Genomic DNA, 70,599 nt, shown 5'->3' on the forward strand with positions numbered 1-70,599 from the left:
TGACTGCATTAATGCAGCCTGTCGTGGATCAAAGCCCAGTGGACACTTCAACACAGATATGGACACGGCCCCTCTCCCCCGAAGACCTCCTAACACAGATGCAGCTGCTCCGCCAAGAGGTTGTGGAGCTTAGTGCTTCTATCAGCCAAGTTCTGGATGAACCCGAGATAAGCTATTTGGACGCACCGACACCACCTCTCCCTAAAGCCGCCTGGGCCTCCAAGGGTGAGCCTCAGAGGGCCCTGAGCCGGTCCTCCATCTCTAAGAGTGTGGGCATGTCATGGCCGTACTCCATCTACCCTCACTGTGACCTCATCGGCCAACCAGTTCCTGAGGAGAAGCCTGTGGTAATGGTTGACAAGGCTTCCTCAACGCCCAAGAAGATGTCTTTCTGGAGGAGGCTGGTATGTTGTTTTGGGAAGAGGAACAAGACTAGATCCACTAAGAACAACAAGGTCAAGAAGAAGACCAAGGCAAAGGGGGAGAAGACCAAGGTCCAGGAGAAGACCAAGGCCAAGAAGATGTCTTTCTGGAGGATGCTGGCATGTTGTTTTGGGAAGAGGAACAAGACTGGATCCACTAAGAACAACAAGGTCAAGAAGAAGACCAAGGCAAAGGGGGAGAAGACCAAGGTCCAGGAGAAGACCAAGGTGGAGAAGGTGAGATGACCACTGGCTCATCAGTCATAAATAAGTATTGTTATTATGTGCCAGTGTACCATGACCTCTCCTCTAAAGTCTTGTTTCTGTTCTATGCTTATAGGACACTGCCATGACCAGGGGATGTTTCTCCACGTATTTCAACCTCATAAAACTGCTCACAAAGTAATACGACAAACGGGTGAAGAAGTGAACCAGGACTTTTGTCGAATTGTTTTTCCTATAGAGTCAGCGGGAAAAACCTGGTTGCCTGATCCAAAGACAAACACATCCTATCCATCAGGATATCCCGAATGGGAGCGATCATAACATACTTATCAAGGCTGGGGTGGTTAATGTTGTTAATCATGTTTTCAATAAAGTTTTCTAAATGATCTACAGATTCTACGTGACTTTCATATTATGATAACTTTACGGTTCTGACATGAGAAAAAAGACTCAACATCAAACCCAATGTGGTGATCTGATAATAAAAATTGTGGGTTACAAATCTGGAGAAGTTAAAGCTCCTTTTAAAACACTATCATTCAGCACCCTATGTTGATATGGGTTGCTAAGTCTTATCAATCAAAGAGAAGGTTGTTGATAAAATAAGACTGCCCACCACCAGACTAATTTAAAAGCAGTTTAAATAAAACAATGGTAAAAGAGTACAAATGTAGGGTCAAGTTACAGTAAGTATATTCAGGCAAATGATCTTGGTGTACTCACCAAGAGCAGACCAAAGACCATTTACGTGAATGCAGTTACGTCCACACTGACATTTGCAGTGGGCAGCAGCCTTGAGTCATTGCCTTGTGCAGCAATATCTAACAAGTGAACTAACAATTCCACAACAACTACCTGATACACGCAAACCTTTACTTAGATTTGTGTTTATTAGGTAGTTGTTGTGGAATAGTTTTTATATATATAAAAAATTGTATTGAATATTTAAAACGTACAATATACTTGCTGTGAAGCTGCTCAATAACTTCATCACATTAGTCATCTAACAGACTCCCATCCAGAGCAACACACAGAGGCAACCAACATCATGCTCAAGGGCACGTCGACAGATCTCCCACAAGGTCAAAAACGGGGACCCGAACCAGCGATCCATCAGCCACCGGCCCAAGCTCCCAACCGCCAGGCCACCAGCCCTCCAAGATCCACCCCCACAGTTCCCAAAAAGAGCTGCCCCTGAACCATCCGAGACCCCCACAGTCCTCCAGGTTAGTCAGCTAACCTGCAGTTCAATCAATGAGACGAGATTGGAGATGTTGGTTAGAACTGCCTTGCCCTATAAAAAAACACTAAAGATTTGAGTTTGCTATTCACAAGAAGCATTGCCTGATGTGAACCATGCCTCAAACAAAAGAGATCTCAGAAGACCTAAGATTAAGAATAGTTGACTTGCATAAAGCTGGAAAGGGTTACAAAAGTATCTCTAAAAGCCTTGATGTTCATCAGTCCACGTTAAGACAAATTGTCTATAAATGGAGAAAGTTCAGCACTGTTGCTACTTTCCCTAGGAGGGCCCGTCCTGCAAAGATGACTGCGACAGCTCAGAGCAGAATGCTCAATGAGGTTAAGAAGAATCGTAGAGTGTCAGCTAAAGACTTACAGAACTCTCTGGAACATGCTAACATCTCTGTTGACGAGTCTACGATATGTAAAACACTAAACAAGAATGGTGTTCATGGGAGGACACCACGGAAGAAGCTACTCCGTCAAAAAAAAACATTGCGGCATGTCTGAAGTTTGCAAAAGTGCAACTGGATGTTTTACAGCGCTACTGGCAAAATGTTTTGTAGGTAGACGAAACTCCAGTTGAGTTGTTTGGAAGAACACTGTGTGGAGAAAAAAAGGCACAGCACACCAGCATCAAAACCTCATCCCAACTGTAAAGTATGGTGGAGGGAGCATCATGATTTGGGTCTGCTTTGCTGCTTCAGGGCCTGGACAGCTTGCTATCATCAATGGAAAAAATGAATTCAAGTTTATCAAGACATTTTGCAGGAGAATGTAAGGCTATCTGTCCGCCAATTGAAGCGCAACAGAAGTTGGGCGATGCAAAAGGACAATGACCCAAAACACAGAAGTAAATCAACAACAGAATGGCTTCAACAGAAGAAAATACACCTTCTGGAGGGGCCCAGTCAGTCCTGACCTCAACCCGATTGAGATGCTGTGGCATGACCTCAAGAGAGCAGTTCACACCAGATATCCCAAGAATATTGCTGAACTGAAACAGTTTTGTAAAGAGGAATGGTTCAAATTTCCTCCTGACCGTTGTGCAGGTCTGATCCACAACTACAGAAAACGTTTGGTTGAGGTAATTGCTGCCAAAGGAGGGTCAACCAGTTATTAAATCTAAGGTTTCACATACTTTTTCCACCCTGCACTGTGAATGTTTACACTAGAGGTCGACCAATTAATCGGAATGGCCGATTTAATTAGGGCCGATTTCAAGTTTTCATAACAATCGGTAATCGGCATTTTTGGACACGATCATGGCCGATTACATTGCACTCCACGAGGAGACTGCGTGGCAGGCTGGCTACCTGTTATGCGAGTGCAGCAAGGAGCCAAGGTAAGGTGCTAGCTAGCATTAAACGTATCTTATAAAAAAACAATCAATCTTAACATAATCACTAGTTAACTACACATGGTTGATGATATTACTAGTTTATCTAGCTTGTCCTGCGTTGCATATAATCGATGCCTGTCAATTTATCATTGAATCATAGCCTACTACGCCAAACGGGTGATTTAACAAGCGCATTCGCGAAAAAAGCACTGTGTGTACACCAATGTGTACCTGACCTCAACGCCTTTCTTAAAATCAATTCACAAGTATGTATATATTTTTAAACCTGCATATTTAGTTAATATTGCCTGCTAACATTAATTTATTTTAACTAGGGAAATTGTGTCACTTCTCTTGCGTTCTGTGCAACAGCAGGGTATACGCAGCAGTTTGGGCAGCCTGGCTCGTTGCGAACTGTGTGAAGACCATTTCTTCCTAACAAAGACAGCCAACTTCGCCGAACGGGGGATGATTTAACAAATGCGCATTTGCGAGCAAAGCACAATCGTCGCACGAATGTACCTAACCATAAACATCAATACCTTTCTTAAAATCAATACACAGAAGTATTTAATTTTTTTAACCTGTATATTTAGTTAAAAGAAATTAATGTTAGCAGGCAATATTAAACTAGGGAAATTGTGTCACTTCTCTTGAGTTCATTGCACGCAGAGTCAGGGTATATGCAACAGTTTGGGCCACCTGGCTCGTTGCGAACTAATTTGCCAGATTTTTACGTAATTATGACATAACATTGAAGGTTGTGCAATGTAACAGCAATATTTAGACTTAGGAATGCCACCCGTTAGATAAATTACGGAACGGTTCCATATTTCACTGAAAGAATAAACGTTTTGTTTTCGAAATTATAGTTTCCGGATTTGACCATATTAATGACCTAAGGCTTGTATTTCTGTGTGTTATTATATTACAATTAAGTCTATGATTTGATAGAGCAGTCTGACTGAGCGGTGGTAGGCAGCAGCAGGCTCGTAAGCATTCATTCAAACAGCACTTTCCTGCGTTTGCCAGCAGCTCTTTGCAATGCTTCAAGCATTGTGCTGTTTATGACTTCAAGCCTATCATCTCCTGAGATTAGGCTGGCAATACTAAAGTACCTATTAGAACATCCAATAGTCAAAGGTATATGAAATACAAATGGTATAGAGAGAAATAGTCCTGTAATAACTACAATCTAAAACTTCTTACCTGGGAATATTGAAGACTCGTGTTAAAAGGAACCACCAGCTTTCATATGTTCTCATGTTCTGAGCAAGGAACTTAAACGTTAGCTTTTTTACATGGCACATATTGCACTTTTACTTTCTTCTCCAACACTTTGTTTTTGCATTATTTAAACCAAATTGAACATGTTTCATTATTTATTTGAGATTAAATTGATTTTATTGATGTATTATATTAAGTTAAAATAAAAGTGTTCATTGTTCATTCAGTATTGTTGTAATTGTCAATTGACCTCTAGTTTACACGGTGTGTTCAATAAAGACATGAAAACGTATTGTTTGTGTTCTTAGTTTAAGCAGACTGCGTTTGTCTATTGTTGTGACCTAGATGAAGATCAGATCAAATTTTATGAGGGTTCACATGCCTTTTCTTGCCACTGTGTATTACCAGTCAAAGGTTTGGACACACATACTCATTGCAGGGTTTTTCTTTATTTTTTACCATTTTCTACATTGTGGAATAATAGTGAAGACATCAAAACTATGAAATACCACATGTAGTAACCAAAAAAGTGTTAAACAAATCAAAATATATTTGAGATTCTACAAAGTAGCCACCCTTTGCCTTGATGACAGCTTTGCACACTCTTGACATTCTCTCAACCAGCTTCACCTGGAATGCTTTTCCAAAAGTCTTGAAGGAGTTCCCATATATGCTGAGCACTTGTTGGCTGATTTTCCTTCACTCTGCGGTCCAACTCATCCCAAACCATCTCAATTGGGTTGAGCTCGGGTGTTGTGGAGGCCAGGTGATCTGATGCAGCACTCCACCACTCTCCTTCTTGGTCAAATAGCCCTTACACAGCCTGGAGGTGTGTTGGGTCATTGTCCAGTTGAAAAACAAATGATAGTCCCACTAAGCGCAAACCAGATGGGATGGCGTATCGCTGCAGAATGCTGTGGTAGCCATGCTGGGTTAAGTGTGCCTTGAATTCAAAATAAATTACAGACAGTGTCACTAGCAAAGCACCCCCACAGCATCACACCTCTTCCATGCTTCACTGTGGTAACCACACATGCGGAGATCATCCGTTCGCCTGCTTTGCGTCTCACAAAGACACAGCGGTTGTGTCAAAAATCTCAAATTTGGACTCATCAGACCAAAGGACAGATTTCAAGCAAGCAAGTCTCTTTTTCTTATTGGTGTCCTTTAGTAGTGGTTTCTCTGCAGTAATTTGACCATGAAGGCCTGATTCACACAGTCTCCTCTGAACAGTTGATGTTGAGATGTGTCTGTTACTTTTATTTGGGCTGCAACTTCTGTTAACTCTAATGAACCTTTGCGTCAGAGGTAACTCTGGGTCGTCCTTTCCTGTGGCGGTGCTCATGAGAGCCAATTTTATCATAGAGCTTGATGGTTTTTGTGACTGCATTTGAAGAAACGTTCAAACTTCTTACATTTTTGTATTGACTGACCTTCATGTCTTAAAGTAATAATGGACTATCGGTTCTTTTTGCTTATTTGAGCTGTTCTTGCCATAATATGGACTTGGTCTTTTACCAAATAGGGCTATCTTCTGTATACCAACCCTACCTTGTCACAACACAACTGATTGGCTCAAATGCATTAAGAAGGAAAGAAATTCCACCAATTAACTTTTAACACCTGTTAATTGAAATGCATTCCACATGACTACCTCATGAAGCTGGTGTACAAAGCTGTCATCAAGGCAAAGGGTGGCTACTTTGAAGAATCTCAAAAAATATATATTTTGATTCGTTTAACACTTTTTTGGTTACTACATGATTCCATATGTGTTATTTAATCGTTTTGATGTCTTCACTATTATTCTACAATGTAGAAAATAATAAAAATAAAGAAAAACCCTGCAATGAGTATGTGTGTCCAAACTTTTGACTGGTACTGTATGTGTAAAATATTTGATACCCATTCACACCTCAAACCAGAGAGAAAGCATGTGGTCAGTCAGGGGCTGTGGTTCCAAAAGGCACACGCTTCTCACAAACACACAGAGCATTCACAACCTGCACTGCTTTTCTTGAACAAGGGTGATGGAATGTAGCCTCTGTAAATATCAGTGGGAACCTGCTTTAGATTCCCATAGCTAGTCTTCCTGGATAAGAGCTAGGTGTGCATGTTATTCCTGGGAGGCACAGTAGCAGCACCTCCTTTTCCCTGTGAAAGAACAATGGAAAAATCTAAACAATTCGATCCAAGTCATTTATTGGTTTTATGTCATCAAAACCAAGTACAAACTATGGTTTAAAACACATACAGTGAGCTCCAAAAGTGTTGGGACACATTTGTTGTTTCGGCTCTGTACTCCAGTACCAGGATTTAAAATTATACTATGACGTTAAAGGGTAGACTGTTAGCTTTAATTTGAGGGTATTTTCATCCATATCGGGCAAACCGTTCAGATATTACAGAACTTTTTGTACATAGTCCAATTTAGGAGATCGAAAGTATTGGAACAAATTCACTTGTGTGTATCAAAGTAGTAAAAAGTAAAGTATTTGGTCCCATATTCTTAGCACGCAATGACTACATCAAGCTTGTGACTCTACAAATGTGTTGGATGCATTTGCTGTTTGTTTTGGCTGTGTATCAAATTATTTTGTGCCCAATAGAAATAATGTAGTGTCATTTTGGAGTGACTTTTCTTGTAAATAAGAATAATGTTTCTAAACACTTATACATTCATGTGGATGCTACCACAATTACAGGTAATCCTGAAAGAACTGAATAATGAATGAGAAAGTTAGATACACAAATATCATACCCCCCCCAAAAAATGCTAACCTCCCCTGTTATTGTAAGAGAGGTTATTAAGAGATGTCTTGGGGTATGATATTTGTGCGTCTAACTTTTTCACGAATCATTATTCACGACTCATTCAGGATTATCTGTAATCATGGTAGCATCCACATTAATTTAGATGTGCTCATTACATTATATAAAAAGGGAAAAGTTGAAACATCAGTGACGTGTTCATGAGGGCACATTCAAATGATTTGAAACGGATTTGGTGCCCAATGAACCTGACCCTGGGCTTCCCTGAGGGACACCTGACGCCTGTTGTAGTCGTAACTTTCACGTGTTTCGCTTAATAACACTCCTACTTGTCTCCTGCTTTTCTGAGACGGTGATGACAAAGACAGTGGCTCAGGTCTCAAAACAACAGAGATGTGTTATTTACCCAGCTAGCGAACAGAGAACAGGCCTCATCAGGTACTGACTTGGAAGTGGGAGAGACCGTCCGACGCCATTACATTCCCAGAGTATTAGCCAATCCCCTCAGTGACAGGGAGGAATGCCGAATGTTCAAAGTTCAGGCTAGGGGAAGGAACACGAGAGGGATGGTTGTCGCCTCCTCACGGTCACTAACACCAGGCTGTTAAAGTTACTGTAGAGAGAGACCAGATACTGTCTAACAAACAGTAGACACAAGCAGAGGATCTGTGCAGGGTCAAAATATCTCAAGAGGCCAAGTATAAGAGTCAACCGCTACATGAATTGGGAGTTGCACTGGTGTTGGTGTCAAATTGTAGTATGATTTGAACTATCAATCATACCTTCCTAGGAGGGAAAAAAAAGGAGACCTTACTGCATTGACTGAAACATTACCCTTATGCATAACCAAAATCCAGAATATATATGTTCTAATCCAGTAGGGTATGTATGGTACAATGAATATGCAGTGAATATGCTAATAAGACCCCTGCAGCAGAGGGCTTGTTCTGGCCGACACGTGGGACATCAGACGCTCTTCTATGTCTTAATTACAGCCCTCGGTGTTATTAGTCATGGGCTTTATGACGGGAGACCCACCCAGACCAGTGTGCACGCTTTTTGAGCTCTGGAGCCACCACAGCATCAAAACAAAATATAATTTTATGTCACCAAATACAGCAGGTGTAGACTTCACCGTGAAATGCTTACTTACTCTGCATTGTTGGGAAAGGGATTGTAAGAACATTTGCAAATAAAAATAGAAAATAGTAACACAAATAACAATAACGAGTGCTCAGTCCCCTCCTGTACTCCCTGTTTACCCACGACTGCATGGCCAGGCACGACTCCAACACCATCATGATGTTTGCAGACGAAAACAACAGTGGTAGGCCTGATCACCGACAATGACGAGACAGCCTATAGGGAGGAGGTCAGAGACCTGGCCGGGTGGTGCCAGAATAACAACCTATCCCTCAACGTACCCAAGACTAAGGAGATGATTGTGGACTACAGGAAAAGGAGGACCGAGCACGCCCCCATTCTCATCGACGGGGCTGTAGTGGAGCAGGTTGAGAGCTTCAAGTTCCTTGGTGTCCACATCAACAACAAACTAGAATGGTCCAAACACACCAAGAGAGTCGTGAAGAGGGCACGACAAAGCCTATTCCCTCTCAGGAAACTAAAAAGATTTGGCATGGGTCCTGAGATCCTCAAAAGGTTCTACAGCTGCAACATCGAGAGCATCCTGACTGGTTGCATCACTGCCTGGTACGGCAATTGCTCGGCCTCTGACCGCAAGGCACTACAGAGGGGAGTGCGTACGGCCCAGTACATCACTGGGGCTAAGCTGCCTGCCATCCAGGACCTCTACACCAGGCGGTGTCACAGGAAGGCCCTAAGAATTGTCAAAGACCCCAGCCACCCCAGTCATAGACTGTTCTCTCTACTACCTCATGGCAAGCGGTACCGGAGTGCCAAGTCTAGGACAAAAAGGCTTCTCAACAGTTTTTACCCCCAAGCCATAAGACTCCTGAACAGGTAATCAAATGGCTACCCGGAGTATTTGCATTGTGCCCCCCCCCAACCCCTATTTTTACGCTGCTGCTACTCTCTGTTTTACATATATGCATAGTCACTATAACTATACACTCATGTACATACTACCTCAATTGGGCCGACCGACCAGTTCTCCCGCACATTGGCTAACCGGGCTATCGGCATTGTGTCCCACCCACCACCCGCCAACCCCTCTTTTAAACTACTGCTACTCTCTGTTCATCATATATGCATAGTCACTTTAACCATATCTACATGTACATACTACCTCAACTAGCCTGACTAACCGTGTCTATATGTAGCCTCGCTACTTTTATAGCCTCGCTACTGTATATAGCCTGTCTTTTTACTGTTGTTTTATTTCTTTACTTACCCATTGTTCACCTAATACCTTTTTTGCACTATTGGTTAGAGCCTGTAAGTAAGCATTTCACTGTAAGGTCTACACCTGTTGTATTCGGCGTACGTGACAAATAAACTTTGATTATATACAAGGAGTACCGGTACCGAGCAGGTGTACGAGGTAGTTGAGGTAATATGTACATGTAGTTAGGGGTAAAAGTGGCTAGGCAATCAGGATAGATAAAATGAGTACCAGCGCAGCATGTGCTCAGAGTGTGTGTGTGGCGTCAATATGCATGTGTGTGTGTTTTGTGTGTGTTGGAGAGTCCAGAGAGTGTGCATAGTCACTGCAAATCAATGCTGTTAGCTGACTAACCTGGAGGACTGTGGGGGGTCTCGGATGGTTGAGGGGCAGCTCTTTTTGGGAACTGTGGGGGGGGGGGGGATCTTGGAGGGCTGGTGGCCTGGCGGTTGGGAGCTTGGGCCGGTGGCTGATGGATCGCTGGTTCGGGTCCCCGTTTTTGACCTTGTGGGAGATCTGTCGACGTGAGCATGATGTTGGTTGCCTCTGTGTGTTGCTCTGGATGGGAGTGTGTTAGATGACTAATGTGATGAAGTTATTGAGCAGCTTCACAGCAAGTATATTGTACGTTTTAAATATTCAATACATTTTTTTTTTATATATATAAACTATTCCACAACAACTACCTAATAAACACAAATCTAAGTAAAGGTTTGCGTGTATCAGGTAGTTGTTGTGGAATTGTTAGTTCACTTGTTAGATATTGCTGCACAAGGCAATGACTCAAGGCTGCTGCCCACTGCAAATGTCAGTGTGGACGTAACTGCATTCACGTAAATGGTCTTTGGTCTGCTCTTGGTGAGTCCACCAAGATCATTTGCCTGAATATACTTACTGTAACTTGACCCTACATTTGTACTCTTTTACCATTGTTTTATTTAAACTGCTTTTAAATTAGTCTGGTGGTGGGCAGTCTTATTTTATCAACAACCTTCTCTTTGATTGATAAGACTTAGCAACCCATATCAACATAGGGTGCTGAATGATAGTGTTTTAAAAGGAGCTTTAACTTCTCCAGATTTGTAACCCACAATTTTTATTATCAGATCACCACATTGGGTTTGATGTTGAGTCTTTTTTCTCATGTCAGAACCCTAAAGTTATCATAATATGAAAGTCACGTAGAATCTGTAGATCATTTAGAAAACTTTATTGAAAACATGATTAACAACATTAACCACCCCAGCCTTGATAAGTATGTTATGATCGCTCCCATTCGGGATATCCTGATGGATAGGATGTGTTTGTCTTTGGATCAGGCAACCAGGTTTTTCCCGCTGACTCTATAGGAAAAACAATTCGACAAAAGTCCTGGTTCACTTCTTCACCCGTTTGTCGTATTACTTTGTGAGCAGTTTTATGAGGTTGAAATACGTGGAGAAACATCCCCTGGTCATGGCAGTGTCCTATAAGCATAGAACAGAAACAAGACTTTAGAGGAGAGGTCATGGTACACTGGCACATAATAACAATACTTATTTATGACTGATGAGCCAGTGGTCATCTCACCTTCTCCACCTTGGTCTTCTCCTGGACCTTGGTCTTCTCCCCCTTTGCCTTGGTCTTCTTCTTGACCTTGTTGTTCTTAGTGGATCCAGTCTTGTTCCTCTTCCCAAAACAACATGCCAGCATCCTCCAGAAAGACATCTTCTTGGCCTTGGTCTTCTCCTGGACCTTGGTCTTCTCCCCCTTTGCCTTGGTCTTCTTCTTGACCTTGTTGTTCTTAGTGGATCTAGTCTTGTTCCTCTTCCCAAAACAACATACCAGCCTCCTCCAGAAAGACATCTTCTTGGGCGTTGAGGAAGCCTTGTCAACCATTACCACAGGCTTCTCCTCAGGAACTGGTTGGCCGATGAGGTCACAGTGAGGGTAGATGGAGTACGGCCATGACATGCCCACACTCTTAGAGATGGAGGACCGGCTCAGGGCCCTCTGAGGCTCACCCTTGGAGGCCCAGGCGGCTTTAGGGAGAGGTGGTGTCGGTGCGTCCAAATAGCTTATCTCGGGTTCATCCAGAACTTGGCTGATAGAAGCACTAAGCTCCACAACCTCTTGGCGGAGCAGCTGCATCTGTGTTAGGAGGTCTTCGGGGGAGAGGGGCCGTGTCCATATCTGTGTTGAAGTGTCCACTGGGCTTTGATCCACGACAGGCTGCACCTTCACCAGGAGGGCCTCAGGAGGGGAGGGGGGCTGTGGTGAACTATCGCCTGCACATGGCCATCCACAACTTGAGCTTCCATCCATGACAAGCTGAATTTATGGATGCAGATCTTTGATCACCCAATAAAAGAAAGACACTTGTTCAATAATAATTGCTTGAAAATAAACAAGTAGACTAGCTAATGACTTTTCAATATCACGAGAAGACACGGATAAGGAAACAATTAAGTAAAATACACTGGTAAGACGCAGGTAATGCTCGAAGTTGACAGCAACTGACGAAATGAATCCCTCCCGATTCTTCAACGATTTGTGACAGCTACGTCATAATGACTAGGAATCCACAATAGTCCTAGAATATGTTGCGTAATATTCGGATTCGTACTAACCCAAGGAACAAAACCACATACTTGAATTACCTCTCATTATATTCTGGCTGTCACGAATGTGGTTCCTCTTTATGTAATTTAGCTCAGGTCAGTGTGTTATAATTGCTTGCTGACCGTAAAACCATGATCGCGTATTTCAAGGATACAGATTTAAAGAATACGCCTGCTAGATCGCGCTCTTGAAAACAATTACAAATTCACCAGTCTTAGTTGTTAATTCAACTTAATTTCCAGATTACCAACAAATCTGTGTCCATGATCGAGATGGCTCAAGTGTGCACTGCATTCACTACAGCTCTGGCGAGACCTCCCAATCACATCTCTGTGGCTGATCTTTGACAGGCCCAATCCCAACTGACACTCCTTTTGGCTCTGGTCAATAGTAGCCTTGTAAACGCCTGATCTCTCGAGTTTACACGAATGTTCGCTACACGGATATCTTCAGTGTTTCCCCTACCAGAGATATGAGGAGGAGGGGGGCTTTTGCCTTGTTCTTATGCTATCTGAGTGACTCAAACATTTTAACAAAATCAATTTGGTCCTGTCATGCCAAATATTATCGTCAGTTGCTTTATCAACGCTGTGATGATCATTAAGGCCTAAATGACATTGTCATCGTCGCTATGCCAACAAGGCTGATTTCCGCGACAATTTCGCTGTTTTAACAAGCTTTAAGCTAATAAAATGAAAGCATTAATTCGAGCTACTTTTGGGTACCTTGTTAACATTCGATTTCATGTTCGGTCTTAAACATTGCTACGTTTCGGAAAAGAACGTGTAATCTGCTTGACAACAGTTATTTACTTTACAGATCACGAAATCAGCTAATTTCCACTCCATTTATGTGCCAAATCGTTTGATAGCTTGTCTGGCTATCATGTTTTTATTTTAACCTACCCTTCCCTTATCTACACTGAAATAATATAATTTCAGTAGTCCCCCAATTATTATTTTTCTATCTCGCATAGCTCATTAGTACACCATTGTGTACTATGCAACATCTATTGTAGGTCCTAGAATACAAGAATAACGTGGAGCAAATATCTACGATCAAAGGATAATTTACAACTAATAATATTACCTTGTGAAACAGCTGTGAAAACCAACCTGGCAATATTAAGATTTTAATACATAAACTTTGATCGCTTTAGGTACAATTGTGTGATTCATTTATTTTCTAAGATTTTTTGACCACTCACATGGCAATCATAGACTAAAAAACTGCATTCTGGTGTTTGGAAAATAGAGGTGGTTGCGAGGTTCTGCCTGTCACTTGTTCTCAACAGACAGCCAGTCTCAGAAGGGGGGCTTGGAGAGGGAGACTGCAAAGTCCAGGCACTGCTGCTCTCTTTGTTCAAATCAAATTTTATTGGTCACATACACATGGTTAGCAGATGTTAATGTGAGTGTAGCAAAATTCTTGCGCTTCTAGTTCCAACAGTGCAGTAATATCTAACAAGTAATTGAACAATTCCACAACTACCTAATACACACATCTAAAGGGATGGAATAAGAAAATGTACATATAAATACAGTTGAAGTCAGAAGTTTACATACACTTAGGTTGGAGTCATTAAAACTCGTTTTTCAACCACTCCACAAATGTCTTGTAAACAAACTATAGTTTTGGCAAGTCAGTTAGGACATCTACTTTGTGCATGACACAAGTAATTTTTCCAACAATTGTTTACATACAGATTATTTCACACTGTATCACAATTCCAGTGGGTCAGATGTTTACATACACTAAGTTGACTGCACCTTTACACAGCTTGGAAAATTCCAGAAAATTATGTAATGGCTTTAGAAGCTTCTGATAGGCTAATTGACATAATTTTAGTCAATTGGAGGTGTACCTGTGGATGTATTTCAAGGCCTACCTTCAAACTCAGTGCCTCTTTGCTTGACATCATGGGAAAATCAAAAGAAATCAGCCAAGATCTCAGAAAATAAATTGTAGACCTCCACAAGTCTGGTTCATCCTTGGGAGCAATTTCCAAATGCCTGAAGGTACCACGTTCATCTGTACAAACAATAGTACGCAAGTATAAACACCATGGGACCACGCAGCCGTCCTACCGCTCAGGAAGGAGACGTTTTTTGTCTCCTCGAGATGAACGTACTTTGGTGAGAAAAGTGCAAATCAATCCCAGAACAACAGCAAAGGACCTTGTGAAGATGCTGGAGGAAACGGGTACAAAAGTATCTATAGCCACAGTAAAGCGAGTCCTATATCGACATAAGCTGAAAGGCCGCTCAGCAAGGAAGAAGCCACTGCTCCAAAACCACCATAAAAAAGCAAGACTACGGTTTGCAACTGCACATGGGGACAAAGATCGTACTTTTTGGAGAAATGTCTTCTGGTCTGATGAAACAAAAATAGAACTGTTTGGCCATAATGACCATCTTTATGTTTGGAGGAAACAGGGGGAGGCTTGTTAGCCGAGGAACATTGAAGCATATATTGAAACATCTCAAGACATCAGTCAGGAAGTTGAAGGTTGGTCGCAAATGGGTCATCCAAATGGACAATGACCCCAAGCATACTTCCAAAGTTGTGGCAAAATGGCTTAAGGACAACAAAGTCAGGGTATTGGAGTGGCCATCACAAAGCCCTGACATCAATCCTATACAAAATTTGTTGGCAGAACTGAAAAAGCGTGTGCAAGCAAGGAGGCCTACAAACCTGACTCAGTTACACCAGCTCTGTCAGGAGGAATGGGCCAAAATTCACCCAACTTATTGTGGGAAGCTTGTGGAAGGCTACCCAAAACGTTTAACCCAACAATTTAAAGGCAATGCTACCAAATACTAATTGAGTGTATGTTAACTTCTGACCCACTGTCAATGTGATGAAAAAAATCAAAACTGAAATAAATCATTCTCTCTACTATTATTCTGACATTTCACATTCTTAAAATAAAGTGGTGATCCTAACTGACCTAAGACAGGGAATTTTTTACTAGGATTAAATGTCAGGAATTGTGAAAAACTGAGTTTAAATGTATTTGGCTAAGGTGTATGTAAACTTCATTGACTACAGCTCAGCGTTCAACACCATAGTGCCCTCCAAGCTCATCACTTTTATTTTGCCTTTATTTAACCAGGTAGGCTAGTTGAGAACAAGTTCAGGGAGCATTGATCGAGCGGCATAGGCAAGATGCAACAGATGGCATAAAATACAGTATATACACATACAGTGGGGAGAACAAGTATTTGATACACTGCCGAGTTTGCAGGTTTTCCTACTTACAAAGCATGTAGAGGTCTGTAATTTTTATCATAGGTACACTTCAACTGTGAGAGACGGAATCTAAAACAAAAATCCAGAAAATCAAATTGTATGATTTTTAAGTCATTCATTTGCATTTTATTGCATGACATAAGTATTTGATCACCTACCAACCAGTAAGAATTCCGGCTCTCACAGACCTGTTAGTTTTTCTTTAAGAAGCCCTCCTGTTCTCCACTCATTACCTGTATAAAAGACACCTGTCCACACACTCAATCAAACAGACTCCAACCTCTCCACAATGGCCAAGACCAGAGAGCTGTGTAAGGACATCAGGGATAAAATTGTAGACCTGCACAAAGTGACGACTGATTAATTTATTAAAGTGGTCTGTGTTAGTGATGGCTGTTTAACAGTCTGATGGCCTTGCGATAGAAGCTGTTTTTCAGTCTCTCGGTCCCAGCTTTGATGCACCTGTACTGACCTCGCTTTCTGGATGGTTGCGGAGTGAACAGGCAGTGGCTCGGGTGGTTGTTGTCCTTGATGATCTTTTTGACCTTCCTGTGACATCGGGTAGTGTAGGTGTCCTGGAGGGCAGATGGTTTGCCACCGGTGATGCGTTTTGCAGACCGCACCACCCTCTGGAGAGCCTTGCGGTTGTGCGCGGTGCAGTTGCCTTACCAGGCGGTGATACAGCCCGACAGGATGCTCTCAATTGTGTATCTGTAAAAGTTTGTGAGGGTTTTAGGTGACAGAAGCCAAATTTCTTACAGCCTCCTGAGGTTGAAGAGGAGCTGTTGTGCCTTCTTCACCACACCGTCTGTGTGGGTGGACCATTTCAGTTTGTCCGTGATGTGTACGCCAAGGAACTTAAAAACTTTCCACCTTCTCCACTGCTGTCCCGTCAATGTGGATAGGGGGGTGCTCCCTCTGATGTTTCCTGAAGTCCACGATCATTTCCTTTGTTTTGTTGACACACTCCGAGTGCCCTCACCTCCTCCCTGTAGGATGTCTTGTCGTTGTTGGTAATCAAGCCCACTACTGTTGTGTCGTCTGCAAACTTGATGATTGAGATGGAGGCGTGCATGGCCACACAGTCATGGGTGAACAGGGAGTACAGGAGGGGGCTGAGCACACACCCTTGTGGGGCCCCGGTGTTGAGGATCAGCGAAGTGGAGATGTTGTTTCCTACCTTCACCACCTGGGGGCGACCCATCAGAAAGTCCAGGACCCAATTGCACAGGGTGGGGTTGAGACCGAGGGCCTCAAGCTTAATGATGAGCTTGGAGGGAACTATGATGTTGAATAATGAGCTGTAGTCAATGAACAGCATTCTTACATTCTGTACATCCTCTTGTACAGATGGGATAGGGCAGTGTGCAGTGTGATTGCATTGTCTTTGGACCTATTGAGGCGGTATGCAAATTGAAGTGGGTCTAGAGTGGCAGGTAAGGTGGAGGTGATATGATCCTTGACTAATCTCTCAAAGCACTTCATGATGACAGAAGTGAGTGCTACGGGATAGTAGTCATTTAGTTCAGTTATCTTTGCCTTCTTGGGTACAGGAACAATGGTGGCCATCTTGAAGCATGTGGGGACAGCAGACTGGAATAGGGAGAGATTGAATATGCCCGTAAACACATTTAAATGTCTTACTCACGTCGGCCACAAAGAAGGGGGTGGGGGGCCACACAGTCCTTGGTAGCGGGCGGCGTCGGTGGCACTGTATTATCCTCAAAGCGGGCAAAGAAGGTGTTCTGAGTGTTTGCAGGGCTCTTGTTAAGTTAATCTGTGTATCTCACATTATGTGCCCGGTATGATCGAGAAATAAAACTTTCTTAGCAGATAATGACAACATAACAACAGTAGCTGTAGATTATGTAATGAAAAGTTGGAGGGTGGTTGGTAATGGAGGACAGGAGCAGAGTTAAAGGGAACAGGGTAGGAGACAGATGTAAACAAGCACATACACAGGTTACACCTTACTGTGAGAAAATTTGATGGATTAGTGCAGTGTTATAAATGGGAGATAGTGGCAAGAAAAAGTAAGTGAACCCTTTCGAATAACTGGATTTCTGCATAAATTGGTCATCAAATTTGATCTGATCTTCATCTAGGTCACAAAAAAAGACAAACATAGTGTGCTTAAACTAATAACACACAAATTATTGCATTTTTCTTCTCTACATTGAATACATAATTGAAACATTCAGTGTAGGTTGGAAAAAGTATGTGAACCTCTAGGTTAATGACTAACCTGGAGTCCAATCAATGAGACAAGATTGGAGATGTTGGTTAAAGCTGCCTTGCCCTATAAAAACACTCAAAATTTGAGTTTGCTATTCACAAGAAGCATTGCCTGATGTGAACCATGCCTCGAACAAAGACCTCAGAAGACCTAAGATTAAGAATTGTTGACTTGCATAAAGCTGGAAAGGGCTAAAGTATGCAGATTTTCATATTTGTTAGGATACTGACACACACACTATAATAATATAGCCCGGACTATTTGCATTGTGTGCCCCCAACCCCTCTTTTACTTTTAAGCTGCTGCTACTCTCTGTTTATCATATATGCATAGTCACTTTAACTATATATTCATGTACATACTACCTCAATTAGCCCGACTAACCAGTGCCTGTATATAGACTCGCTACTGTGTATAGCCTCGCTACTGTTATTTTTCACTGTTGTTTTTATTTCTTTACTTACCTAATGCCTTTTTTATTTTAAATTGCACTATTGGTTAGAGCCTGTAAGTAAGCATTTCACTGTAAGGTCTACTTCACCTGTTGTTTTCAGCGCACGTGACGAATAAACTTTGATTTGACTGAACTCTGCAAAATTTGAATTGGGACACTTACCGATCATGTGCCATGGTGAAACTACTTTGATGGGGCTTCAACTCCGGCGCCACAGTCTTTGCCCTCTCAAACTTCTGTCAGGCTAGACAGGGTACCGACCTTTTTTAAGCTAAAAGTAACACATTTAAACATTGTGTTCTCTCTGATATGACGTTCATTGAAATCATAATAACTTCAGATATAATAGAACGTGATTGATAAACAAAAGGTTATTTCACTTGCCCAGCTGTCCACCTCCTTGACAATTCCACGTCAGAAGAAGCGTAGGTTGATTTTGGCAATCATGCGCTTCACTCCGAAATGGCCAACATGCATCTCGGTCAGCACGGCCTCCTTTTCCTCCTTTAGTAAAAATCACCCTCCTGTGTGGCTGGCCATCCTTCCCCGTAGGCAAATATGCAAAAATATTAAACTGGATTAAATTGACAGATTTTGATGGGGACTTTTTTATTATGTTACTTATGTTACCAGTTGGTCAATAGACTTAAGGACATTACAATATATGTGATTTTACAGAAGAAATACCAACACTGTCATATCAGCAAACATTTCTAAAAAACAGTTTTCGCTTTGTCATTATGGGGTATTGTGTGTAGCTTGATGAGGGAAAAAATTTATTTAATCAATTTTAGAATAAGGCTGTAATGTAACAACATGTGTTAAAAGTCAAAGGGTCTGAATACTTTCCAAATGCACTGTATGTATTGAATAATGGCACAAATATTTGGGCTTCGGCTAATAAAATGTATTTAATGTATGGCTCATCAGGCTCAGGTAGCATCAGGCTTGAATTTTAGATCAAAGCTCTAATCAAATCCAGACATAGGCCTAATTATATGCTTTTGAATGACACCAGGTTCCCTGGGAGAAAAATGATTTATTCTCGGGATGGAACATTTGTAAAATACCGGGATAAATAATCAACCCTACTCTGCATGCATAGCCTACAGTACATGCTTTTATGTAGAACAAATGGAGTAGCTGTTTGCACCGGAGGTTTTCACTCCCTCCTGGCATGTGTAAGATAGGTTTCCACAGGTTGATGTTGCTGTTGTATGATAAGTCCCATCCATCCTGCTGCAGGCATTTATGCAGGAATGTCTCTGTGGCTATGATACAGTCCTACCTGGATCCAACAAAATGTGGTCTGGTTGGCATGCTAATTCTAGATGCCTTTTTCTGTTTGATATCTGGAGGAGAATCAACCCCACCCCCCTGGAAACTATTGTATTTTCTTATTCCTTTTTCTCCCCAATCTGGGACAAGAACATCCCTGCCCCATGTGTCTCCCGGTCGTGGCCGGCTGCGACTGAGCCTGGACTCGAACCAGGATCTCTAGTGGCACAGCTAGCACTGTGATCAGTGGAGGCTGGTGACTTCAAAAACTGAGGAGGCCCACGGTATAGACACACGGAGACGTCAAAGCGTGTTTCAAACATCGTCAGAGTAATTGTTTTAACCTAAAGCATTTAATAAAGATTTATAGTACAATATTATGGGGAATGAGAAAGAGAGGGCTACATACACCGTTTTGGGAAGGGATCACAGCAGTGATTGAATGAGGGTATGAGGCATGAATTGAGGTCTTCAGTGGCTTGACTTCAGTGCAGGACAGGAGTTGACTGGGAAGACAAAAAACAATAACACAACACACTACACAGTTAGACAAAAAGCTAAGAATGAGTTAGTCCAAGCAAGGAGTAAAATCATTGATGTGTAATGTGATTGACAATACATACAGTAATGAGAGAAAATTGATAGGGGTACTCACAGTGCTTGGAGAGGAAACATTAAATGTAACAGTGGATGAGCGGGAACATGAGACGTGGCTTCAGTTCATGTCAGGAGAGAGTTGACAATCATAGTGGAGTGGTCACTTCTTAAATCAGGGAACAGGAGGGGACTTAGATGGAATGTATCTGCTATTTGTATTTCCATTACAGCTGCGCCATTGTAGGTTTGAACAACAAGTTTGTCCATGAAGTTAAACAAAGACTGCGCATCTCGCCCAGAACTTTGGACCTTAAGGTCCCTAATCAGGTCACATGAGGGGGGGGGGGGGCGAGCAACCTTATACTTGTTCATATGAATTATATTTAGAGGAGAGTAGGTGGGGGATTTCCTCTACCCAGAGACAACAATTGATAGACAATAGAACTCAAAGGGCTGAGCTTGCATCATGCAGGCCTATGCAACTGCAGGCCTTATAAAAATTTACTTACATCTGTCATCACTATTATGATGATTCATTCCAGTTAATAATTTGATTGAAAACGTATAGGCAGCCTAGCCAGCCCAATTTTGAATATAAACCACATTTGATCACATTCACATTTTCTCCTGACACACAAATGGACTGTAAATACATAACGCTACCAATTAATTACCCTGGCCAAATGGACAGCGCACATAGTAGGCTGTATGCATCTGCTCTTATTAGTAGCCTACAGTTGATCAGACTGAAAAATGGTCTCGTTTTCATCCCATACAGCAAGTCAAATCTCGAATGTTTAGGTGTGGCCTAGGCTGCTGCAACATTTATTTAATACGTTTTTGCTTGTGTCTGTCAGGAGTGATGTTTTATCATCTTTGCTAAATAAATACCGGAGGAAAGTGGAAAGCCTACTTGAGTGCGCTGCGTCAACCTCTCTTTAATCTAACTTTTAATGGGATGATGCGATGGAAGCTATCAAACCATTCTGAATGATCCTAGAAAAGACTGAAAGTTCCATATGTTCAGCAAGTAAAGCATCGAAACGTGCAATTACTGCTACAAGCTCCTTGTGGTTGCACTTGTTAGTTAGCGGAACATTCTCTCTCGTTGTGCCCTCTAATTTTTGCATGCTCAAAAACGCAGTGGTGTTGATAAACCAATTGAGAATATCCCTGTTTCTTCTTACTTTCTCGTTGTGTTACGCATTTTGAATACGCAGACCTTCGTCATGATCGATGCGGCTTTTTCCCAGAAGCTTGAATCTTATAACATTACGCTCCCTGTTTTTGTTTTGCCGTTTAGCTGAATGATTAATGTTCTTTAGGGCACTTGTTCTTCAGGGCACTGTACCCCGCTATCGCCCAAGGCTCAAAATTTCCAAAAATGCATTGGGCTGACTGGGACACGGCGATTCAGACAGTTAGCAGGCCGATGCTAACAGTTAGTAGGCCGGGGCTAAACAAGCTAGCAGTTAGCATACCGGGGCTGCCAAGCTAGCAGTTAGCAGACCGGGTTAGCAAGCAAGCAGTTAGCAGGGGTTAGCAGACCAGGGCAGGCAAGCTAGCAGTTAGCAGACCGGGGCAGGAAAGCTAGCAGTTAGCAGACCGGGGCTAGCAAGTTAGCCTTTGGGGGACGTCGCGATGGGGGTATGTCTGTTTTTGCCTCTTCGTGCGGTGACATCGATAGACCAGTCGTGGAATTAGTAGGGTTCCGGGTAGCTCTAGATAGCTAGCAGGCCTAGCAGGTTAGCAGAATGGGCCTTCAGCGGGCATCGCGCTTGAGGGGCCTGTTGGAGTCCTCGGGCAGATTATGTCGGTATTCCAGTCGTAGAGGATCGGCGAGGGTTCCGTGCCCCGTACCGGCAGTAGAAGGGGTCCGGATATTGTAGCCCAGGAGTTGGCTTCGGTGGTAGCACAGGAGCCCTGACCGGGCTAGCTTCAGGCTAATTGGTGCTTGCTCCGGGATGGAAACGCTAGCCAGGAGTGGTCACCCGGGATTGCGGTTAGCTAGTTGCGAAGGTCCAGATGAAAATGTTCAGAGTTTGTGGTAGGAATCCGGGGATATGGAGAGAAATAGGTCCGTTATGCTCTGGTTTGAGTCACGTTGTTAGAACTGGCGAGAGCTTTCCGAGCTAAAGGTTAGCTGATGACCGCTAGCAATGGTTTGCTAACTGATAGCTGGTAGGTAGTTAACTGGCTAGCTTCAGTTGAGGGATTCCAGATCTGAAGTAAATAGAAATACTTTAGAAAAAAGCAGATCCACGCCACATGAAAGCTGGTGGTTCCTTTTAACATGAGTCTTCAATATTCCCAGGTAAGAAGTTTTAGGTTGAGGTTATTATAGGACTATTTCACTCTTTACCATTTGTATTTCATATACCTTTGACTATTGGATGTTCTTATAGGCACATTAGTATTACCAGTGTAACAGTATAGCTTCCTCCCTCTCCTTGCCCCTTCCTGGGCTCGAACCAGGAACACATCGACAACAGCCACCCTCGAAGCATCGTTACCCATCGCTCCACAAAAGCCGCGGCCCTTCCAAAGCAAGGGGAACAACTACTCCAAGTCTCAGAGCAAGTGACGTTTGAAACGCTATTAGCGCGCACCCCGCTAACTAGCTAGCCATTTCACATCGGTTACACCAGCCTAATCTCGGGAGTTGATAGGCTTGAAGTCATAAACAGTACTGCTGGCAAACTCACGAAAGTGCTGTTTGAATAGCCTGCTGCTGCCTACCACCGCTCAGTCAGACTGCTCTATCAAATATCAAATCATAGACTTAATTATAACATAATAACACACAGAAATACATTAATATGGTCAAATCCGGAAACTATCATTTTGAAAATAAAACTTTTATTCTTTCATTGAAATACGGAACCGTTCCGTATTTTATCTAACGGGTGGCATCCATAAGTCTAAATATTGCTGTTACATTGCACAACCTTCAATGTTATGTCATAATTACGTAAAATTCGGGCAAATTAGTTCGCAACAAGCCAGGCGGCTCAAACTGTTGCATATACCCTGACTCTGCATGCAATGAACGCAAGAGAAGTGACACAATTTCCCTAGTTTAATATTGCCTGCTAACATGAATTTCTTTTAACTAAATATGCAGGTTTAAAAATATATACTTCTGTGTATTGATTTTTTAGAAAGGCATTGATGTTTATGGTTAGGTACACATTTGTGCAACGATTATGCTTTTTTTGCACATGCGCTTTTGTTAAATCATCCCCCGTTTGGCGAAGTTGGCTTTCTTTGTTAGGAAGAAATATTCTTCACAGTTCGCAACGAGCCAGGCGGCCCAAACTGCTGCATATACCCTGACTCTGTTGCACAGAACGTGACACAATTTCCCTGGTTAAAAAAATGTCATGTTAGCAGGCAATATTAACTAAATATGCAGGTTTAAAAATATATACTTGTGTGTTGATTTTAAGAAAGGCGTTGATGTTTATGGTTGGGTACACATTGGTGCAACGACAGTGATTTTTCGCGAATGCGCTTGTTAAATCACCAGTTTGGCGAAGTAGGCTATGATTCATGGATAAATTAACAGGCACCGCATCGGTTATATGCAACGCAGGACAAGCTAGATAAACTAGTAATATCATCAACCATGTGTAGTTAACTAGTGATTATGTTAAGATTGATTGTTTTTTATAAGATAAGGTTAATGCTAGCTAGCACCTTACCTTGGCTACTTGCTGCACTCGCATAACAGGTAGTCAGCCTGCCACGCAATCTCCTCGTGGAGTGCAATGTAATCGGCCATGATCGGTGTACAATAATGCCGATTATGAAAACTTAAATCGGCCTTAATTAATCGGCCATTCCGATTAGTCAATCAATGATACGAGATTGGAGAAGTTCAGCACTGTTGCTACTCTCACTAGAAGTGGCCGTCCTGGAAAGAATGCTCAATGAGGTTAAGAAGAATCCTACAGTGTCAGCTAAAGACTTACAGAAATCTCTGGAACATGCTAACTGTTGACGAGTCTACGATATGTAAAACACTAAACAAGAATGGTGTTCATGGGAGGACACCACAGAAGAAGCCACTGCTATCAAAAAAAAACATTGCTGCATGTCGGAAGTTCGCAAAAGAGCACCTGGATGTTCCACAGCGCTTCTGGAAAAATATTCTGTGGACAGATGAAACTACAGTTGATGTTTGGAAGGAACACACAACTGTTTGGAGAAAAAAAGATACAGCACGCCAACATCAAAACCTCATCCCAACTGTAAAGTATGGTGGAGGGAGCATCATGGTTTGGGACTGCTTTTCTGCCTCAGGGCCTGGACAGCTTGCTATCATCGACGGGAAAAATGAATTCCCAAGTTTTATCAAGACATTTTGCAGGAGAATGTAAGGCTATCTGTCTGCCAATTGAAGCTCAGCATTAAGTTGGGTGATGCAACAGGACAGCAAACCAAAACACAGAAGTAAATCAACAACAGAATGGCTTCAACAGAAGAAAATACGCCTTCTGGAGTGGCCCAGTCAGTCCTGACCTCAACTCGATTTGAGATGCTGTGGCATGACCTCGAGCAGTTCACACCAGACATCCCAAGAATATTGCTGAACTGAAACAGTTTTGTAAAGAGGAATGGTCCAAGATTCCTCCTGACTGTTGTGCAGGTCTGATCTGCAACTACAGAAAACATTTGGTTGAGTTTATTGCTTCCAAAGGATGGTCAACCAGTTATTAAATCCAAGGGTCCAGCACCAGAGCTCCATCAGCAGCAGATTTGAATTTAGAAAAGAAAATACAAATGTTTATGCAACAAATGTTAGCGCATCTATTCGCATCAAGCAGAATCTCATAGATTCGTTCCTCTAATCAAACAGAGCACCACATCGTTTCAAATTAAACTATCTGAGCCCATGTATCTAAATGGAAAGATGCACGCCCCTAATAGGTTATGGACGAATTATCTTAATGCAGAAGACTAGATGCACTTTTCCCATGAAGAAAAATAGTGACTTGCTTCAGCTCTTCAACATAATTATTTGGGCAGTGGATAGGATAGCCTGAACATGTGAAAGATGGTTTGGTGTCTCTAGCTTGAACTAGGTTTAGGCAATATACCCGGGTATTTTGAAATGCTGACTGACCAGGTAAAAGCTTTGATCACTTATCCCTCACTTGTTAAATCCAATTCAATCAGTGTTGATGACGGGGGGGACTGGTTAAATAAAGATTTAAGCCATGAGACATGGATTATTTGTGCCATTCAAGGGTGATTGGTTAAGACAAAATATTTAAGTGCCTTTGAAAAGGGTATGGTAGTAGGTGCCGGGCGCACCAGCTGGTGCTCAAGTTTCCCGTGTATCAAGAATGGTCCACCACCCAAAGGATATCCAGCCATCTTGACATAGCTGTTGGAGTCAACAAGGGCCAGCATCCCTGTGGAACGCTTTTGCCACCTTGTAGAGTCCATGCCCTGACTGGGGGGGGGTGCGCACAACTCAATATTAGGAATGTGTTCTTAATGTTTGATATACTCAGTCTATATCTGTATGTATGTATGTATGCATGTAAACTCATTAAAAAAAAAATTCAAAGATGATTCGTAAAAATCCAAATAACTTCACAGATCTTCACTATAAAGGGTTTAATCACGGTTTCCCATTTTTGTTCAATGAACCATAAACAATTAATGAACATGCACCTGTGGAACGGTCGTTAAGACACTAACAGCTTACAGACGGTAGGCAATTAAGGTCACAGTTATTAAAACTTAGGACACTAAAGATGCCTTTCCACTGACTCTGAAAAACACCAAAAGAAAGATGCCCACGGCCCCTGCTCATCTGCGTGAACGTGCCTTAGGCATGCTGCAAGGAGGCATGAGGACTGCAGATGTGGCCAGGGCAATAAATTGCAGTGTCCGTACTGTGAGACGCCTAAGACGGCGCTACAGGGAGACAGAACGGACAACTGATCGTCCTCGCAGTGGCAGGTCACGGTGTAACAGTACCTGCTCAGGATCGGTATATGCAAACATCACACCTGCGGGACGGGTACAGGGTGGCAACAACAACTGCCCGAGCGAGTTACACCAGGAATGCACAATCCCTCCATCAGTGCTCAGACTGTCCGCAATAGGCTGAGAGAGGCTGGACTGAGGGCTTGTAGGCCTGTTGTAAGGCAAGTCCTCACCAGACATCACCGGCAACAACGTCGCCTATGGTCACAAACCCACCGTCGCTGGACCAGGCAGGACTGGTCCACTGACGAGTTGCGGTTTTGTCTCACCAGGGGTGATGGTCGGATTCGCGTTTATCGTTGAAGAAATTAGCGTTACACCGAGGCCTGTAGTCTGGAGCAGGATCGATTTGGAGGGAGGGTCCGTCATGGTCTGGGGCGGTGTGTCACAGCATCATCGGACTGAGCTTGTTGTCATTGCAGGCAATCTAAACACTGTGTGTTACAGGGAAGACATCCTCCTCCCTCGTGGTACACTTCCTGCAAGCTCATCCTGACATGACCCTCCAGCATGACAATGCCACCAGCCATACTGCTCGTTCTGTGTGTGATTTCCTGCAAGACAGGAATGTCAGTGTTCTGCCATGGCCAGCGAAGAGCCCGGATCTCAATCCCACTGAACACGTCTGGGACCGGTTGGATCGGAGGGTGAGGGCTAGGGCCATTCCCCCCAGAAATGTCCAGGAACTTGCAGTTGCCTTGGTAGAAGACTGGGGTAACATCTCACAGCAAGAATTGGCAAATCTGGTGCAGTCCATGAGGAGGAGATGCACTGCAGTACTTAAATGCAGCTGGTGGCCACACCAGATACTGACTGTTACTTTTGATTTTGACCCCCCCTTTGTTTGTTCAGGGACACATTATTCCATTTCTGTTAGTGACATGTCTGTGGAACCTGTTCAGTTTGTTTCAGTTGTTGAATCTTATGTTTATACAAATATTTACACATGTACAGTTTGATGAAAATAAATGCAGTTTACAGTGAGAGGACGTTTCTTTTTTTGCTGAGTTTATAATAAGAAATATGTTGAAGATTGAAAGTGGGGACTCTTGCTTCGCAAGCCCAAATAATAACTAGAAGTCAGCTTTTGCAAGCCACAATTACTTGTTTCTGTGAAATTACTCCTAAAGAAAGATTTTTGTCCATCTTAATTGACTTTGATGGGACTTTTTTCAGCATTCACTGTAAATGCAATAATGCAACTTGGCACAAATCAGCTACTTTCACAAAATCTTCCTCTACTGCTCTCCTATTCAAATTGAAACAAGAAAGTATACCGATCAAACAATACAGCTATTTTACTAACCACATCAACATTTCCTCAAACATTTTTTATAAACTGAAATGGACCACTTTCCCAAAAAGTTACAGTGTATAAAGTTTACCTTCATTTACCTCGCTGCTATTCAAATCCCAACAAAAATATCTGCTACCAAAACAGTTTTAGTAACCGCGTTACATTTGAAATTGACAACTGTCGCATGACTTTAGACTTAAACTTAGAGGGTATGATCTATTGGTCAACTTTTCTACTATTCAAATCAATAATCAGAATAGAATGATCTACTACCAATCAAGTTACCGCTGTTAGCTGGTATTGAGTGACAAAAAGCAGCTAGCTAACATCAGCGAACAGCTCTCATGTCTCGTCATTGAGCAGGCCAAACCGAGCCGTTGCCATAGATACTTATAGGCAGAGGAGCGCATGGGGTAGCACAGGAAAAATGACGAGGGTGATTGAATTTAGAAGAGAGTAATGAGCAAGGGGCTGGAACCCTATTATAATTATTATTTTTTATCTTTGGAGACCTACAGATTTCAAACTTGGCAGGATGGTGTAAAATGATGCACAAATACATTTGGTTGCCCTATAAGCCACCTTGGACTTCAAAAGGTTAGCCCCGCCTCATCGTTCAACCTAGTCTTGGAATTTGGCACATGGGTTCCTCTACTCGAAGAACAAATTTGCCGCCTGGACCAATGTCACCGTGATGGATCATCCACCAAACAGTGTTGTACGATGAAGATCTGTGTAGTTATTTAGATTTTTATGAATTATCTTTGAAAGACAGGGTACTGAAAAATTGACATTTCTTTTTTGCTGAGTTTAGTTAGTCTTTAGCACGCTAATCTTCTTACACTGTTTAAGCTACAAACGCTGTTCAAACTTTAAAACGTGTAGACAGGTCAGGATTGAGTTGCTTGTATACAACTTTGATATCTTATTTACTTTTTAAACAATTAACTGATGTTTTTGGAACCCCTTTGTTGAAGCTAGGCCTTCAGAGGTACTTTGTCCCTTGCAGTTAGTTAAGTGGTGTTTGTCGCTCTCTAGGTTTTGGCGGCCGTGGTCGTGGGTTTGAAGGAGGAGGAGGTGGTGGACCCAACTTACTGGCTGTCTGTTGAGAACAAGTGACAGGCAGAACCTCGCAACCACCTCTATATACCAAACACCTGAATGCAGTTTTTTAGTCTATGATTGCCATGTGAGTGGTCAAAAAATTCTTGAAAATAAATGAATCACACAATTATACTAAAAACCTACAATAGATGCAACCACAAGGGTGTACTAATGAGCGATGCGAGATAGAAAAATAATAATTGGGGGACTACTGAAATTATATTATTTCAGTGTAGATAAGGGAAGGGTAGGTTAAAATAAAAACATGATAGCCAGACAAGCTATCAAACGATTTGGCACATAAATGGAGTGGAAATTAGCTGACTTCGTGATCTGTAAGGTAAATAACTGTTGTCAAACAGATTACACGTTCTTTGCCTTTTCTGAAACGTAGCAATGTTTAAGACAGACCATGAAATCTAATGTTAACAAGGTACCCAAAAGTAGCTTGAATTAATGTTTTCATTGTATTAGCTTAAAGCTTGTTAAAACAGCGAAATTGTCGCGGAAATCAGCCTTGTTGGCATAGCGACGATGACAATGTCATTTAGGCCTTAATGATCATCACAGCATTGATAAAGCAACTGACGATAATATTTGGCATGACAGGCCTCCATTGATTTTGAGTCACTCAAGGCAAAAGCCCCCCTCCTCCTCATACCTCTGGTAGGGGAAACACTGAAGATATCCGTGTAGCGAACATTCGTGTTAACTCGAGAGATCAGGCGTTTACAAGGCTACTATTGACCAGAGCCAAAAGGAGTGTCAGTTGGGATTGGGCCTGTCAAAGAGCAGCCACAGAGATGTGATTGGGAGGTCTCGCCAGAGCTGTAGTGAATGCAGTGCACACTTGAGCAATCTCGATCATGAACACAGATTTCTTGGTAATCTGGAAATTAAGATGAATTAAAAACTAAGACTGGTGAATTTGTAATTGTTTTCAAGAGTGCGATCTAGCAGGCATATTCTTTAAATCTGTATCCTTGAAATACGCGATCATGGTTTTACGCTCAGCAAGCAATTATAACACACTGACCTGAGCTAAATTACATAAAGAGGAACCACATTCGTGGCAGCCAGAATATAATGAGAGGTAATTCAAGTATGTGGTTTTGTTCCTTGGGTTAGTACGAATCCGAATATTACGCAACATATTCTAGGACTATTGTGGATTCCTAGTCATTATGACGCAGCTGTCACAAATCGTTGAAGAATCGGGAGGGATTCATTTCGTCAGTTGCTGTCAACTTCGAGCATTACCTGCGTCTTACCAGTGTATTTTACTTAATTGTTTCCTTATCCGTGTCTTCTCGTGATATTGAAAAGTCATTAGCTAGTCTACTTGTTTCTTTTCAAGCAATTGTTATTGAACAAGTGTCTTTCTTTTATTGGGTGATCAAAGATCTGCATCCATAAATTCAGCTTGTCATGGATGGAAGCTCAAGTTGTGGATGTCCATGTGCAGGCGATAGTTCACTACAGCCCCCCTCCCCTCCTGAGGCCCTCCTGGTGAAGGTGCAGCCTGTCGTGGACCAAAGCAGCAACGATATGGAGGCTTCACCACAGCGCCCCCCCCACACCTGGATCTTTCCTGCGCCAACAAGGGGTTGCCGACCTGATTGCATTAACTGAACCTGTCCTGCTGGATCAAAGCCCAGTGGACACTTCAACACAGATATGGACACGGCCCCTCTCCCCCGAAGCCCTCCTAACACAGATGCAGCTGCTCCGCCAAGAGCTTGGCGAGTTGACTGCATTAATGCAGCCTGTCGTGGACCAAAGCAGCAACGCTATGGAGGCTTCACCACAGCGCCCCCCCACACCTGGATCTTTCCTGCGCCAACAAGGGGTTGCCGACCTGATTGCATTAACTGAACCTGTCCTGCTGGATCAAAGCCCAGTGGACACTTAACACAGATATGGACACGGCCCCTCTCCCCCGAAGACCTCCTAACACAGATGCAGCTGCTCCGCCAAGAGGTTGTGGAGCTTAGTGCTTCTATCAGCCAAGTTCTGGATGAACCCGAGACAAGCTATTTGGACGCACCGACACCACCTCTCCCTAAAGCCGCCTGGGCCTCCAAGGGTGAGCCTCAGAGGGCCCTGAGCCGGTCCTCCATCTCTAAGAGTGTGGGCATGTCATGGCCGTACTCCATCTACCCTCACTGTGACCTCATCGGCCAACCAGTTCCTGAGGAGAAGCCTGTGGTAATGGTTGACAAGGCTTCCTCAACGCCCAAGAAGATGTCTTTCTGGAGGAGGCTGGTATGTTGTTTTGGGAAGAGGAACAAGACTGGATCCACTAAGAACAACAAGGTCAAGAAGAAGACCAAGGCAAAGGTGGAGAAGACCAAGGTCCAGGAGAAGACCAAGGTGGAGAAGGTGAGATGACCACTGGCTCATCAGTCATAAATAAGTATTGTTATTATGTGCCAGTGTACCATGACCTCTCCTCTAAAGTCTTGTTTCTGTTCTCTGCTTATAGGACACTGCCATGACCAGGGGATATTTCTCCACGTATTTCAACCTCATAAAACTGCTCACAAAGTAATACAACAAACGGGTGAAGAAGTGAACTAGGATTTTTATCGAATTGTTTTTCCTATAGAGTCAGCGGGAAAAACCTGGTTGCCTGATCCAAAGACAAACACATCCTATCCATCAGGATATCCCGAATGGGAGCGATCATAACATACTTATCAAGGCTGGGGTGGTTAATGTTGTTAATCATGTTTTCAATAAAGTTTTATAAATGATCTACAGATTCTACGTGACTTTCATATTATGATAACTTTACGGTTCTGACATGAGAAAAAAGACTCAACATCAAACCCAATGTGGTGATCTGATAATAAAAATTGTGGGTTACAAATCTGGAGAAGTTAAAGCTCCTTTTAAAACACTATCATTCAGCACCCTATGTTGATATGGGTTGCTAAGTCTTATCAATCAAAGAGAAGGTTGTTGATAAAATAAGACTGCCCACCACCAGACTAATTTAAAAGCAGTTTAAATAAAACAATGGTAAAACAGTACAAATGTAGGGTTAAGTTACAGTAAGCATATTCAGGCAAATGATCTTGGTGGACTCACCAAGAGCAGACCAAAGACCATTTACATGAATGCAGTTACGTCCACACTGACATTTGCAGTGGGCAGCAGCCTTGAGTCATTGCCTTGTGTAGCAATATCTAACAAGTGAACTAACAATTCCACAACAACTACCTGATACACGCAAACCTTTACTTAGATTTGTGTTTATTAGGTAGTTGTTGTGGAATAGTTTTTATATATATATAAAAAAAAAAAAAAATGGTATTGAATATTTAAAACGTACAATATACTTGCTGTGAAGCCGCTCAATAACTTCATCACATTAGTCATCTAACACACTCCCATCCAGAGCAACACACAGAGGCAACCAACATCATGCTCACGTCGACAGATCTCCCACAAGGTCAAAAACGGGGACCCGAACCAGCGATCCATCAGCCACCGGCCCAAGCTCCTAACCGCCAGGCCACCAGCCCTCCAAGTTCCACCCCCACAGTTCCCAAAAAGAGCTGCCCCTCAACCATCCGAGACCCCCCACAGTCCTCCAGGTTAGTCAGCTAACCTGGAGTCCAATCAATGAGACGAGATTAGAGATGTTGGTTAGAACTGCCTTGCCCTATAAAAAAAAAAACACTAAAAATCCGAGTTTGCTATTCACAAAAAGCATTGCCTGATGTGAACCATGCCTCAAACAAAAGAGATCTCAGAAGACCTAAGATTAAGAATAGTTGACTTGCATAAAGCTGGAAAGGGTTACAAAAGTATCTCTAAAAGCCTTGATGTTCATCAGTCCACGTTAAGACAAATTGTCTATAAATGGAGAAAGTTCAGCACTGTTGCTACTTTCCCTAGGAGTGGCCGTCCTGCAAGGATGACTGCAAGAGCACAGCGCAGAATGCTCAATGAGGTTAAGAAGAATCTTAGCGTGTCAGCTAAAGACTTACAGAACTCTCTGGAACATGCTAACATCTCTGTTGACGAGTCTACGATATGTAAAACACTAAACAAGAATGGTGTTCATGGGAGAACACCACGGAAGAAGCTACTCCGTCCAAAAAAAACATTGCGGCATGTCTGAAGTTTGCAAAAGTGCAACTGGATGTTTTACAGCGCTACTGGCAAAATGTTCTGTAGGTAGACGAAACTCAAGTTGAGTTGTTTGGAAGAACACTGTGTGGAGAAAAAAAGGCACAGAACACCAGCATCAAAACCTCATCCCAACTGTAAAGTATGGTGGAGGGAGCATCATGGTTTGGGTCTGCTTTGCTTTCTCAGGGCCTGGACAGCTTGCTATCATCAATGGAAAAAATGAATTCAAGTTTATCAAGACATTTTGCAGGAGAATGTAAGGCTATCTGTCCGCCAATTGAAGCGCAACAGAAGTTGGGCGATGCAAAAGGACAATGACCCAAAACACAGAAGTAAATCAACAACAGAATGGCTTCAACAGAAGAAAATACACCTTCTGGAGTGGCCCAGTCAGTCCTGACCTCAACCCGATTGAGATGCTGTGGCATGACCTCAAGAGAGCAGTTCACACCAGACATCCCAAGAATATTGCTGAACTGAAACAGTTTTGTAAAGAAGAATGGTTCAAATTTCCTCCTGACCGTTGTGCAGGTCTGATCCACAACTACAGAAAACGTTTGGTTGAGGTTATTGCTGCCAAAGGAGGGTCAACCAGTTATTAAATCTAAGGTTTCACATACTTTTTCCACCCTGCACTGTGAATGTTTACACTAGAGGTCGACCAATTAATCGGAATGGCCGATTTAATTAGGGCCGATTTCAAGTTTTCATAACAATCTGTAATCGGCATTTTTGGACACGATCATGGACGATTACATTGCACTCCACGAGGAGACTGCGTGGCAGGCTGGCTACCTGTTATGCGAGTGCAGCAAGGAGCCAAGGTAAGGTGCTAGCTAGCATTAAACGTATCTTATAAAAAAACAATCAATCTAAACATAATCACTAGTTAACTACAAATGGTTGATGATATTACTAGTTTATCTAGCTTGTCCTGCGTTGCATATAATCGATGCCTGTCAATTTATCATTGAATCACAGCCTACTACGCCAAACGGGTGATTTAACAAGCGCATTCGCGAAAAAAGCACTTTCGTTGCACCAATGTGTACCTGACCTCAACGCCTTTCTTAAAATCAATTCAGAAGTATATATTTTTAAACCTGCATATTTAGTTAATATTGCCTGCTAACATTAATTTATTTTAACTAGGGAAATTGTCTCACTTCTCTTGCGTTCTGTGCAACAGTCAGGGTATACGCAGCAGTTTGGGCAGCCTGGCTCGTTGCGAACTGTGTGAAGACCATTTCTTCCTAACAAAGACAGCCAACTTCGCCGAACGGGGGATGATTTAACAAATGCGCATTTGCGGGAAAAAAAGCACAATCATTGCATGAATGTACCTAGCAATAAACATCAATGCCTTTCTTAAAATCAATACACAGAAGTATTAAAAAAAAAAAATTAAACCTGTATATTTAGTTAAAAGAAATTAATGTTAGCAGGCAATATTAAACTAGGGAAATTCTCCTGGGAATAATCCTATTCCTGTAAAACCATCAGCAAACTCCTCCAGTACATTGTCTGTCTCTACTGGTGCTGTCACTGATAAAACTAGCTTGATGAGGTCCATAGCTAAACATGCTTTAAGACCTAGCACTACAGGTGCTCTAGTGTCAACAACATAAAAGTCCAACATCATGTCACTTTCCTTGTATTTGCATTTGAAAGTGCATGTGCCTTTTACTGGGAGCTGTTCACCACCATAACCAGTCAGTCTGCGCGTGGTGGGCTGTAGCTCGCACTCAGATGTCAAGCTGCGGTACTTATTCAGAGGAATAATGTTTACTTGTGCACCAGTGTCTAGTTTGAACTTTAGCTTCGTGCCTTGTGTTCCTATCTCAATGTCAGCAAAGGCTTGCTCTGTCTCTGATATTTGACTTTTCTGTGTCACTGAATCAATAAACAGTTCATCTGCGTTTGACTCTTTGATTGACATTTCATCTTCACTCGCTGTGTGTACTGTTTTTCCACGGTAAGCTCTGCACACTTTTGCAAAGTGATTCCATTTTCCACATTTAGTACACTGTTTGCCTTTAGCTGGGCAATTTCCTTGTTCGCCATGCACTTTGTATCCACAATATCCACATGTTTTGAGTCTGTGTCGCTCTGTTTTGGAGTTATGTCTCTCTCCGTTCTAAAACGCGCTCTCTGTGCACCGGAGGTGTGCTTTGATGTCTGCCTGACTGCGTGCACTGCTTGTTCACGTGATGCGCTCGTGCTACCGCGCGAAATGGTTTTCATCTGAGCCTGTGCTAGCTCGTGAGATCTGGCTATGACGATGGCTTTGTCCAGCGTTACCTCAGACCCAACATTCAAAAGTTTCTCTCTCACTCGCGGTGAGTGTATTCCAAATATACAATACGGTCCCTGACCATCTCATCCTTGTTTGCATAATCACCGTCTTTCACAAGCAGACGCAGCTCTGTCACAAACTGTTCAAAAGACTCGCGAGCTCCCTGTACTTTCTCATGGAATTTGTACCTAGCGAATATCGTATTGGTCTTCGGCACAACATATGCTTCAAAACGATCGTAGTATGTTTTCAGTACCTTTGATTCAGCCTCGGTAAGTGTCCATGTGTTGTAAATATCTCTCCCTTTTTCACCGATCCAGAGGAGCAAGTAGCTGCATTTTCCCTCTTCTCCTCTGTCCTTCAGAGGACCCGTGAACATTAACTCCACATGCTGTTTGAATTTACGCCATGCATCGGGTAAATTTGTAGACTCCCAAGTCCATTCGAGGTGAAGGAACTCCAGAAAAATCCATCTTGTAAGACCTTTTACTCTGACACCATGTCTTGTTTTGTACACTTTGTACAAAATAATAAAATGCAGTACTACAGGATATTTCTTGACATAGCTCTTTATTAGCTAGCTATAACTGGCATGTTCACATATCGCCAACCAGGATCAAACTGACCATGGCCTAACCATTTGGGTGGTCTTAACCAATCATAGCACAGTATGATATGGCGGTAAAATGCATCCAATTATAATTCAGTATGTTTACACATATGAATATTACACCTTCTACTGCCTGTACGGGGCACGGAACCCTCGCCGATCCTCTACGACTGGAATACCGACATAATCTGACCGAGGACTCCAACAGGCCCCTCAAGCGCGACGCCCGCTGAAGGCCCATTCTGCTAACCTGCTAGCTACCTAGAGCTACCCGGAACCCTATTAATTCCACGACTGGTCTATCGATGTCACAGCACGGAGGCAAAAACAGACGTACCCCCATCGCGACGTCCCCCAAAGGCTAACTTGCTAGCCCCGGTCTGCTAACTGCTAACCCCTGGTAACTGCTTGCTTGCTAACCCGGTCTGCTAACTGCTAGTTTGGCATCCCCGGTATGCTAACTGCTAAGCTTGATTAGCCCCGGCCTACTAACTGTTAGCATCGGCCTGCTAACTGTCTGAATCGCCGTGTCCCATGACGAAGGTCTGCGTATTCAAAATGCGTAACACAACGAGATAGTAAGAAGAAACAGGGATATTCTCAATTGGTTTATCAACACCACTGCGTTTTTGGGCATGCAAAAATTAGAGGGCACAACGAGAGAGAATGTTCCGCTAACTAACAAGTGCAACCACAAGGAGCTTGTAGCAGTAATTGCACGTTTCGATGCTTTACTTGCTGAACATATGGAACTTTCAGTCTTTTCTGGGATCATTCAGAATGGTTTGATAGCTTCCATCGCATCATCCCCATTAAAAGTTAGATTAAAGAGAGGTTGACGCAGCGCGCTCAAGTAGGCTTTCCACTTTCCTCCGGTATTTATTTAGCAAAGATGATAAAACATCACTCCGGACAGACAGACACAAGCAAAAACGTATTAAATAAATGTTGCAGCAGCCTAGGCCACACCTAAACATTCGAGATTTGACTTGCTGTATGGGATGAAAACGAGACCATTTTTCAGTCTGATCAACTGTAGGCTACTAATAAGAGCAGATGCATACAGCCTACTATGTGCGCTGTCCATTTGGCCAGGGTAATTAATTGGTAGCGTTATGTATTTACAGTCCATTTGTGTGTCAGGAGAAAATGTGAATGTGATCAAATTTGGTTTATATTCAAAATTGGGCTGGCTAGGCTGCCTATACGTTTTCAATCCAAAATTATTAACTGGAATGAATTATCATAATAGTGATGACAGATGTAAGTAAATTTGTATAAGGCCTGCAGTTGCATAGGCCTGCATGATGCAAACATGCATAAAGCAAGCTCAGCCCTTTGAGTTCTATTGTCTATCAATTGTTGTCTCTGGGTAGAGGAAATCCCCTACCTACTCTCCTCTAAATATAATTCATATGAGACCTGATTAGGGACCTTAAGGTCCAGAGTTCTCCTGGATAGGTTAACAGATAAGGAAAAACTCCAGGCCCCAGTGGGTAAAAAATTGCCCCCCAACCCTGGTTGCCACCAGTCTGCTTGCTGTTGTTGGTTATCGTCAGGTATGTGGATGATCAGGGCTTTATTCAGGAACGTTTCTTGGGCTACTTTGATGTGTCAAGTGGGCGAGATGCGCAGTCTTTGTTTAACTTCATGGACAAACTTGTTGTTCAAACCTACAATGGCGCAGCTGTAATGGAAATACAAATAGCAGATACATTCCATCTAAGTCCCCTCCTGTTCCCTGATTTAAGAAGTGACCACTCCACTATGATTGTCAACTCTCTCCTGACATGAACTGAAGCCACGTCTCATGTTCCCGCTCATCCACTGTTACATTTAATGTTTCCTCTCCAAGCACTGTGAGTACCCCTATCAATTTTCTCTCATTACTGTATGTATAGTCAATCACATTACACATCAATGATTTTACTCCTTGCTTGGACTAACTCATTCTTAGCTCTTTTGTCTAACAGTGTAGTGTGTTGTGTTATTGTTTTTTGTCTTCCCAGTCATCTCCTGTCCTGCACTGAAGTCAAGCCACTGAAGACCTCAATTCATGCCTCATACCCTCATTCAATCACTGCTGTGATCCCTTCCCAAAACGGTGTATGTAGCCCTCTCTTTCTCATTCCCCATAATATTGTACTAGAAATCTTTATTAAATGCTTTAGGTTAAAACAATTACTCTGACGATGTTTGAAACACGCTTTGACGTCTCCGTATGTCTATACCGTGGGCCTTCTCAGTTTTTCAAGTCACCAGCCTCCACTGATCACAGTGCTAGCTGTGCCACTAGAGATCCTGGTTCGAGTCCAGGCTCAGTCGCAGCCGGCCACGACCGGGAGACACATGGGGCGGTGCATATTTGGCCCAGCGTTGTCCGGGTTAGGGGAGGGTTTGGCCGGCAGGGATGTTCTTGTCCCAAATTGGGGAGAAAAAGGAATATGAAAATACAATAGTTTCCAGGGGGGTGGGTTGATTCTCCTCCAGATATCAAACAGAAAAAGGCATCTAGAATTAGCATGCCAACAAGACTACATTTTGTTGGATCCAGGTAGGACTGTATCATAGCCACAGAGACATTCCTGCATAAATGCCTGCAGGAGGATGGATGGGACTTATCATACAACAGCAACATCAACCTGTGGAAACCTATCTTACACATGCCAGGAGGGAGTGAAAACCTCCAGTGCAAACAGCTACTCCATTTGCTCTACATAAAAGCATGTACTGTAGGCTATGCATGCAGAGTAGGGTTGATTATTTTTCCCGGTATTTTACAAATGTTCCATCCCGAGAATAAATCACTTTTCTCCCAGGGAACCTGGTGTCATTCAAAAGCATATAATTAGGCCTATGTCTGGATTTGATTAGAGCTTTGATCTAAAATTCAAGCCTGATGCTACCTGAGCCTGATGAGCCCTACATTAAAGACATTTAATGAGCCCAAGCCCAAAGAAGCCCAAATTATTGTGCCATTATTCAATACATACAGTGCATTCGGGAAGTATTCAGACCTTTTGACTTTTAACACATTTTGTTACGTTACAGCCTTATTCTAAAATTGATTAAATAAATGTTTTCCCTTCATCAAGCTACACACAATACCCCATAATGACAAAGCAAAAACTGTTTTTTAGAAATGTTTGCTGATATGACAGTGTTGGTATTTCTGCTGTAAAATCACATATATTGTAATGTCCTTAAGTCTATTGACCAACTGGTCAATCTAAGTATTTCGGAGTGAAGCGCATGATTGCCAAAATCAACCTACGCTTCTTCTGACGTGGAATTGTCAAGGAGGTGGACAGCTGGGCAAGTGAAATAACCTTTTGTTTATCAATCACATTCTATTATATCTGAAGTTATTATGTTTTCAATGAACGTCATATCAGAGAGCACACAATGTTTAAATGTGTTACTTTTAGCTTAAAAAAGGTCGGTACCCTGTCTAGCCTGACAGAAGTTTGAGAGGGCAAAGACTGTGGCGCCGGAGTTGAAGCCCCATCAAAGTAGTTTCACCATGGCACATGATCGGTAAGTGTCCCAATTCAAATTTTGCAGAGTTCAGTCAAATCAAAGTTTATTTGTCACGTGCGCCGAAAACAACAGGTGAAGTAGACCTTACAGTGAAATGCTTACTTACAGGCTCTAACCAATAGTGCAATAAAAAAAGAAAATAAAAAAAGTTATTAGGTAAGTAAAGAAATAAAAATAACAGTAGCGAGGCTATACACAGTAGCGAGGCTATATACAGGCACTGGTTAGTTGGGCTAATTGAGGTAGTATGTACATGTAGATATGGTTAAAGTGACTAGCAGTAGTGTAAAAGAGGGGGTGGAGGGTGGCGGGACACAATGCAGATAGCCCGGTTAGCCAATGTGCGGGGGCACTGGTTAGTCGGGCTAATTGAGGTAGTATATACATGAATATATAGTTAAAGTGACTATGCATATATGATAAACAGAGAGTAGCAGCAGCTTAAAAGTAAAAGAGGGGTTGGGGGGCACACAATGCAAATAGTCCGGGCTATATTATTATAGTGTGTGTGTCAGTATCCTAACAAATATGAAAATCTGCATACTTTTAGCCCTTTCCAGCTTTATGCAAGTCAACAATTCTTAATCTTAGGTCTTCTGAGGTCTTTGTTCGAGGCATGGTTCACATCAGGCAATGCTTCTTGTGAATAGCAAACTGAAATTATGAGTGTTTTTTTTATAGGGCAAGGCAGCTCTAACCAACATCTCCAATCTTGTCATTGATTGGACTCCAGGTTAGTCATTAACCTAGAGGTTCACATACTTTTTCCAACCTACACTGAATGTTTTTCAATTCTGTATTCAATGTAGAGTAGAAAAATGCAATAATTTGTGTGTTATTAGTTTAAGCACACTATGTTTGTCTATTTTTGTGACCTAGATGAAGATCAGATCAAATTTGATGACCAATTTATGCAGAAATCCGGGTAATTCCAAAGGCACTTACTTAATCTTGCCACTATCTCCCATTTATAACACTGCACTAATCCACCAAATGTTCTCACAGTAAAGTGTAACCTGTGTATGTGCTTGTTTACATCTGTCTCCTACCCTCTTCCCTTTAACTCTGCTCCTGTCCTCCATTACCAACCACCCTCCAACTTTTCATGACATCATCTACAGCTACTGTTGTTGTTATGCGGCCCGCTACCAAGGACTGTGTGCCCCCCCCTTCTCTGTGGCCGACGTGAGTAAGACATTTAAATGTGTTTACGGGCATATTCAATCTCTCCATATTCCAGTCTGCTGTCCCCACATGCTTCAAGATGGCCACCATTGTTCCTGTACCCAAGAAGGCAAAGATAACTGAACTAAATGACTACCGTCCCGTAGCACTCACTTCAGTCATCATGAAGTGCTCTGAGAGACTAGTCAAGGATCATATCACCTCCACCTTACCTGCCACCCTAGACCCACTTCAATTTGCATACCGCCTCAATAGTTCCAAAGACGATGCAATCACACTGCACACTGCCCTATCCCATCTGTACAAGAGGATGTACAGAATGTAAGAATGCTGTTCATTGACTACAGCTCATTATTCAACATCATAGTTCCCTCCAAGCTCATCATTAAGCTTGAGGCCCTGGGTCTCAACCCCGCCCTGTGTAATTGGGTCCTGGACTTTCTGATGGGTCGCCCCCAGGTGGTGAAGGTAGGAAACAACATCTCCACTTCGCTGATCCTCAACACCGGGGCCCCACAAGGGTGTGTGCTCAGCCCCCTCCTGTACTCCCTGTTCACCCATGACTGCGTGGCCATGCACGCCTCCATCTCAATCATCAAGTTTGCAGACGACACAACAGTAGTGGGCTTGATTACCAACAACGACAAGACATCCTACAGGGAGGAGGTGAGAGCACTCTGAGTGTGGTGTCAGGAAAAAAAACTCTCACTAAACGTCAGCAAAACAAAGGAAATGATCGTGGACTTCAGGAAACATCAGAGGGAGCACCCCCCTATCCACATTGACGGGACAGCGGTGGAGAAGGTGGAAAGTTTTTAAGTTCCTTGGCGTACACATCACAGACAAACTGAAATGGTCCACCCACACAGACGGTGTGGTGAAGGCACAACAGCTCCTCTTCAACCTCAGGAGGCTGTAAGAAATTTGGCTTCTGTCACCTAAAACCCTCACAAACTTTTACAGATGCACAATTGAGAGCATCCTGTCGGGCTGTATCACCGCCTGGTAAGGCAACTGCACCGCGCACAACCGCAAGGCTCTCCAGAGGGTGGTGCGGTCTGCACAACGCATCACTGGGGGCAAACCATCTGCCCTCTAGGACACCTACAGCACCCGATGTCACAGGAAGGCCAAAAAGATCATCAAGGACAACAACCACCGGAGCCACTGCATGTTCACTCCGCAACCATCCAGAAAGCGAGGTCAGTACAGGTGCATCAAAGCTGGGACCGAGAGACTGAAAAACAGCTTCTATCGCAAGGCCATCAGACTGTTAAACAGCCATCACTAACACAGACTCGAAATCATTGGCCACTTTCATAAATTAATCAGTCGTCACTTTAATAGTGCCACTTTAATAATGTTTACATATCTGACATTACTCATCTCATATTTGTATATACTGTATTTTATGCCATCTGTTGCATCTTGCCTATGCCGCTCGATCAATGCTCATCCATATACAGTTGAAGTTGGAAGTTTACATACTCCTTAGCCAAATACATTTAAACTCAGTTTTTCACAATTCCTGACATTTAATCCTAGTAAAAAATTCCCTGTCTTAGGTCAGTTAGGATCACCACTTTATTTTAGGAATGTGAAATGTCAGAATAATAGTAGAGAGAATGATTTATTTCAGTTTTTATATTTTTCATCACATTCACTGTGGGTCAGAAGATAACATACACTCAATTAGTATTTGGTAGCATTGCCTTTAAATTGTTGGGTTAAACGTTTTGGGTAGCCTTCCACAAGCTTCCCACAATAAGTTGGGTGAATTCTGGCCCATTCCTCCTGACAGAGCTGGTGTAACTGAGTCAGGTTTGTAGGCCTCCTTGCTCGCACACGCTTTTTCAGTTCTGACCACAAATTTTGTATAGGATTGAGGTCAGGGCTTTGTGATGGCCACTCCAATACCTTGACTTTGCTGACCTTAAGCCATTTTGCCACAACTTTGGAAGTATGCTTGGGGTCATTGTCCATTTGGATGAACCATTTGTGACCAACCTTCAACTTCCTGACTGATGTCTTGAGATGTTTCAATATATGCTTCAATGTTCCTCGGCTAGCAAGCCTCCCCCTGTTTCCTCCAAACATAACGATGGGCATTATGGCCAAACAGTTCTATTTTTGTTTCATCAGATCAGAAGACATTTCTCCAAAAAGTACGATCTTTGTCCCCATGTGCAGTTGCAAACCGTAGTGTTGCTTTTTTATGGTGGTTTTGGAGCAGTGGCTTCTTCCTTGCTGAGCGGCCTTTCAGCTTATGTCGATATAGGACTCGCTTTACTGTGGCTATAGATACTTTTGTACCTGTTTCCTCCAGCATCTTCACAAGGTCCTTTGCTGTTGTTCTGGGATTGATTTGCACTTTTCTCACCAAAGTACGTTCATCTCGAGGAGACAGAAAACGTCTCCTTCCTGAGCGGTAGGATGGCTGCGTTGTCCCATGGTGTTTATACTTGCGTACTATTGTTTGTACAGATGAACGTGGTACCTTCAGGCATTTGGAAATTGCTCCCAAGGATGAACCAGACTTGTGGGGGTCTACAATTTATTTTCTGAGATCTTGGCTGACTTCTTTTGATTTTCCCATGATGTCAAGCAAAGAGGCACTGAGTTTGAAGGTAGGCCTTGAAATACAGGTACACCTCCAATTGACTAAAATTGTCAATTAGCCTATCAGAAGCTTCTAAAGCCATTACATAATTTTCTGGAATTTTCCAAGCTGTTTAAAGGTGCAGTCAACTTAGTGTATGTAAACTTCTGACCCACTGGAATTGTGATACAGTGTGAAATAATCTGTATGTAAAAAATTGTTGGAAAAATTACTTGTGTCATGCACAAAGTAGATGTCCTAACTGACTTGCCAAAACTATAGTTTGTTAACAAGACATTTGTGGAGTGGTTGAAAAATGAGTTTTAATGACTCCAACCTAAGTGTATGTAAACTTCTGACTTCAACTGTATTTATATGTACATTTTCTTATTCCATCCCTTTAGATGTGTGTATTAGGTAGTTGTGGAATTGTTCAATTACTTGTTAGATATTACTGCACTGTTGGAACTAGAAGCGCAAGAATTTTGCTACACTCACATTAACATCTGCTAACCATGTGTATGTGACAAATAAAATTTGATTTGAACAAAGAGAGCAGCAGTGCCTGGACTTTGCAGTCTCCCTCTCCAAGCCCCCCTTCTGAGACTGGCTGTCTGTTGAGAACAAGTGACAGACAGAACCTCCAACCACCTCTATATTCCAAACACCAGAATGCAGTTTTTTAGTCTATGATTGCCATGTGAGTGGTCAAAAAATCTTAGAAAATAAATGAATCACACAATTGGACCAAAAACGATCAAAGTTTATGTATTACAATCTTAATATTGCCAGGTTGGTTTTCACAGCTGTTTCACAAGGTAATGTTATTAGTTGTAAATTATCCTTCGATCGTAGATATTTGCTCCACGTTATTGTTGTATTCTAGGACCTACAATAGATGTTGCATAGTACACAATGGTGTACTAATGAGCGATGCGAGATAGAAAAATAATAATTGGGGGACTACTGAAATTATATTATTTCAGTGTAGATAAGGGAAGGGTAGGTTAAAATAAAAACATGATAGCCAGACAAGCTATCAAACGATTTGGCACATAAATGGAGTGGAAATTAGCTGACTTCGTGATCTGTAAAGTAAATAACTGTTGTCAAGCAGATTACACGTTCTTTTCCGAAACGTAGCAATGTTTAAGACCGAACATGAAATCGAATGTTAACAAGGTACCCAAAAGTAGCTCGAATTAATGCTTTCATTTTATTAGCTTAAAGCTTGTTAAAACAGCGAAATTGTCGCGGAAATCAGCCTTGTTGGCATAGCGACGATGACAATGTCATTTAGGCCTTAATGATCATCACAGCGTTGATAAAGCAACTGACGATAATATTTGGCATGACAGGACCAAATAGATTTTGTTAAAATGTTTGAGTCACTCAGATAGCATAAGAACAAGGCAAAAGCCCCCCTCCTCATATCTCTGGTAGGGGAAACACTGAAGATATCCGTGTAGCGAACATTCGTGTAAACTCGAGAGATCAGGCGTTTACAAGGCTACTATTGACCAGAGCCAAAAGGAGTGTCAGTTGGGATTGGGCCTGTCAAAGATCAGCCACAGAGATGTGATTGGGAGGTCTCGCCAGAGCTGTAGTGAATGCAGTGCACACTTGAGCCATCTCGATCATGGACACAGATTCGTTGGTAATCTGGAAATTAAGATGAATTAAAAACTAAGACTGGTGAATTTGTAATTGTTTTCAAGAGCGCGATCTAGCAGGCGTATTCTTTAAATCTGTATCCTTGAAATACGCGAGCATGGTTTTACGGTCAGCAAGCAATTATAACACACTGACCTGAGCTAAATTACATAAAGAGGAACCACATTCGTGACAGCCAGAATATAATGAGAGGTAATTCAAGTATGTGGTTTTGTTCCTTGGGTTAGTACGAATCCGAATATTACGCAACATATTCTAGGACTATTGTGGATTCCTAGTCATTATGACGCAGCTGTCACAAATCGTTGAAGAATCGGGAGGGATTCATTTCGTCAGTTGCTGTCAACTTCGAGCATTACCTGCGTCTTACCAGTGTATTTTACTTAATTGTTTCCTTATCCGTGTCTTCTCGTGATATTGAAAAGTCATTAGCTAGTCTACTTGTTTCTTTTCAAGCAATTATTATTGAACAAGTGTCTTTCTTTTATTGGGTGATCAAAGATCTGCATCCATAAATTCAGCTTGTCATGGATGGAAGCTCAAGTTGTGGATGGCCATGTGCAGGCGATAGTTCACCACAGCCCCCCTCCCCTCCTGAGGCCCTCCTGGTGAAGGTGCAGCCTGTCGTGGATCAAAGCCCAGTGGACACTTCAACACAGATATGGACACGGCCCCTCTCCCCCGAAGACCTCCTAACACAGATGCAGCTGCTCCGCCAAGAGGTTGTGGAGCTTAGTGCTTCTATCAGCCAAGTTCTGGATGAACCCGAGACAAGCTATTTGGACGCACCGACACCACCTCTCCCTAAAGCCGCCTGGGCCTCCAAGGGTGAGCCTCAGAGGGCCCTGAGCCGGTCCTCCATCTCTAAGAGTGTGGGCATGTCATGGCCGTACTCCATCTACCCTCACTGTGACCTCATCGGCCAACCAGTTCCTGAGGAGAAGCCTGTGGTAATGGTTGACAAGGCTTCCTCAACGCCCAAGAAGATGTCTTTCTGGAGGAGGCTGGTATGTTGTTTTGGGAAGAGGAACAAGACTAGATCCACTAAGAACAACAAGGTCAAGAAGAAGACCAAGGCAAAGGGGGAGAAGACCAAGGTCCAGGAGAAGACCAAGGCCAAGAAGATGTCTTTCTGGAGGATGCTGGCATGTTGTTTTGGGAAGAGGAACAAGACTGGATCCACTAAGAACAACAAGGTCAAGAAGAAGACCAAGGCAAAGGGGGAGAAGACCAAGGTCCAGGAGAAGACCAAGGTGGAGAAGGTGAGATGACCACTGGCTCATCAGTCATAAATAAGTATTGTTATTATGTGCCAGTGTACCATGACCTCTCCTCTAAAGTCTTGTTTCTGTTCTATGCTTATAGGACACTGCCATGACCAGGGGATGTTTCTCCACGTATTTCAACCTCATAAAACTGCTCACAAAGTAATACGACAAACGGGTGAAGAAGTGAACCAGGACTTTTATCGAATTGTTTTTCCTATAGAGTCAGCGGGAAAAACCTGGTTGCCTGATCCAAAGACAAACACATCCTATCCATCAGGATATCCCGAATGGGAGAGATCATAACATACTTATCAAGGCTGGGGTGGTTAATGTTGTTAATCATGTTTTCAATAAAGTTTTCTAAATGATCTACAGATTCTACGTGACTTTCATATTATGATAACTTTAGGGTTCTGACATGAGAAAAAAGACTCAACATCAAACCCAATGTGGTGATCTGATAATAAAAATTGTGGGTTACAAATCTGGAGAAGTTAAAGCTCCTTTTAAAACACTATCATTCAGCACCCTATGTTGATATGGGTTGCTAAGTCTTATCAATCAAAGAGAAGGTTGTTGATAAAATAAGACTGCCCACCACCAGACTAATTTAAAAGCAGTTTAAATAAAACAATGGTAAAACAGTACAAATGTAGGGTTAAGTTACAGTAAGTATATTCAGGCAAATGATCTTGGTGGACTCACCAAGAGCAGACCAAAGACCATTTACGTGAATGCAGTTACGTCCACACTGACATTTGCAGTGGGCAGCAGCCTTGAGTCATTGCCTTGTGCAGCAATATCTAACAAGTGAACTAACAATTCCACAACAACTACCTGATACACGCAAACCTTTACTTAGATTTGTGTTTATTAGGTAGTTGTTGTGGAATAGTTTATATATATAAAAAAAAATGTATTGAATATTTAAAACGTACAATATACTTGCTGTGAAGCCGCTCAATAACTTAATCACATTAGTCATCTAACAGACTCCCATCCAGAGCAACACACAAAGGCAACCAACATCATGCTCACGTCGACAGATCTCCCACAAGGTCAAAAACGGGGACCCGAACCAGCGATCCATCAGCCACCGGCCCAAGCTCCCAACCGCCAGGCCACCAGCCCTCCAAGATCCCCCCCCCCCCCCCCCCCCCCCCCACAGTTCCCAAAAAGAGCTGCCCCTCAACCATCCGAGACCCCCCACAGTCCTCCAGGTTAGTCAGCTAACAGCATTTATTTGCAGTGACTCTATGCACACTCTCTGGACTCTCCAACACACACAAAACACACACACATGCATATTGACGCCACACACACACTCTGAGCACATGCTGCGCTGGTACTCATTTTATCTATCCTGATTGCCTAGCCACTTTTACCCCTAACTACATGTACATATTACCTCAACTACCTCGTACACCTGCTCGGTACCGGTACTCCTTGTATATAATCAAAGTTTATTTGTCACGTACGCCGAATACAACAGGTGTAGACCTTACAGTGAAATGCTTACTTACAGGCTCTAACCAATAGTGCAAAAAAGGTATTAGGTGAACAGTGGGTAAGTAAAGAAATAAAACAACAGTAAAAAGACAGGCTATATACAGTAGCGAGGCTATAAAAGTAGCGAGGCTACATATAGACACGGTTAGTCAGGCTAGTTGAGGTAGTATGTACATGTAGATATGGTTAAAGTGACTATGCATATATGATGAACAGAGAGTAGCAGTAGCGTAAAAGAGGGGTTGGCGGGTGGTGGGTGGGACACAATGCCGACAGCCCGGTTAGCCAATGTGCGGGAGAACTGGTCGGTCGGCCCAATTGAGGTAGTATGTACATGAGTGTATAGTTATAGTGACTATGCATATATGTAAAACAGAGAGTAGCAGCAGCGTAAAAATAGGGGTTGGGGGGGGGCACAATGCAAATACTCCGGGTAGCCATTTGATTACCTGTTCAGGAGTCTTATGGCTTGGGGGTAAAAACTGTTGAGAAGCCTTTTTGTCCTAGACTTGGCACTCCGGTACCGCTTGCCATGAGGTAGTAGAGAGAACAGTCTATGACTGGGGTGGCTGGGGTCTTTGACAATTCTTAGGGCCTTCCTGTGACACCGCCTGGTGTAGAGGTCCTGGATGGCAGGCAGCTTAGCCCCAGTGATGTACTGGGCCGTACGCACTCCCCTCTGTAGTGCCTTGCGGTCAGAGGCCGAACAATTGCCGTACCAGGCAGTGATGCAACCAGTCAGGATGCTCTCGATGTTGCAGCTGTAGAACCTTTTGAGGATCTCAGGACCCATGCCAAATCTTTTTAGTTTCCTGAGAGGGAATAGGCTTTGTCGTGCCCTCTTCACGACTCTCTTGGTGTGTTTGGACCATTCTAGTTTGTTGTTGATGTGGACACCAAGGAACTTGAAGCTCTCAACCTGCTCCACTACAGCCCCGTCGATGAGAATGGGGGCGTGCTCGGTCCTCCTTTTCCTGTAGTCCACAATCATCTCCTTAGTCTTGGGTACGTTGAGGGATAGGTTGTTATTCTGGCACCACCCGGCCAGGTCTCTGACCTCCTCCCTATAGGCTGTCTCGTCATTGTCGGTGATCAGGCCTACCACTGTTGTTTTCGTCTGCAAACTTCATGATGGTGTTGGAGTCGTGCCTGTCCATGCAGTCGTGGGTAAACAGGGAGTACAGGAGGGGACTGAGCACTCGTTATTGTTATTTGTGTTACTATTTTCTATTTTTATTTGCAAATGTTCTTACAATCCCTTTCCCAACAATGCAGAGTAAGTAAGCATTTCACGGTGAAGTCTACACCTGCTGTATTTGGTGACATAAAATTATATTTTGTTTTGATGCTGTGGTGGCTCCAGAGCTCAAAAAGCATGCACACTGGTCTGGGTGGGTCTCCCGTCATAAAGCCCATGACTAATAACACCGAGGGCTGTAATTAAGACATAGAAGAGCGTCTGATGTCCCACGTGTCGGCCAGAACAAGCCCTCTGCTGCAGGGGTCTTATTAGCATATTCACTGCATATTCATTGTACCATACATACCCTACTGGATTAGAACATATATATTCTGGATTTTGGTTATGCATAAGGGTAACGTTTCAGTCAATGCAGTAAGGTCTCCTTTTTTTCCCTCCTAGGAAGGTATGATTGATAGTTCAAATCATACTACAATTTGACACCAACACCAGTGCAACTCCCAATTCATGTAGCGGTTGACTCTTATACTTGGCCTCTTGAGATATTTTGACCCTGCACAGATCCTCTGCTTGTGTCTACTGTTTGTTAGACAGTATCTGGTCTCTCTCTACAGTAACTTTAACAGCCTGGTGTTAGTGACCGTGAGGAGGCGACAACCATCCCTCTCGTGTTCCTTCCCCTAGCCTGAACTTTGAACATTCGGCATTCCTCCCTGTCACTGAGGGGATTGGCTAATACTCTGGGAATGTAATGGCGTCGGACGGTCTCTCCCACTTCCAAGTCAGTACCTGATGAGGCCTGTTCTCTGTTCGCTAGCTGGGTAAATAACACATCTCTGTTGTTTTGAGACCTGAGCCACTGTCTTTGTCATCACCGTCTCAGAAAAGCAGGAGACAAGTAGGAGTGTTATTAAGCGAAACACGTGAAAGTTACGACTACAACAGGCGTCAGGTGTCCCTCAGGGAAGCCCAGGGTCAGGTTCATTGGGCACCAAATCCGTTTCAAATCATTTGAATGTGCCCTCATGAACACGTCACTGATGTTTCAACTTTTCCCTTTTTATATAATGTAATGAGCACATCTAAATTAATGTGGATGCTACCATGATTACAGATAATCCTGAATGAGTCGTGAATAATGATTCGTGAAAAAGTTAGACGCACAAATATCATACCCCAAGACATCTCTTAATAACCTCTCTTACAATAACAGGGGAGGTTAGCATTTTTTGGGGGGGGGTATGATATGTGTATCTAACTTTCTCATTCATTATTCAGTTCTTTCAGGATTACCTGTAATTGTGGTAGCATCCACATGAATGTATAAGTGTTTAGAAACATTATTCTTATTTACAAGAAAAGTCACTCCAAAATGACACTACATTATTTCTATTGGGCACAAAATAATTTGATACACAGCCAAAACAAACAGCAAATGCATCCAACACATTTGTAGAGTCACAAGCTTGATGTAGTCATTGCGTGCTAAGAATATGGGACCAAATACTTTACTTTTTACTACTTTGATACACACAAGTGAATTTGTTCCAATACTTTCGATCTCCTAAATTGGACTATGTACAAAAAGTTCTGTAATATCTGAACGGTTTGCCCGATATGGATGAAAATACCCTCAAATTAAAGCTAACAGTCTACCCTTTAACGTCATAGTATAATTTTAAATCCTGGTACTGGAGTACAGAGCCGAAACAACAAATGTGTCCCAACACTTTTGGAGCTCACTGTATGTGTTTTAAACCATAGTTTGTACTTGGTTTTGATGACATAAAACCAATAAATGACTTGGATCGAATTGTTTAGATTTTTCCATTGTTCTTTCACAGGGAAAAGGAGGTGCTGCTACTGTGCCTCCCAGGAATAACATGCACACCTAGCTCTTATCCAGGAAGACTAGCTATGGGAATCTAAAGCAGGTTCCCACTGATATTTACAGAGGCTACATTCCATCACCCTTGTTCAAGAAAAGCAGTGCAGGTTGTGAATGCTCTGTGTGTTTGTGAGAAGCGTGTGCCTTTTGGAACCACAGCCCCTGACTGACCACATGCTTTCTCTCTGGTTTGAGGTGTGAATGGGTATCAAATATTTTACACATACAGTACCAGTCAAAAGTTTGGACACACATACTCATTGCAGGGTTTTTCTTTATTTTTATTATTTTCTACATTGTAGAATAATAGTGAAGACATCAAAACGATTAAATAACACATATGGAATCATGTAGTAACCAAAAAAGTGTTAAACGAATCAAAATATATATTTTTTGAGATTCTTCAAAGTAGCCACCCTTTGCCTTGATGACAGCTTTGTACACCAGCTTCATGAGGTAGTCATGTGGAATGCATTTCAATTAACAGGTGTTAAAAGTTAATTGGTGGAATTTCTTTCCTTCTTAATGCATTTGAGCCAATCAGTTGTGTTGTGACAAGGTAGGGTTGGTATACAGAAGATAGCCCTATTTGGTAAAAGACCAAGTCCATATTATGGCAAGAACAGCTCAAATAAGCAAAAAGAACCGATAGTCCATTATTACTTTAAGACATGAAGGTCAGTCAATACAAAAATGTAAGAAGTTTGAACGTTTCTTCAAATGCAGTCACAAAAACCATCAAGCTCTATGATAAAATTGGCTCTCATGAGCACCGCCACAGGAAAGGACGACCCAGAGTTACCTCTGACGCAAAGGTTCATTAGAGTTAACAGAAGTTGCAGCCCAAATAAAAGTAACAGACACATCTCAACATCAACTGTTCAGAGGAGACTGTGTGAATCAGGCCTTCATGGTCAAATTACTGCAGAGAAACCACTACTAAAGGACACCAATAAGAAAAAGAGACTTGCTTGCTTGAAATCTGTCCTTTGGTCTGATGAGTCCAAATTTGAGATTTTTGACACAACCGCTGTGTCTTTGTGAGACGCAAAGCAGGCGAACGGATGATCTACGCATGTGTGGTTACCACAGTGAAGCATGGAAGAGGTGTGATGCTGTGGGGGTGCTTTGCTAGTGACACTGTCTGTAATTTATTTTGAATTCAAGGCACACTTAACCCAGCATGGCTACCACAGCATTCTGCAGCGATACGCCATCCCATCTGGTTTGCGCTTAGTGGGACTATCATTTGTTTTTCAACTGGACAATGACCCAACACACCTCCAGGCTGTGTAAGGGCTATTTGACCAAGAAGGAGAGTGGTGGAGTGCTGCATCAGATCACCTGGCCTCCACAACACCCGAGCTCAACCCAATTGAGATGGTTTGGGATGAGTTGGACCGCAGAGTGAAGGAAAATCAGCCAACAAGTGCTCAGCATATATGGGAACTCCTTCAAGACTTTTGGAAAAGCATTCCAGGTGAAGCTGGTTGAGAGAATGTCAAGAGTGTGCAAAGCTGTCATCAAGGCAAAGGGTGGCTACTTTGTAGAATCTCAAATATATTTTGATTTGTTTAACACTTTTTTGGTTACTACATGTGGTATTTCATAGTTTTGATGTCTTCACTATTATTCCACAATGTAGAAAATGGTAAAAAATAAAGAAAAACCCTGCAATGAGTATGTGTGTCCAAACCTTTGACTGGTAATACACAGTGGCAAGAAAAGGCATGTGAACCCTCATAAAATTTGATCTGATCTTCATCTAGGTCACAACAATAGACAAACGCAGTCTGCTTAAACTAAGAACACAAACAATACGTTTTCATGTCTTTATTGAACACACCGTGTAAACTAGAGGTCAATTGACAATTACAACAATACTGAATGAACAATGAACACTTTTATTTTAACTTAATATAATACATCAATAAAATCAATTTAATCTCAAATAAATAATGAAACATGTTCAATTTGGTTTAAATAATGCAAAAACAAAGTGTTGGAGAAGAAAGTAAAAGTGCAATATGTGCCATGTAAAAAAGCTAACGTTTAAGTTCCTTGCTCAGAACATGAGAACATATGAAAGCTGGTGGTTCCTTTTAACACGAGTCTTCAATATTCCCAGGTAAGAAGTTTTAGATTGTAGTTATTACAGGACTATTTCTCTCTATACCATTTGTATTTCATATACCTTTGACTATTGGATGTTCTAATAGGTACTTTAGTATTGCCAGACTAATCTCAGGAGATGATAGGCTTGAAGTCATAAACAGCACAATGCTTGAAGCATTGCAAAGAGCTGCTGGCAAACGCAGGAAAGTGCTGTTTGAATGAATGCTTACGAGCCTGCTGTTGCCTACCACCGCTCAGTCAGACTGCTCTATCAAATCATAGACTTAATTATAATATAATAACACACAGAAATACAAGCCTTAGGTCATTAATATGGTCAAATCCGGAAACTATAATTTCGAAAACAAAACGTTTATTCTTTCAGTGAAATATGGAACCGTTCCGTAATTTATCTAACGGGTGGCATTCCTAAGTCTAAATATTGCTGTTACATTGCACAACCTTCAATGTTATGTCATAATTACGTAAAAATCTGGCAAATTAGTTTGCAACGAGCCAGGTGGCCCAAACTGTTGCATATACCCTGACTCTGCGTGCAATGAACTCAAGAGAAGTGACACAATTTCCCTAGTTTAATATTGCCTGCTAACATTAATTTCTTTTAACTAAATATACAGGTTAAAAAAATTAAATACTTCTGTGTATTGATTTTAAGAAAGGTATTGATGTTTATGGTTAGGTACATTCGTGCGACGATTGTGCTTTGCTCGCAAATGCGCATTTGTTAAATCATCCCCCGTTCGGTGAAGTTGGCTGTCTTTGTTAGGAAGAAATGGTCTTCACACAGTTCGCAACGAGCCAGGCTGCCCAAACTGCTGCGTATACCCTGACTGTTGCACAGAACGCAAGAGAAGTGACACAATTTCCCTAGTTAAAATAAATTAATGTTAGCAGGCAATATTAACTAAATATGCAGGTTTAAAAATATATACTTGTGAATTGATTTTAAGAAAGGCGTTGAGGTCAGGTACACATTGGTGTACACACAGTGCTTTTTTCGCGAATGCGCTTGTTAAATCACCCGTTTGGCGTAGTAGGCTATGATTCAATGATAAATTGACAGGCATCGATTATATGCAACGCAGGACAAGCTAGATAAACTAGTAATATCATCAACCATGTGTAGTTAACTAGTGATTATGTTAAGATTGATTGTTTTTTTATAAGATACGTTTAATGCTAGCTAGCACCTTACCTTGGCTCCTTGCTGCACTCGCATAACAGGTAGCCAGCCTGCCACGCAGTCTCCTCGTGGAGTGCAATGTAATCGGCCATGATCGTGTCCAAAAATGCCGATTACCGATTGTTATGAAAACTTGAAATCGGCCCTAATTAAATCGGCCATTCCGATTAATTGGTCGACCTCTAGTGTAAACATTCACAGTGCAGGGTGGAAAAAGTATGTGAAACCTTAGATTTAATAACTGGTTGACCCTCCTTTGGCAGCAATTACCTCAACCAAACGTTTTCTGTAGTTGTGGATCAGACCTGCACAACGGTCAGGAGGAAATTTGAACCATTCCTCTTTACAAAACTGTTTCAGTTCAGCAATATTCTTGGGATATCTGGTGTGAACTGCTCTCTTGAGGTCATGCCACAGCATCTCAATCGGGTTGAGGTCAGGACTGACTGGGCCCCTCCAGAAGGTGTATTTTCTTCTGTTGAAGCCATTCTGTTGTTGATTTACTTCTGTGTTTTGGGTCATTGTCCTTTTGCATCGCCCAACTTCTGTTGCGCTTCAATTGGCGGACAGATAGCCTTACATTCTCCTGCAAAATGTCTTGATAAACTTGAATTCATTTTTTCCATTGATGATAGCAAGCTGTCCAGGCCCTGAAGCAGCAAAGCAGACCCAAATCATGATGCTCCCTCCACCATACTTTACAGTTGGGATGAGGTTTTGATGCTGGTGTGCTGTGCCTTTTTTTCTCCACACAGTGTTCTTCCAAACAACTCAACTGGAGTTTCGTCTACCTACAAAACATTTTGCCAGTAGCGCTGTAAAACATCCAGTTGCACTTTTGCAAACTTCAGACATGCCGCAATGTTTTTTTTTGACGGAGTAGCTTCTTCCGTGGTGTCCTCCCATGAACACCATTCTTGTTTAGTGTTTTACATATCGTAGACTCGTCAACAGAGATGTTAGCATGTTCCAGAGAGTTCTGTAAGTCTTTAGCTGACACTCTACGATTCTTCTTAACCTCATTGAGCATTCTGCTCTGTGCTGTCGCAGTCATCTTTGCAGGACGGGCCCTCCTAGGGAAAGTAGCAACAGTGCTGAACTTTCTCCATTTATAGACAATTTGTCTTAACGTGGACTGATGAACATCAAGGCTTTTAGAGATACTTTTGTAACCCTTTCCAGCTTTATGCAAGTCAACTATTCTTAATCTTAGGTCTTCTGAGATCTCTTTTGTTTGAGGCATGGTTCACATCAGGCAATGCTTCTTGTGAATAGCAAACTCAAATCTGTAGTGTTTTTTTATAGGGCAAGGCAGTTCAAACCAACATCTCCAATCTCGTCTCATTGATTGAACTCCAGGTTAGCTGACTAACCTGGAGGACTGTGGGGGGTCTCAGATGGTTGAGGGGCAGCTCTTTTTGGGAACTGTGGGGGTGGATCTTGGAGGGCTGGTGGCCTGGCGGTTAGGAGCTTGGGCCGGTGGCTGATGGATCGCTGGTTCGGGTCCCCGTTTTTGACCTTGTGGGAGATCTGTCGACGTGCCCTTGAGCATGATGTTGGTTGCCTCTGTGTGTTGCTCTGGATGGGAGTCTGTTAGATGACTAATGTGATGAAGTTATTGAGCGGCTTCACAGCAAGTATATTGTACGTTTTAAATATTCAATACAATTTTTTATATATATAAAAACTATTCCACAACAACTACCTAATAAACACAAATCTAAGTAAAGGTTTGTGTGTATCAGGTAGTTGTTGTGGAATTGTTAGTTCACTTGTTAGATATTGCTGCACAAGGCAATGACTCAAGGCTGCTGCCCACTGCAAATGTCAGTGTGGACGTAACTGCATTCACGTAAATGGTCTTTGGTCTGCTCTTGGTGAGTACACCAAGATCATTTGCCTGAATATACTTACTGTAACTTGACCCTACATTTGTACTGTTTTACCATTGTTTTATTTAAACTGCTTTTAAATTAGTCTGGTGGTGGGCAGTCTTATTTTATCAACAACCTTCTCTTTGATTGATAAGACTTAGCAACCCATATCAACATAGGGTGCTGAATGATAGTGTTTTAAAAGGAGCTTTAACTTCTCCAGATTTGTAACCCACAATTTTTATTATCAGATCACCACATTGGGTTTGATGTTGAGTCTTTTTTCTCATGTCAGAACCGTAAAGTTATAATATGAAAGTCACGTAGAATCTGTAGATCATTTAGAAAACTTTATTGAAAACATGATTAACAACATTAACCACCCCAGCCTTGATAAGTATGTTATGATCTCTCCCATTTGGGATATTCTGATGGATAGGATGTGTTTGTCTTTGGATCAGGCAACCAGGTTTTTCCCACTGACTCTATAGGAAAAACAATTCGATAAAAATCCTGGTTCACTTCTTCACCCGTTTGTCGTATTACTTTGTGAGCAGTTTTATGAGGTTGAAATACGTGGAGAAACATCCCCTGGTCATGGCAGTGTCCTATAAGCATAGAACAGAAACAAGACTTTAGAGGAGAGGTCATGGTACACTGGCACATAATAACAATACTTATTTATGACTGATGAGCCAGTGGTCATCTCACCTTCTCCACCTTGGTCTTCTCCTGGACCTTGGTCTTCTCCCCCTTTGCCTTGGTCTTCTTCTTGACCTTGTTGTTCTTAGTGGATCCAGTCTTGTTCCTCTTCCCAAAACAACATGCCAGCATCCTCCAGAAAGACATCTTCTTGGCCTTGGTCTTCTCCTTGACCTTGGTCTTCTCCCCCTTTGCCTTGGTCTTCTTCTTGACCTTGTTGTTCTTAGTGGATCCAGTCTTGTTCCTCTTCCCAAAACAACATACCAGCCTCCTCCAGAAAGACATCTTCTTGGGCGTTGAGGAAGCCTTGTCAACCATTACCACAGGCTTCTCCTCAGGAACTGGTTGGCCGATGAGGTCACAGTGAGGGTAGATGGAGTACGGCCATGAAATGCACACACTCTTAGAGATGGAGGACCGGCTCAGGGCCCTCTGAGGCTCACCCTTGTAGGCCCAGGCGGCTTTAGGGAGAGGTGGTGTCGGTGCGTCCAAATAGCTTGTCTCGGGTTCATCCAGAACTTGGCTGATTGAAGCACTCAGCTCCACAACCTCTTGGCGGAGCAGCTGCATCTGTGTTAGGAGGTCTTCGGGGGAGAGGGGCCGTGTCCATATCTGTGTTGAAGTGTCCACTGGGCTTTGATCCAGCAGGACAGGTTCAGTTAATGCAATCAGGTCGGCAGCCCCTTGTTGGCACAGGAAAGATCCAGGTGTGGGAGGGCGCTGTGGTGAAGCCTCCATAGCGTTGCTGCTTTGGTCCACGACAGGCTGCATTAATGCAGTCAACTCGCCAAGCTCTTGGCGGAGCAGCTGCATCTGATTTAGGAGGTCTTCGGGGGAGAGGGGCCGTGTCCATATCTGTGTTGAAGTGTCCACTGGGCTTTGATCCAGCAGGACAGGTTCAGTTAATGCAATCAGGTCGGCAGCCCCTTGTTGGCACAGGAAAGATCCAGGTGTGGGAGGGCGCTGTGGTGAAGCCTCCATAGCGTTGCTGCTTTGGTCCACGACAGGCTGCATTAATGCAGTCAACTCGCCAAGCTCTTGGCGGAGCAGCTGCATCTGATTTAGGAGGTCTTCGGGGGAGAGGGGCCGTGTCCATATCTGTGTTGAATTGTCCACTGGGCTTTGATCCACGACAGGCTGCACCTTCACCAGGAGGGCCTCAGGAGGGGAGGGGGGCTGTGGTGAACTATCGCCTGCACATGGCCATCCACAACTTGAGCTTCCATCCATGACAAGCTGAATTTATGGATGCAGATCTTTGATCACCCAATAAAAGAAAGACACTTGTTCAATAATAATTGCTTGAAAAGAAACAAGTAGACTAGCTAATGACTTTTCAATATCACGAGAAGACACGGATAAGGAAACAATTAAGTAAAATACACTGGTAAGACGCAGGTAATGCTCGAAGTTGACAGCAACTGACGAAATGAATCCCTCCCGATTCTTCAACGATTTGTGACAGCTGCGTCATAATGACTAGGAATCCACATTAGTCCTAGAATATGTTGCGTAATATTCGGATTCGTACTAACCCAAGGAACAAAACCACATACTTGATTTACCTCTCATTATATTCTGGCTGCCACGAATGTGGTTCCTCTTTATGTAATTTAGCTCAAGTCAGTGTGTTATAATTGCTTGCTGAGCGTAAAACCATGCTCGCGTATTTCAAGGATACAGATTTAAAGAATACGCCTGCTAGATCGCACTCTTGAAAACAATTACAAATTCACCAGTCTTAGTTTTTAATTCATCTTAATTTCCAGATTACCAACAAATCTGTGTCCATGATCGAGATGGCTCAAGTGTGCACTGCATTCACTACAGCTCTGGCGAGACCTCCCAATCACATCTCTGTGGCTGATCTTTGACAGGCCAAATCCCAACTGACACTCCTTTTGGCTCTGGTCAATAGTAGCCTTGTAAACGCCTGATCTCTCGAGTTTACACGAATGTTCGCTACACAGATATCTTCAGTGTTTCCCCTACCAGAGATATGAGGAGGGTGGCGTTTTGCCTTGTTCTTATGCTATCTGAGTGACTTAAACATTTTAACAAAATCAATGGGGTCCCGTCATGCCAAATATTATCGTCAGTTGCTTTATCAATGCTGTGATGATCATTAAGGCCTAAATGACTTGTCATCGTCGCTATGCCAACAAGGCTGATTTCCGCGACAATTTCGCTGTTTTAACAAGCTTTAAGCTAATAAAATTATTGGTCACATACACATGGTTAGCAGATGTTAATGTGAGTGTAGCAAAATTCTTGCGCTTCTAGTTCCAACAATGCAGTAATATCTAACAAGTAATTGAACAATTCCACAATAACTACCTAATACACACAAATCTAAAGGGATGGAATAAGAAAATGTACATATAAATACAGTTGAAGTCAGAAGTTTACATACACTTAGGTTGGAGTCATTAAAACTCATTTTTCAACCACTCCACAAATGTCTTGTTAACAAACTATAGTTTTGGCAAGTCAGTTAGGACATCTACTTTGTGCAAGACACAAGTAATTTTTTCCAACATTTGTTTACATACAGATTATTTCGCACTGTATCACAATTCCAGTGGGTCAGAAGTTTACATACACTAAGTTGACTGCACCTTTAAACAGCTTGGAAAACTCCAGAAAATGATGTAATAGCTTCAGAAGCTTCTGATAGGCTAATTGACATAATTTTAGTCAATTGGAGGCCCAAGGCTCAGAATTTACAAAAAGCAAAAATACAGATGGATTGATGAAAGGCTCCCTGTTAACCAGCTATGCTTTTGATAGCAATTGGTATTGAACCCCATCACCTTTTCATCTTTCTTCATGAAACTGATCTCAGGCAGTCGACCTCGGTTTTAATTACCGAGGTAAAGACAGTTTCTGGTTGGATATTCGACGGATATTCACCTGTAGTTTTCCTTACGTCCACCAACAGCAGTTAGGGAACGTCAACATAGTGACAAATCACATTTTTCAAATGTCAATAGCTCTTTAACCATTACTCCAAACACGTTCAAAACTGATTGTAGCTAACCCGATGGCATAGACGCACATTGCACACCCTTTAGTTTGTCCACTTTTATCTCACATGGTTTAACATACATTTTTCAAAATGTAGAATTTCAATAGCTCCTTGGTCATGTGACCTAATGTCCGCTGACTACCCTTCTATATTGCACACTCTTGTTTGTGTACTGTAAAAATCACACGGTGTAACGTACATTTTTCCTAGTTTCAAATTTGCAATAGCTCCTAGGTCATGTCAATTAAACACCTAAGAAGCGTGCAGTGGATATACACCCATATTGCGTAACCTCTAGTCATGTATCTTCTATATTGTTGTACATTATTAGTTTGACAATTAGGGGGTTCAGTCCAGTGTTGTGTTTACCCTTTTCTTTAATATTTATCTACAGTAATTGTTAGTTCTAAGTACTTATTTTCCCAGTTTTTTTCCCCCCCACAGTATTTAACAGTGGTACACAATAGGAGAGAGACAGATAATACCTCCTTTCGTCATTAATATCAACCATAAAGGAAAAGGGCAAGGTACGAGAGTCATGCTATTAATTGTCCAAAGCAGGGATGGAGAGTGAGCTAGTGAGGTAGGCTGCAGTGGGTTTGCTGGTCAATACATATACTGAACATGTAACCACAGTAATGGTGGCCAGTAAATCAATGAATAAAAATATAATATTGACAAATTAAACAAATTGTAGACCTTTAATCTTTTCCAACATGTCAGACACTTAACTTCAATTAAGTATGAAACATTTCACCGTGTTAACTTTCTCTTTATCCCTGGTTGATGTACATGTCAGAGCCTCTTCAGTGTGGATGGGGTATAGCATACATTTTCAACAACAAAGACTGCACTTCCAGTTTGTGTTCTTTACTCTGTTGAACTCTTTTGTCTTCATTCCGAGGCACAGCACATGGAACCTCAGTTGGCATGCAAAACATTCAATCAAAACTAAACAAAGTGTAACACGTTATAAATAATATCAAATATCAATGCAGTATGACGAATGACGAATTAGCCATCCATTGTGTTATATCATAAATTGTCTTACTGTTGTCAAAAGGCTATAAACATGTTAAATAAAGTTACTAACCCAGTCAGTCGTTGGGCCACATCCAGGTTCTTTATCAGTGGCACACAAGAAGCAGTTGTTGGCTTTGTTGAACTCTGAAATCATAGGCATGAACTGAACATATGGCTGTCCCACAAAACTACATAAAAATAAAGAATTTACATTTACTTTGAATTAAATGTCATTACCAGGCATTTTTAGGAGCCATTTTTCGCAGTTGCTCCATGTGTTTTTGTGAAGGTTCTATATCAATTTGGGATGTTGGGGAAGTTCTGTGCAACTACACCAAAAAATAAAATTACGTTTTTGACCTAATTGTCACATAACAGCTAACCATTCATTATTGAAAATATAACTATCAAGCCTGCATTACAAAGACCCCACAGCTGAAGGTGTCCTGCTGCATGGTATGAGTTATTTCCCCTCCTTTGTCCACCCAGCCATCTTTTCCATGGCAGGATCTTCTCATTTTGAAGTACTCTCTTTTTTATGTAAACATAATGGAATCATGATTAGTTATAGGCAACTGAATACACAAGCCAAATTTGTATGCTGTTTTCCTTATCACTATAACCTAGTAGTAATTTAGTAGTAGAGGTAATTTCCTTAATCCCATTCTACACACAGCCTAAATTATAGGCACTGAACCATTTACAGGACAATAATAAAAGTAGCATATAGGATCCAACCCTATCACAGAGTGAATAAATGTAGAGTTGTGGCCAAAAGTTGAGTGACACAAATATTAATTTTCACAAAGTCTGCATGATGGCAATTTGCATATACTCCAGAATGTTATGAAGAGTGATCAGATGAATTGCAATTAATTTTAAAGTCCCTCTTTGCCATGCAAATGAACTGAATCCCCCAAAAACATGCCCACTGCATTTCAGCCCTGCCACAAAAGGACCAGCTGACATCATGTCAGTGATTCTCTCGTTAACACAGGTGTGAGTGTTGACGAGGACAAGGCTGGAGATCACTCTGTCATGCTGATTGAGTTCGAATAACAGACTGGAAGCTTCAAAAGGAGGGTGGTGTTTGGAATCATTGTTCGTCCTCTGTCAATCATGGTTACCTGTAAGGAAACACGTGCCATCATCATTGCTTTGCACAAAAAGGGCTTCACAGGCAAGGATATTGCTGCCAGTAAGATTGCACCTAAATCAACCATTTATCGGATCATCAAGAACTTCAAGAAGAGCGGTTCAATTGTTGTGAAGAAGGCTTCAGGGCGCCCAAGAAAGTCCAGCAAGCGCCAGGACCGTCTCCTAAAGTTGATTCAGCTGTGGGATCGGGGCACCACCAGTACAGAGCATGCTCAGAAATGGCAGCAGGCAGGTGGGAGTGCATCTGCACGCACAGTGAGGCAAAGACTTTTGGAGGATGGCCTGGTGTCAAGAAGGGCAGCAAAGAAGCCACTTCTCTCCAGGAAAAACATCAGGGACAGACTGATATTCTGCAAAAGGTACAGGGATTGGACTGCTGAGGACTGGGGTAAAGTCATTTTCTCTGATGAAACCCCTTTCCGATTGTTTGGGTCATCCGGAAAAAAGCTTGTCCAGAGAAGACAAGGTGAGTGCTACCATCAGTCCTGTGTCATGCCAACAGTAAAGAATCCTGAGACCATTCATGTGTGGGGTTGCTTCTCAGCCAAGGGAGTGGGCTCACTCACAATTTTGCCTAAGAACACAGCCATGAATAAAGAATGGTACAAACACATCCTCCGAGAGCAACTTCTCCCAACCATCCACGAACAGTTTGGTGACGAACAATGCCTTTTCCAGCATGATGGAGCACCTTGCCATAAGGCAAAAGTGATAACTAAGTGGCTCGGGGAACAAAACATAGATATTTTGGGTCCATGGCCAGGAAACTCCCCAGACCTTAATCCCATTGAGAATTTGTTGTCAATCCTCAAGAGGCGGGTGGACAAACAAAAACCCACAAATTCTGACACACTCAAAGCATTGATTATGCAAGAATGGGCTGCCATTAGTCAGGATGTGGCCCAGAAGGTAATTGACAGCATGCCAGGGCAGATTGCAGAGGTCTTGAAAAAGAAGGTTCAACACTGCAAATATTGAGAGATTTTGCAGTTAATGAAATGCTTGACGTAATGGTTTAAATGAAGATATTAATTATATGAAGAGTGCCTTGGTCCTCCTTTCTTTTTGATGACCAATTTACCCCTTTTACCAAAGAGCACCTTCTGTCTACCAAAATGTACTATTGTGTACCTTATTAGTGCTTCCCTTCCTCTTTCTACTGCAAATATTGACTCTTTGCATCAACTTCATGCAATTGTCAATAAAAGCCTTTGACACTTATGAAATGCTTGTAATTATACTTCAGTATTCCATAGTAACATCTGACAAATATATCTAAAGACACTGAAGCAGCAAACTTTGTGGAAATTAATATTTGTGTCATTCTCAAAACTTTTGCCCACAGCTGTAGAGCGTTTGTAGACTAAGAAAAAAATATTAAGGGACAGTTTCATCAGTACGTGCTTAAAGAAAGTCATATCACAAAGATCACAGATGACAGTGCCCACCAAATCTATGACAATAGAGAACAAATTGTAAGCACCAAAGTGTGTTTATCAAAATAATATCTGAAAATGTCAGTTGTTGAACATGATACTTCTATTTGCAATAGCAATTTATGATACATGCAGTTGAGGAATATTCCATGTACCAACACTACATGTAGGACGGACATAAGACATTCCCACATACAGTATTTTTTATTTCACCTTTATTCAACCAGGTAAGCCAGTTGAGAACAAGTTCTCATTTACAACTGCAACCTGGCCAAGATAAAGCAAAGCAGTGTTACAAACACAGAGTTACACATGGAATAAACAAATCTACAGTCAATAACACAATACAAAAGTCTATATACAGTGTGGGCAAATTAAGTAAGATTAGGGAGGTAAGGCAATAAATAGGCCGTAGTGGCGAAATAATTACAATTTCGCAAATAAACACTGGAGTGAGATGTGCAGAAGATGAATGTGCAAGTAGAGATACTGTGGTGCAAAGGGAAAAATATATATACATGTATAAATAAAATAAATAACAATATGGGGATGAGGTAGTTGGATGTGCTATTTACAGATGGGCTATGTACAGGTGCAATGATCTGTAAGCTGCTCTGACAGCTGATGCTTAAAGATAGTGAGGGAGACATGAGTCTCCAGCTTCAGTAATTTTTGCAATTCGTTCCAGTAGTTGGCAGCAGAGAACTGGAAGGAAAGGTGGCAAAAGGAGGAATTGGCTTTGGGGGTGACCAGTGAAATATACCCCTGCTGGAGCGCGTGCTATGGGTGGGTGCTGCTATGGTGACCAATGAGCTGAGATAAGGCGGGGCTTTACCTAGCAAGGACTTATAGATGACCTGGAGCCAGTGGGTTTGGCGACGAATATGAAGCGAAGGCCAGCCAACGCGAGCATACAGGTCGCAGTGGTGGGTAGTATATGGGGCTTTGTTGATGAAACGGATGGCACTGTGATAGACTGCATCCAATTTTCTGAGTAGAGTGTTGGAGGCTATTTTGTAAATGACATCGCCAAAGTCAAGGATCGTCAGTTTTACGAGGGTATGTTTGGCAGCATGAGTGAAGGATGCCTTTTTGCGAAATAGGAATCCGATTCTAGATTTAATTTTGGATTGGAGATGCTTATTAATATGAGTCTGGAAGGAGAGTTTACAGTCTAATCAGACACCTAGGTATTTGTAGTTGTCCACATCTGCAGGTGGGCAGATGTGGGCAGCGATCAGTTGAAGAGCATGCCTTTAGTTTTACTTGCATTAAGGAGCGGTTGGAGGCCACGGAAGGAGAGTTGTATGGCATTGAAGCTCGTTTGGAGGTTAGTTAACAGTGTCCAAAGAAGGGCCAGAAGTATACAGAATGGTGTCGTTTGCGTAGAGGTGGATCAGAGAATCACCAGCTGCAAGAGTTACATCATTAATGTATACAGAGAAGAGAGTCGGCCCGAGAATTGAACCCTGTGGCATCCCCATAGAGACTGGCAGAGGTCCAGACAACAGGCCCTTCCATTTGACACACTGAACTCTGAAAAGTAGTTGGTGAACCAGGCGAGACAGTCATTTGAGAAACCAAGGCTGTTCAGTCTGCCGATAAGAATGCTGTGATTGACAGAGTCAAAAGCCTTGGCCAGGTCGATGGATACGGCTGCACAGTATTGTCTTTTGTTGATGGCGATTATGATATCGTTTAAGACCTTGAGCGTGGCTGAGGTGCACGCATGACCAGCTTGGAAACCAGATTGCATAGCGGAGAAGGTATGGTGGGATTCGAAATGGTCGGTGATCTGTTTGTTAACTTGGCTTTCGAAGACCTTAGAATGGCAGGGTAGGATAGATATAGGTCTGTAACAGTTTGGGTCTAGAGTGTCTCCCCCTCTGAAGAGGGGGATGACCGCGGCAGCTTTCCAATCTTTGGGGATCTCAGACGATACGAAAGAGAGGTTGAACAGGCTAGTAATAGGGGTTGCAACAATTGCGGCAGATAATTTTAGAAAGAGATGATCCAGATTGTCTAGCCCAACTGATTTGTAGGGGTCCAGATTTTGCAGCTCTTTCAGAACATCAGCTATCTGGATTTGGGTGAAGGAGAAATGGGGGAGGTTTGGGCAAGTTGCTGTGGGGGGTGCAGAGCTGTTGACCGGGGTAGGGGTAGCCAGGTGGAAACCAAGCCCAGCCTTAGAAAAATGCTTATTGAAATTCTCGATAATCGTAGATTTATCGATGGTGACAGTGTTTCCTAACCTCAGTGCAGTGGGCAGCTGGGAGGAGGTGACTTTACAGTGTCACAGAACTTTTGAGTTTGTGCTACAGGATGTACATTTCTGTTTGAAAAAGCTAGCCTTAGCTTTCCTAACTGCCTGTGTATATTGGTTCCTAACTTCCCTGAAAAGTTGCATATCGCGGGGGCTATTCGATGCTAATGCAGTACGCCACAGGATGTTTTTGTGCTGGTCAAGGGCAGTCAGGTCTGGAGTGAACCAAGGGCTATATCTGTTCCTGGTTCTACATTTTTTGAATGGGGCATGCTTATATAAGATGGTGAGGAAAGCACTTTTAAAGAATAACCAGGCATCCTCTACTGACGGAATGAGGTCAATATCTTTCCAGGATACCCGGGCCAGGTCGATTAGAAAGGCCTGCTCACCGAAGTGTTTTAGGGAGTGTTTGACTGTGATGAGGGGTGGTCGTTTGACCGCGGACCCATTACTGACACAGGCAATGAGGCAGTGATCGCTGAGATCCTGGTTGAAGACAGCAGAGGTATATTTAGAGGACAGGTTGGTCAGGATGATATCTATGAGGGTGCCCGAGTTTACAGATTTGGGGTTGTACCTGGTAGGTTCCATGATAATTTGGGTGAGATTGAGGGCATCTAGCTTAGATTGTGTGTCATGAGTGTCATGAGCTGCCCATTTCCGCATCAAAACTCCTGCTTCCATAAAGTAGGCAGTCTCTCTAGTTTTAGCTTCTTCAATGGAAATTACCGAAGCAAACACTTACGAAGACTGGTGTCTCCTTTTTGACATTCAATCACCTTCTCAGGGGTGACAGACAAAAGAATGTCATGTAATTGGGGCGCGATTTCGCAGTCCCCTGCCTTAGTTTTTACTCCTGTAAAAACTGTCGGACTTGCAGAAGGAATACTCGATGCATTGTCTTCTACTTCAACATCAGCAAAGGTGGTAGCTTTGCTGGCTGAACACCATCGATTAAACAGAGACTCTTTGTCCCTAGCAAACTCAACAAAAGTACGGTGAGAGGGTTTCTTGTGGTTCCTGAAGCGCTGTCTATAAGCTTCAGGCACCAACTCATAAGCCCGCAACACGGTAGTTTTAACTGTTTCGTAGTGTAAACTGTCTTCCAGGGAGAGAGAAGCTACTATTTCCTGGGCTTTCCCAGATAATTTACATTGTAACAGGAGCGGCCAAACCTCGAGTGGCCAATGTAGCGCAGCGGCCACACGCTCAAACGCAGAGAAATAGGAATCAACTTCCGACTCTCGGAATGGAGGGACTAAAGCGATATTTTTACTTACATCAAAGTGGGCTTGATGATGAGCAGCTTTTGGAGTCGTACCGGAGCCAGCTTCTAGCTCCAGTTGTCGGATCCTCACCTCCTTGTCGGCTTCTATTTTCCTAATTTCAAGATCAAAATGCATCTGTCTCTCCTTATCTTTTTGCTCCATTTCTAACCTGGCCAGCCTCACCTTCAGCCTAGCGGTCCCGTCTGAACGACCTGAAGCAGAAGATAAAGGATCGAATCGAGGCAATGCAAAGGGGGTACGAGCAACCCCTTCCTTCGCCCTGTCCTCCGACTTGGCATCGGAAGGTCTACCCGTCTCCTCTCCTTGCAATGAGAGAATTCTTTCTCTTATTAATCCCTCCCTGACTAGCACCAAAAGCTCTGCCTTCAGGGCTTTCTCAGGGATAATGAATCCATAAATGTCAGCTATAGCTAAAAGGTCTACTTTTCGAAACCTCAACAAACAATCAATCGAGGGCACTTCAATGAACTTGGAGATGGCTGAGGCAGCCATCTTGTACACAACAATCTACTGAACACACAAACTAAACAAGTCATCCAAACTCACAACCTACCATCACACCTCAATCACTAACCACAGAGAGCTCAGTGCAGCAGGGTCCGGTGGGTTTAATGGAATCCCGGATGAGCCCCCATTATGTTACGCACGCCTCTGAGAAGAGGGAACGCAACACCCTGCTACAACTCAACTCCCCGTGAAGTGAAAAAGGTATGGACTGTAGGTGCGAATAAGGATGACAAAAGTCAGAATTTACCGTTTACTAGGATTTATTTCCTTAAACGGTAATATGGGGAAAAGGGGCTGGACGGAACCAAAGCAAAGAAAGTAAATATCAAAGCTCCCCCTCTCCTATCTAACCTGCCTACCCACTACTTACCTAACTTAGCACCACCTGGTGCCCTAACCAAAATACAGGGGGTGGTCCACCCAGGTCTTACCTAGTGTGCCTAGACATTGAATATACTACGGCAGGGGTGTCAAACTCATTCCACGGAGGGCCTAGTGTCTGCAGGTTTTTGGTTTTTCCTTTCAATAAAGCCCTAGACAACCAGGTGTGGGGAGTTCCTAACTAATTAGTGATGTTAATTCATCAATCAAGTACAAGGGAGGAGCGAAAACCCGCAGACACTCGGCCCCCCGTGGAATGAGTTTGACACCTGTGTACTACGGGTATATGTATGCCCTCGGGCCTCTTGCCTAAGCACTCCCTAAGTGCCTTCCCCTTCCCCCCTGGGAACAAATGAAACAGAATAATTATTAACAATTTCACAAACACTTTACAACAAAACTGAGTAAACTAACTCAGGCCACTAAAGAAGCTTTGACAAAGCAACAAACACAGAACATATCAAAGCTGCTACCAACAACAACTAACACATTACATACCACACTTTCTGTTAAACAACCAACACTATATCACAATCTAATTCTCCAGCAAAAAAAAATCTCTCTAATCTTTCTCATGATCTCACTTCTTCTGAACAGAACACTGGCTTTTATATCTTCTGGTGGCAATGGTGATTAGAGTCAGCTGCTTCTTGACGAGGGGGCGGGGTCAGCTCCAATCATCAATTAGCCTGGGGTCGACCAATCAGCTGGTTGGGGAGGCTTCCAGGAAGCCATCTCCTGAAACACACACTCAAATACAACACAGAAACTGGGGAACGTAACATCACCTAACATTACAAACTCTCAAGATAGATGGGGGGCAATTCATTCACATATGGTGTCCAGGGCGCAGCTGGGGGCTGAGGGGGGTCTGTAACAAGTGGCAACAGTGAGAGACTTATTTCTGGTAAGGTGGATTTTTAAAAGTAGAAGCTCGAACTGTTTGGGCACAGACCTGGATAGCATGACAGGCTGTCTCTGCAGTAGATTGCAACTCCACCCCCTTTGGCAGTTCTGTCTTGGCAGAAAATGTATACACATACATCAAGGCTATTTTCAGCTATGATTTTACCACTCAGAATCCAGAATGGATATGACAATGGGGCCAGCACAGGATACACCCTTACAACAATCTACTTTTTGTTCTTCTTGACTTGTTATCTGGTAAACTGCTACTATGTGTCAAGAAAAGAGCCCCAATTAGGGGTTAGTGTACTCCAGTAAAAAAGGGCTGGTTTAGATTAAAAACTATTGCCCTGTGTCCCCGTTCATAGGGGCATGAGAGACTAGTCAGTGGTAGAATTGAGTTGGCACTTTATTGGCCCAAACACCCATAGACCCACAAGGTTGAGGTTACTCATGGACAGTAATTAGTAAAAAAAATGTTTTGCATTGATGCATTGTGTCTTCTAACTGTCCAAGAATAGAATCCAAAGTGTTAGGAAATATTTGTTCCCATAAATACAAAGGAGGATGTCTCTCCTCATACCTCTGGCACTTTAGTCAGACTGGCTCTGTGGTGCACAGTTTGGCAATCAGGAGAGAATACATACAGGTCAACAGTGCCAATTGAAAGTCAAGGGGTGTGTCTGTGCCTTTTGGATTACTCTCTCTTTACAGAAAACCCCTTTGGTTCAAGTCTGCTCTGTTATAATCTCCACCCAGCACAGCCAGAAGAGGACTGGCCACCCCTCATAGCCTGGTTCCTCTCTAGGTTTCTTCCTAGGTTTTGGCCTTTCAAGGGAGTTTTTCCTAGCCACCGTGCTTCTACACCTGCATTGCTTGCTGTTTGGGGTTTTAGGCTGGGTTTCTGTACAGCACTTTGAGATATCAGCTGATGTACGAAGGGCTATATAAATAAATTTGATTTGATTTGCTCTGCGCATCTCTGAAAGTGACAGAGCCAGCAGCCAAGAGAGTTTTTCACAGTATATCATAAAAAAGTATTAGGCTTATGAATGTATGTAAAATGCTAATATGTATTAGATCCAGTACAATGGAATAACTAAGACCTGAATTTGATTGCAGCGTGTTCCCATTCCTCCTTCTCTTTCTGTCCAGCAGGGTCAACCAAAAACACTTGGCCTGATGGTTCATGCAGATACTGGGGAAGCAATATAGAAATGTATTGATCCCTTAAATGATTTTACTATTAAATGATCCATATCACAACCCTCATACCTCTTCACAAAAATGTACCTAAATCAATTTTGGAAAAAGGATTTTACTCACAAAAGACATAGGAATTTATTTTCCCAGTTAGAAATAGTAGGCCATGCATCAAATAACTATTCATCAGAAAAACGAACCCTCAAATGCAATATTGCATTTTGTAAGTTGTCTGTAGGTGGCTTGTTGTGAATGCACTCAAATATCAAGTCATCAGGTTATGTAAACTGCGTTCTAATACTCAACGTAGAAGGATTTGTCTTAATGTACAGTATATGAAAGTGATGCTATAAAAATTATTTCACGTTATCAAGCTCACTGTGACTGACAAATCACTGCCTATTACTGTGATTAAAAAGAGCATATGAAACAGTGTTGTTCATGAGGCCTACCTGTGCGCCTTCCTTTAAGCACCTCTCCTGTCCTTCATCCATTCCACATACAGCCATTTGCAGATCTTTTCAGTGTCCATGTGAAAGACAGTTATTGCGAGGATGGAACATTTGTTGACTTAAAAGTTGTTTTTTTAAACACCCATGTAAAATGAAGGCCTGCAAAGCTTACAGATTTAAGTCTAATAGCATGAGATGAAAGTAGACAAACATCAGAGTGTGCAATATGAAGGTATAGTCAGTGGACATTCTGAACCTTGTTTGAGGTCAGTAGGTCACATGACCAAGGAGCTATTGAAATTCTACATTTTGAAAAATTCATGTAAAACCATGTGAGATGAAAATTGACAAACTAAAGGGTGTGCAATATATAAGAGTAGTCAGTGGACATTCTGAACCTTGTTTGAAGTAAGTATGTCACATGATCAAGGAGCTATTGAAATTTGAATGTAAAAAAAGTTTGTACTTTGTTCACACTCCCTAACTAATTCAACTAGGAATACAAGATGCTGCTCACATTTCCACATGTTTATTCGCTTTGGAAAGGAAATTAATGTCTAAATCGTGAAAATAAGACCTGTGCAATGTTGTGCGCAATTTTTCCAACATCATGACACTTATTTGGAGTCTGTGGCTCAAGTGGTTTGAAAGCTATTGAGGTTTGAAAGTGCAAATATCCGTTGAATATCGAACTTGAAACTCTTTACCTCTGTTTTAATTCGCACCTT

At 42.5% G+C, this 70,599-nt stretch overlaps 4 protein-coding genes across 20 annotated transcripts in view; 2 read left to right on the forward strand and 2 right to left on the reverse strand.

The window, feature by feature from the left end:
- The window catches only part of LOC120028379, a 16,039-nt gene extending 15,004 nt beyond the window's left edge, over positions 1-1,035 (forward strand). For 4 of the 6 annotated variants that reach the window (XM_038973604.1, XM_038973605.1, XM_038973606.1 and 1 more), the window contains 2 exons: positions 1-659; positions 763-1,035. The exon at positions 1-659 is cut by the window's left edge. In XM_038973604.1, coding sequence (XP_038829532.1) covers positions 1-659; positions 763-828 — 725 coding nt within the window. In that variant the 3' untranslated portion in view covers positions 829-1,035. The remainder of the gene's footprint in view (positions 660-762) is intronic. The other 2 variants (XM_038973607.1, XM_038973608.1) reach the window with 2 other exon arrangements.
- Positions 1,036-10,785: 9,750 nt separating this feature from the next.
- On the reverse strand, positions 10,786-18,486 carry LOC120028371. 5 transcript variants are annotated; one of them, XM_038973590.1, is made up of 3 exons: positions 18,298-18,486; positions 11,162-11,922; positions 10,786-11,058 (listed from the first exon to the last, which is right to left on the reverse strand). In XM_038973590.1, the coding sequence occupies exons 2-3, from the start codon at positions 11,894-11,896 to the stop codon at positions 10,993-10,995; spliced, it is 801 nt and encodes a 266-aa protein (XP_038829518.1). In that variant the 5' UTR covers positions 11,897-11,922; positions 18,298-18,486; the 3' UTR covers positions 10,786-10,992. The 5 variants fall into 5 exon arrangements, with proteins under 5 accessions (XP_038829518.1, XP_038829519.1, XP_038829522.1 ...); XM_038973591.1 differs by lacking the exon at positions 18,298-18,486 and adding an exon at positions 13,401-13,627; XM_038973594.1 differs by lacking the exon at positions 18,298-18,486 and having other exon boundaries at positions 11,162-11,170; positions 11,309-13,356.
- Positions 18,487-29,981: 11,495 nt separating this feature from the next.
- LOC120028849 lies at positions 29,982-46,097 on the forward strand. Of its 6 annotated transcripts, none has more exons than XM_038974097.1 (4): positions 37,538-39,000; positions 44,963-45,576; positions 45,715-45,723; positions 45,827-46,097. In XM_038974097.1, the coding sequence occupies exons 2-4, from the start codon at positions 44,989-44,991 to the stop codon at positions 45,890-45,892; spliced, it is 663 nt and encodes a 220-aa protein (XP_038830025.1). In that variant the 5' UTR covers positions 37,538-39,000; positions 44,963-44,988; the 3' UTR covers positions 45,893-46,097. The 6 variants fall into 6 exon arrangements, with proteins under 6 accessions (XP_038830026.1, XP_038830025.1, XP_038830021.1 ...); XM_038974094.1 differs by lacking the exon at positions 37,538-39,000 and adding exons at positions 41,248-41,390; positions 43,340-43,487 and having other exon boundaries at positions 44,963-45,723; XM_038974096.1 differs by lacking the exon at positions 37,538-39,000 and adding exons at positions 41,248-41,390; positions 43,340-43,487 and having other exon boundaries at positions 44,983-45,723.
- Positions 46,098-55,857: 9,760 nt separating this feature from the next.
- LOC120029011 lies at positions 55,858-58,096 on the reverse strand. Of its 3 annotated transcripts, none has more exons than XM_038974296.1 (4): positions 57,997-58,096; positions 56,467-57,478; positions 56,232-56,328; positions 55,858-56,128 (listed from the first exon to the last, which is right to left on the reverse strand). In XM_038974296.1, the coding sequence occupies exons 2-4, from the start codon at positions 57,450-57,452 to the stop codon at positions 56,063-56,065; spliced, it is 1,149 nt and encodes a 382-aa protein (XP_038830224.1). In that variant the 5' UTR covers positions 57,453-57,478; positions 57,997-58,096; the 3' UTR covers positions 55,858-56,062. The 3 variants fall into 3 exon arrangements, with proteins under 3 accessions (XP_038830224.1, XP_038830223.1, XP_038830225.1); XM_038974295.1 differs by having other exon boundaries at positions 57,788-58,096; XM_038974297.1 differs by lacking the exon at positions 57,997-58,096 and having other exon boundaries at positions 56,232-56,258; positions 56,397-57,780.
- Positions 58,097-70,599: the final 12,503 nt, after the last annotated feature.

This window comes from Salvelinus namaycush, chromosome 34 (assembly GCF_016432855.1).
Source record: "Salvelinus namaycush isolate Seneca chromosome 34, SaNama_1.0, whole genome shotgun sequence".
In the NCBI taxonomy this organism is placed as follows: Eukaryota; Metazoa; Chordata; class Actinopteri; order Salmoniformes; family Salmonidae; genus Salvelinus; species Salvelinus namaycush.

Coding starts and splice junctions, on each gene's coding strand:
- LOC120028371 (XM_038973590.1), bottom strand. CDS start 11,896: ATGGATGGAAGCTCAAGTTGTGGATGGCCATGTGCAGGCGATAGTTCA. Junction 11,059..11,161: donor AGAAGACCAAGGTGGAGAAG/GTGAGATGACCA, acceptor CTATGCTTATAG/GACACTGCCATGACCAGGGG.
- LOC120028849 (XM_038974093.1), top strand. CDS start 44,989: ATGGATGGAAGCTCAAGTTGTGGATGGCCATGTGCAGGCGATAGTTCA. Junction 45,724..45,826: donor AGAAGACCAAGGTGGAGAAG/GTGAGATGACCA, acceptor CTATGCTTATAG/GACACTGCCATGACCAGGGG.
- LOC120029011 (XM_038974296.1), bottom strand. CDS start 57,452: ATGGATGGAAGCTCAAGTTGTGGATGGCCATGTGCAGGCGATAGTTCA. Junction 56,329..56,466: donor GTATGTTGTTTTGGGAAGAG/GAACAAGACTGG, acceptor TTTTGGGAAGAG/GAACAAGACTGGATCCACTA. Junction 56,129..56,231: donor AGAAGACCAAGGTGGAGAAG/GTGAGATGACCA, acceptor CTATGCTTATAG/GACACTGCCATGACCAGGGG.